Below are 52,531 nucleotides of genomic sequence, written 5' to 3'. Positions count from 1 at the left end.
ACAAGGTCAGGCCTTAAAACTAAGTAAGGCTCAGAGGTAGTGTGGTCAAAGATGGGATGAAGTATAAGCAGCTCAAAATAATGTTCAGATGTGATTCTGGGAACACAGCTGCTCTGCCATGGTACACCCGTTAGGTATGGTTCAGTGAACTTCTTGAGGGACAAGGTGTGCCTTGTATGTTTTTGAAGGAGCCAAGCAAATCCAGACACCCACTTTAGTTCATCAAGTGCACAGCCCAACCACAAGTGTAGTGTGGCTGCTACTTTCCTAAACTGTCAACCAAAATATATGAGAATGCCCCCGAGACCTCTTCTGAGATTGTGGAGAGAGGTGGGTTCAAACCCATCACTCTTCTGCTCAATAATTAGAAATAACTTTTCTGAATGAACTGCAGACTCAGCCCACAGCATTCAAATGTTCTTCACAAGTTAATTTCAACCTACCTGGCCAGGCTTACTTTACCTTGCTTTCCTATCCACACCTACCCTTCAGCCACACAGCACTGTTCATTCCCTGAACATGCCCCCACACACTCCCACCTGTGTCTTTGCTACTTATTTGTGACTTCTTCCTTGTCCTTCATCTCTACCTACTTCAATCCTTCACAGTTCCTCTGAAAAACAGACTCTCCTATGAATCCTTTCCTGATCCCCCAAGTCCCTCCAACTGGCCTCTTTCCTCTGAACTATGATAGAATTTGCTTCTATCTCACTTGTGGCATGGATTCTAGTTTGTGCCTAGGTTGTGACCCTTGCTGGGGTTTCGACATCCTAGGCAGGTCTGGTAACTTGGAGGAATAGTGGTGGGGCGGAAGGCCTCCAAAGACATAAAGTCTCCTGAGGGAAGGCAATAGTCAAGCACAGCAGAGCTGCCTCAGGCACGAAGTCCAAGTCTGCAGTAGGAAGCAGTGATTTGGAATACAACGTGATGGCTGTTATCTGAATCTGGCTCCAGCCCAGAATCCTCGAATGCAAGCCAGTGTCCTATCCAGGCACCTATTAGCATCCATGAAGGAGTCTCATGACAGTAAAGGAAATCAGATTCCCAACCCAGCCCACTGAGGTCAAAGGTACAACTGATGTCTGTCTAATGGCCTCTCTAATGGTCCCAATGAGGCCAAACTGCAGAGAAGGAGCAATTGTGCTCTGAGAGGATGCTTTTCATGGAGGGAAAATTGGAGTCCAGATAACTGGAGAGAGTTCTGGTTCAGGATACTCGGTGGATGCTCCTCGAAGGCAAGAGCTGCATCTAAGCCACAAGAGAGTCAAAATCCTCAGGAACCCAGGCAGTTTTTCCTTCGGACATCTAAGCCTGAGAGAATACAGATGACACCTTCAGAAACCATCCTGATGAGGGTGGATCAAGTCAGCATTCCATGCTGGAACCAGTTGAAACCGGTGGCTGTGTTGAGGTCACCTCTGTCTGATGGGGTAGTGGTTATGAGCATAAACTATAGAGCCAGCTCCCTGGGTTCAGCTTGAGAACATGATTTGCCCTGTGCTTCAGCTTCCTCATAGATAAACAGGGATAACAGAAATCAGTCAACTGAGAGCAGCAAGTGGGACCTCCTTGATGTCAGCAGTTGTGAAGTCCATTTCAAGAGGCCCAACAGACTAAATCAAATAAAGTAGAGGACTGATTTGTGGGTGTGTGGATATGCAAAAGCAACCCTACAGATTCTTGGCTCTGTTAAAAAGGGGAAACAACAGTTCCAGAATTTTTTTCTAGAAAAGTTGGGGGAGGGTCTTGATGTCATTAAAATTTGGATATTGAAGGATGAGACCTTATAACTTTTTCCTTTTCTTTTTCTTCCTTTTTTTTTTTTTGTTTGTTTTGAGACAGAGTCTCACTCTGTTGCCCAGGCTGGAGTGCAATGACTGGATCTCAGCTCACTGCAAACTCTGCCTCCTGAGTACAAGTGATTCTCGTGCCTCAGCCTCCTGAGTAGCTGGGACTACATGCACCTGCCACCATGCCCAGCTAATTTTTGGTATTTTTATTAGAAACAGGGTTTTGTCATGTTGGCCAGGCTGGTTTTGAACTCCTGATCTCAAGTGGTCTGCCCGCCTCAGCTTCCCAACATGCTGGGATTACAGGTATTAGCCACTGCACCTGGCCTTCTTTTTTCTTTATTTCTTTGTTTTTAAATTATTTTTAAACATAGGGTCTTGCTGTTGTTACCCAGGCTGGAGTGCAATGGTGTGATCATCATTCACTGCAGCCTTGAACTCCTGGGCTCAGGCAAGCCTCCTGCCTCGGCCTCCCAAGTAGCTGGGACTACAGACGCATGCCACCATGGCAGATTAATGAGAACTTATTTTTTATTTGCAGGCTTATCATACCTTGTCACAGTGGCAATGCTCAGCAAACCAGCCATGATCACTAGAAAGGGACTGCTGTGCTTGGTGGAACAGTGCAAAAGACTATAAACATAGAGACTGCAGGGCAGAGTGTGGGGCACCCAGTGTAACAGCAACTATGCCAGTGGGAACATACTGGCAGGACCCTCATTGTTAGAGGTTCTCAGAAGAGCTTGAGGTAAGGGCTTTGCAGGAAGCTAAACATTATGTGTGAGCAAGTGTGTGTCGGAGCCAGAGAAATTCAGATTTCCTGATTATTGGTGTCCTTGCTTTATCCCTTTCATTAAGCTCTTTGAGGACAGGTGCTAAAATCTTACTCACCTCAGTACCTCCCAAAAGCAAGAGCCCTAGTCCTGACAGAGGCTGTGGAGACTGCAGGGTGGCCTGATGCCCACTGGATCAGCAGCAGCACTAGGCAGAGCCAGCTCCATCCTGTGCGCACGTGAGACTTTCTAGAAAATGTCCCACTCATCCCTATCTCTTAATGGCATCTGGCCCTGGGCTTATTTCTTTTCTCCCCATTTTTTAGCTTCATTGAGGCATAATTTATATACCATAAATTCACCTATTCTAAGTGTACAGGTTGAGTTTTCATAAATGCATACAATCACGCATCTGTCATCACACCACATAATTTGGAATACTTCCATCTTTCCTAAGTATTCCGTGTGCTGCTTAGCAGCCATCCCTGCCCCAACCTTCAGACCCAGGCAACTATTTGTGTGTTGTCCGTAATTTACAGTTTTGTATTTTCTAGAAATTTCATATTAAGGAATCATATAGTATATCTGGTGTCTTTCATTGCATACGTTTAAGATTCACTCTTGTTGTAATAAGCATTTTTTATTGCTGTGTAGTATTCCATTGCCTGGGTAAACCACATTTTGTTAACCCACTTTCTAACATAACAGATAGACATTTGGGTTATTTCTCATTTGTTTTTCCAAAAAAATGCTTCAATGTTCATTTGTGTAGTTGTACATTACCAGTCTTTGTGTAGATGTATATTTTCATTAATTTTGGGTAGAAGTCTAGAAGTGCAGTTGTGGGGCTATATGATAAATGCATGATTTTCATTGATTTGAGGCACCTTAACAGAGATTAAGAAGTAGAAAGCTGAAAGTAAGCCATGGGAATGGGACACATGGTTGAAGATATGGCAGAGAATTCCAGGAAAGGAAGATTACTGAGAAGAAAGATAGAAATGCATTAAGAGAAAGATTCATCTACTTCATAGTTTGTACTTCAATATATGTGGGAAGCCTAAACATTTTATGTAATACAAAATTGTCTCTGTCTATTATAATAGTAGAATTTCACCTTGATCATCGCATATACCATTAGGCATGTGTGGATGAAGTGCAGTAATTAGGGCATCTATAAAGGCACCTAAGCCTGCCAACAGCCTACATGGTTGTCCACTTTTATGGAGCCATTAAGCCTAATCATGACAAGAATTTGCCTTTACCAAAAACTTCCATTTCAAAAATTCAGCTGGAATTTCTACTCTTTGCTTCTACCTCTTAGCTTTCTATTCTACCATGGCATAGTTGTATTTATTTTACCTGGTCTCTGCAGAGGCCATTCTGAATAGTATGTTCTCCTTGGAATATGAAACTGTACCAATAAGGTTTCGGATCCAGAAGTAATGAAAGAGAACTCTGTGACAACAAAAATAGTTACATAGATCCAAACACACTCACATGTCGAATTCTATCATCCTATAATTGATGTAACCCAATTAATCTATAACAAAGAAATCCTTCCCACTTCCTAGGGCAAAAGTATAAAAGAAGAAACCTCAATCATTAGAGACTTAAAGATTGAGAGTTCTGGTCATTCAATTTTCAGTTCTTAAATATACAAACAGATTTTGAACTTGAGTAAGAGGCAAAAAGTTTATTCACTTCGTCTTTCTCATATTGGAAAGATCACCCCAAGCACCCTGGGTGATTTAGGCATAGGTGCCCAAGGGTTCAGTGAAACTGGCCTACCAGGGATTGTGATATATAGGGAAGACAGCCAGCTCCAGGAAGGTTTTTGACATATCTATCACAGCACAGAGTACCTTTTTCTTTAATAAAGACCCACAGAAATACCTGTTGCACCTCAGTATCAGGAAAAGCTCCCGTGATCCTCTTGGACAAACCGAATTATTTCTATCCTATCATAAGTGGTTTTCAGAATGTGGTCCCAACCAGCAGCATCCTCATCAACTTGGACCTTGTTCAAAATGCACATACTCAGGTCCCACCCCAGATACACCAAATCAGAAGCTCTGGAGGCAAGACCCAGCAATCTGTGTTTTCATAAGCCTTCCTGGTGATTCTGGGGAAGCCAGAATTTGAGAACCACTGTCCTATTTACTGATGGCTGAGAATTATAGAACCAAATTGGCAGCTTCTCTCTAGCAGCTGCTTTCTAACCCTTATCCCCACCACCTGAGAGGTAAAGAAGGTTTCTTAAGCCCCCTTAGATGACCAGCTCCTTAGAGATTTTAAAAAACATTTTGACAACACCAGCTAAATTGGGCTGCGAACTAGAAAACCCAACTTCAGCAAAATGGTAACTTATTCTCAACTTCTAATACTTTGTTGAGTTAAAAAGTTGCATTAGGATTTTATCACAATTCCTTAATATAGAACCAAGTAGTTGTTTTGAAAATCTTGGATGATAATATAGACCACTTACATACAAAAAACAAAAAAAAGGATTTCATCATTTGTACAGGCTAAGTTCCTAGTTAAAAATGATTAACAAGACATGGTTATCTTTTGCAAGTGAATTATAAGGTTGTAAAAGAAATATAAAAATAGATGCATTTAAATTATCTATCATGAATCACTGGTTAGTCTGGAAATCTCTTGTTCTTTGGTTAATAGAACACAGAGAAAACCTAAGTCTACAATGCCAAATTAGCAAATATGGCTCATTGTCAGGAACTGACTGTTTTTCAGCTCTTGTCACTGATTTTTAACCTTTTGGAAGCCAGAGAGAATCTGTGTTTCATCTTAGTTCTGCTGAGAACTTGTGAGACCTTGGGTGAGATACTTTCCCTACTCTGGACCTCATTTTTGCCTCTGCAAAATGAGAGAATTTGATTCTATCATATCTAGGGTCACTTCCATCTCTGATATTCTGGGATTCTGGAATTCTACTCCAATACTACTACTCTCTCCTGACCACTCCTGATCAGAAGGAAAAGGGAGAAGAAAAAATATGCCAGTGGCTGCAGCCTGCTGAAAGTATAAGTGAGATCTTGGGAATTCAGATAATCTCAGAAATCACATGTAAGCATTACAAAACTTACAGAACATTGCTGTGTGGAGATCGACTGTGGTGTGAATTGGGAGACATGGTTTGCTCCTTGCTAGATGATACACAGGAGTCTCAGGGAGATTTTATCATTAGTTTGCTGAGAACAAGATGTGAACCCTTTAAGCAGCCCTTTTCTGTAGACACAGTCTTTTTTTTTTTTTTGAGTTTTAAATGATGTATTTATTTTATTATCTTATTCTATAAGGCAGGTAAAGTAGACCAAAATAATCTCAACAATAAGATGGAAAACCCTAAATAGATAAAAATTAGTCAGGAAAACATAAGTAATTAAAACTAGGAGAAACTTGCAATTAGAATATACAGAAATAAGTTCATTAAGAATTAACTTCAAATTTGAATTTGACCTTCACAGGAGAAACAAATTAGGACATAAAACTAAAATTAACAAAATCCCTTATATAGTTTGCACTGTCTTTCATGAAAAGCCTACTGATTTCTCAGAGGAAAATAAAAGATTTTCATGGACACAAAGTAAAATATTTTTGCAAAGGTTTAAAGTTGTGGTCCATAGCCCTCTCCATATCTTCTTTACTCTGGTCTCAAAAAAATGAGATTGTACTTTAAAAACACTCCCATGCACCCTCATTTTGTTATAAAAGTTGCTGCCTTCCTGCTAACTCAACTCCAGCCTATCCTTCAGGTTTTTCTTTCACCATTTGTATTGTGAAATATAACAGCCATACCAAAAAATGCATAAAACACAAATATATAGTTTAATAAACTATTATCAAGTAAATGTCCATGTAACCAGCTCCCTGTTTAAGAAACATTTCCAGCACCCTGGAAGCCCTTCACTGATACAATCACTGCCCCTATCCTCTGTCCTAAATACAGTATAAGCCATATCCTGACGTTTATGGTAATCACTCTCCTTATTCTTTATGAAAGTCTTATAATCAAAATTGCATTCCTAATGATAGTAGTTTAAACTTAATTGAAATGGAATCATGGTCTATGTATATTTTATGCTTGACTCCATTTGTTCAATGTTATGATTTCATGATTCATCCATGCTACTGTACATAACTTTAGTTTGTTCATTTTTATTTCTTTTGTTTGTTTGTTTTCTTTTTTCTGTACTTTAGGGTCTGGTGTACATGTGCAGATCATGCAGGATTATTGCATAGGTACACACACACGTATGTTCATTGTGGCACTATTTACAAAAGCAAAGACCTGGAACCAACCCAAATGCCCATCAATGATAGACTGGACAAAGAAAATGTGGCACATATACACCATGGAATACTACACAGCCATAAAAAAGGATGAGTTCATGTTCTTTGTAGGGACATGGATTAATCTGGAAACCATCATTTTCAGTAAACTGACAGAAGAACAGAAAACCAAATACTGCATGTTCTCACTCATATACAAGTGCTGAACAATGAGAACACATGAGCACAGGGAGGGGAGCATCACACACTGGGGTCTGTTGGGGGATAAGGGAGAGACAGTGGGGGATGGGGAGGTTGGGAAGGGATAACATGGGGAGAAATGCCAGATATAGGTGATAGGGGGATGGAGACAATTTTAAAGCACCAGCCCAGTGTATGAAATTACTAAAGTGTATATACCTAAAAATGTAGGAACTTGGGTTTATGCAAACACTCCCCACACCCCCATTCCCATCAAAAGCAATTATTTAGCTGAATGATTCAAGCTGTGTCAATAACTTATAAAGCATGGAGGATAGGTGTGGTTTGGGGGACTCAAATAGCATCTATCTTCTACCCTTCATGAACTTAAACAGGTAATTGATTCAATTCATTCATTTCACTTTCTCTGAAGAACTGATTGCCCCTATTAAGTACAAAGAACAGGGAGATGCAAGATGGCCGAATAGGAACAGCTCTGGAGTGTAGTTCCCAGTGAGAACAACGCAGAGGGTGAGTGATCACCACATTTCCAAATGAGTTTTTATTGCCCACAGTCCAGGAGATTCCTGAGCTGAAAAGCGCCACAAGTTTCCAGCACAGGAAACAGCCGGCACCATGGGTTTCCACACAAAAACTCACTCACACAAAAACTCACACAAAAACTCACATAAATCTGGGTGGCTGCTTCAACTGGCACCTGGAATGCCTGGGAGAAAGAGCCACCCATTCAACTGAAAAAGGGGGCTGAAAAAGGGGGCTAAATCAGGGGGCCAGGTGATCTGACTTGGTGGGTCCCACCCCCACAAAAGTCCAGCAATCTGAAACACTCTGGATTGAGAGTTTCACAGCAAGCGCAGCTGGACCCAGGACAGTCCAGCTCAGTAGGGGTAAGGGCATCTGCCATTACCAAGGCAGCCCACCACTGCTGAGGCAGTCCATCACTACCGAGGCAGTCCACCATTACTGAGGAAGTCTGCCATTACCAAGGCAATCCACCATCACCAAGGCAGTCTGCCATTACTGAGGCAGACCACCATTACCGAGGCAGTTCTAACTGTACCTCTGTAAATAAAACTGCAAGGAAGTTTACACAGCAGTTGGGCAGAGCCCACAGCAGCTCAGCAATGCCTCTGCTGGCAGACTGTGACTACACTACCTCTCTGCTGGGAAGGGCATCTCTGAAAACAGGCAGCAGCACATCAAGAACTTATAAATAAAGCTCCACCTTCCCAGGACAGAGCTATTGGAAAAAGAGGTGGTTATGAGTTCCGCTGCAGCAGACATAAACGTACCTGCCCAGCAGCTTCCAGCATGGCACTTGAGCTCCCATAATGGACAGACTGTCTCTTTAAGCAGCTCCTAGACCCCCATATACTCAAAGAGACACCTCATAAAGGAGAGCTCATGCTGACATCTGGGGAGTACCCTTCTGGGATGAAGATAACAGAAGAAACTGGCAGCAACCCTTGCTTTTCTGCAGCCGCTGCAGGTGATCTCCAGGCAAGCAGAGTCTGAAGTGGACCTCCAGCAGTCCTGCAGCAGAGGGGCCTGACTGTTAGAAGGAAAACTAAAAAACAGAAAGAAGTAACTTCAACATCAACAAAAAGGACGTCCACTCGGAGACTCCATCCGAAAGTCACCAACTACAAAGAACACAGGTAGATAAATCCACGAAGATGAGAAAAAACCAGCACAAAAACGATGAAAACACCAAAAACCAGAAAGCCTTTCCTCCTCCAAGGGATCACAACTCCTAACCAGCAAGGGAACAAAGGTGGATGGAGAATGAGTCTGATGAATTCACAGAAACAGGCTTCAGAAGGTGGGTAATAACAAACTTCTCTGAGCTAAAAGAACATGTTCTAACTGAATACAAAGAAACTAAGAATCTTGAAAAAAGGTTAGACGAAATGCTAACAAGAATAAACAGCTTAGAGAAGAATATAAATGACTTGAGGGAGCCAAAAAACACAACATGAGAACTTCGCAAAGCACACGCAAGTTTCAATAGCCAAATTAACCAAGCAGAAGAAAGGATATCAGAGATTGGAGATTAACTCAATGAAATAAAACAAGAATGCAAGATTAGAGAAAAAAGAGTCAAAAGAAATGAATGAAGCCTCCAAGAAATAGGGGATTATGTAAAAAGACCTAATCTACGTTTGATAGGTGTACCTGAATGTGATGGGGAGAATGAATCCAAGCTGGAAAACACTTTTCAGGATGTTATTCAGGAGAACTTCCCCAACCTAGCAAGGCAGGCCAACATTCAAGTCTGGGAAATACAGAGAACACCACAAAGGTATTCCTTGAGAAGAGCAACCCCAAGGCACATAGTCATCAGATTCACCAGAGTTGAAATGAAGGGAAAAATGCTAAGTGGAGCCAGAGAGAAAGGTCAAGTTACCCACAAAGGGAAGCCCATCAGACTCACAGTGGATCTCTCAGCAGAAACCCTACAAGCCAGAAGAGAGTGGGGGTCAATATTCAATATCCTTAAAGAAAAGAACTTTCAACCTACAATTTTATATCCAGCCAAACTAAGCTTCATAAGCGAAGGAGAAATAAAATCCTTTATGAACATGCAATTACTGAGAGATTTCATCACCACCTGGCCTGCCTTACAAGAGTTCCTGAAAGAAACACTAAACATGGAAAGGAACAACCAGTACCAGCCACTCCAAAAATGTACTAAATGGTAAAGACCATTGACACAATGAAGAATCTGTGTCAACTAATGGACAAAACATCCAGCTAGCATCAAAATGGCAGGATCAAATTCACACATAACAATATTAACCTTAAATGTAAATGGGCTAAATGCCCCAATCAAAAGACACAGACTGGCAAATTAGATAAAAAGTCAAAACCCATCTGTGTGCTGTATTCAGGAAATCCATCTCACATGCAAGGACACACACAGGCTCAAAATAAAGGGATGGAGGAAGATTTACCAAGCAAATGGAGAGAGAGAAAAAAAAAGTGGGAGTTGCAATCCTAGTCTCTCATAAAATGGACTTTAAACCAACGAAGATCAAAAGAGACAAAGAAGGGCATTACATAATGGTGAAAGGATCAATGCAACAAGAAGAGCTAATGATCCTAAATATATATGCACCCAATACAGGAGCACCCAGATACATAAAGCATGGTATTAACCACCTACAAAGAGACTGAGACTCCCACACAATTATACTGGGAGACTTTAACAGTCCACTGTTGATATTAGATAGATTAACAAGACAGAAAATTAACGAGGATATCCAGGACCTGAACTTAGATCTGGACCAAGTAAGCCTAATAGACATCTACAGAACTCTCCACCCCAAATCCACAGAATATATATTCTTCTCAGTACCACATCACACTTACTCTAAAATTGACCACATAATTGGAAGTAAATCACTCTTCAGCAAAAGCAAAAGAACAGAAATCATAACAAACAGTCTCTCAGACCACAGTGCAATCAAATTAGAACTCAGGATTATGAAACTAACTCAGAACCACACAACTTCATAGAAACTGAACAACTGGATCCTAAATGTTGACTGGATAAACAATGAAATTCAGACAGAAATAAAGATGTTCTTCAAAACCAACAAAAAAGAAGACACAACATACCAGAATCTCTGGGACACATTTAAAGCACTGTCTAGAGGGAAATTTATAGCAATAAATGCCCACATGAGAAGTGAGGAAAGCCAACACCCTATCATCAAAATTGAAACAGCTAGAGGAGCAAAGATAAAAAAACTCAACAGCTAGCAGAAGATAAGAAATAACTAAGATCAGAGCAGAACTGAAGGAGATAGAGACAAAAAAAAACCCTTCAAAAAATCAATAAATCCAGGAACTGGGTTTTTGAAAAGATCAACAGAATAGACAGACTGCTAGCCAGATTAATAAAAAAGGAAAGAGAGAAGAATCAAATAGATGCAATAAAAAACAGTAAAGGGCATATCACCACTGATTCCATAGAAATACAAATTACCATCAGAGATTACTACAAACAACTCTATTCACATAAGCCGGTAAACCTGGAAGAAATGGATAAATTCCTGGACACTTGCACTGCACTCTCCCAAGCCTAAACCAGGAAGCAGTCAAAACCCTGAATAGACCAGTAATAAGGGCTGAAGTTGAGGCAGCAATTAATAGCCTATCAACCAAAAAAAGCCCAGATCTAGTTGGGTTCACAGCCAAATTCTACCAGACATACAAAGAGGAGCTGGTACCACTCCTTTTGAAACTATTCCAAACAATACAAAAAGAGGGAATCCTTCCCAAATCATTTATGAGACCAACATCATCCAGATACCAAAATCCAGCAGAGACTCAACAAAAAGAGAAAACTTCAGGCCAATATCCATGATGAACATAGATGCAAAAATCTTCAATAAAATACTGGCAAACCGATTGCAACAGCACATCAGAAAGCTTATCCATCACAATCAAGCAGGCTTCATCCCAGGGATGCAAGGCTGGTTCAACACACACAAGTCTATAAATGTAATCCACCACATAAACAGAACCAAAGACAAAAACCATGATTATCTCACTAGATGCAGAGAAATCCTTCGACAAAATTCAACAGCCTTTTATACCATAAACTCTCAATAAACTAGGTATCAATGGAACATATCTCAAAATAATAAAAGCTATTTATGACAAACCCACAGTCCATATCATACTGAATGGGCAAAAATTGGAAGCATTCCCTTTGAAAGCTGGCACTGGACAAGGATGCCCTCTCTCACCACTCCTATTCAATATAGTATTGGAAGTTCTAGCCAGAGCACTCAGGTAGGAAAGAAATAAAGGGTATTCAATTAGGAAAGGAGGAAGTCAAATTGTCTCTATTTGCAGACCACATGACTGTATATTTAGAAGACCCCATCATCTCAGCGGAAAATCTCCTTAAACTGATAAGCAACTTCAGCAAAGTCTCAGGATACAAAATCAATGTGCAGAAATCAGAAGCATTCCTATACACCAATAACAGACTAACAGAGAGCCAAATCATGAGTGAACTCCCATTCACAATTGCTACAAAGAGAATAAAATACCTAGGAATACAACTAACAAAGGATGTAAAGGACCTCTTCAAGGAGAACTACAAAACACTGCTCAAGGAAATAAGAGAGGACACAAACAGATGGAAAAACATTCCATGCTCATGGTTAGGAAGAATCAATATTGTGAAAATGGCCATACTGCCCAAAGTAATTTATAGATTCAATGCTATCCCCATCAAGCTACCTATGACCCTCTTCACAGAACTGGAAAAAACTACCTTAAACTTCATATGGAACCAAAAGAGAGCCTGCATAGCCAAGACAATCCTAAGCAAAAAGAACAAAGCTGGAGGCATCATGCTACCTGACTTCAAACTGTACTACAAGGCTACAGTAATCAAAACAGCATGGTACTGGTACCAAAACAGAGATATAGACCAATAGAACAGAATGGAGTCCTCAGAGGCAATGCCACACATCTACAACCATCTGATCTTTGACAAACCTGACAAAAACAAGCAATGGGAAAGGATTCCCTGCTTAATAAATGGTGTTGGGAAAACTGGCTAACCATGTGCAGAAAATAGAAACTGGACCCCTTGTGACACCTTACACTAAAATTAACTCCAGTTGGATTAAAGACCTAAACATAAGACCTAACACCATAAAAACCCTAGAAGAAAACCTAGGCAAAATCATTCAGGACATAGGCATAGGAAAGGACATCATGACTAAAACACCAAAAGCATTGGCAACAAAAGCCAAAGTAGACAAATGGGATCTAATTAAAATCCACAGCTTCTGTACAGCAAACAACAACAACAACAACAACAACAACAATCATTAGAGTGAACTGGCAACCAACAGAATGGGAAAAAATTTTTGCAATTTACCCATCTGACGAAGGGCTAATATCCAGAATCTACAAAGAACTAAAACAGATTTACAAGAAAAAACAAACAAACCCATTCAAAAGTGGGCAAAGGACATGAACAGACACTTTCAAAAGAAGACATATATGAGGCCAGCAAATGGATGAAAAAATGCTCATCATCACTGGTCATTAGAGAAATGCAAATCAAAACCACATTGAGATACCATCTCACACCAGTTAAAATGGTGATCATTAAAAAATCTGGAGACAACAGATGCTGGAGAGGATGTGGAAAAATAGGAACAGTTTTACACTGTTGGTGGGAGTGTAAATTAGTTCAACCATTGTGGAAGACAGTGTGGCAATTCCTCAAGGACCTAGAAATAGAAATTCCATTTGACCCAACAATCCCACTACTGGGTATATATCCAAAGGATTATAAATCATTCTATTATAAAGACACATGCACACGTAAGTTCATTGTGGCACTGTTTACAATAGTAAAAACCTGGAACCAACCCAAATGCCCATCAAGGATAGACTGGACAAGGAAAATGTTGCACATATGTGCCATGGAATACTATGCAGCCATCAAAAACGATGAGTTAGTGTCCTTTGTAGGGACATGGATGAATCTGGAAACCGTCATTCTCAGCAAATTGACACAAGAACAGAAAATCAAACACCACATGTTCTCACTCACAGGCGGGTGTTGAACAATGAGAACACATGGTTACAGGGAAGGGAGCATCACACACTGGGGTCTGTTGGGGGGTACTTGGGGAGGGACAGTGGGGGGTGGGGAGGTTGGGGAGGGATAACATGGGGAGAAATGCCAGATATAGGTGATGGGGGGATGGAGGCAGCAAACCACATTGCCATGTATGTACCTATACAACAATCCTGCATGATTTGCACATGTACCCCAGAACCCAAAGTACAATAAAAAAAATAAATTAACTAATTAAAAAATAATAAAAAAATTTTTTAAAGTATAAAGAACAACCTTTGTTCCTCCCCCTGTTCATTAGTTAGCCAAGTACTTTTCTCTTTTTCATTTCACTCCCCAAACTACTTTCTAATATGGGCTAGATTTATAAACACCTCACTACACAGTTTCTAGCTGAGAGATTATGCATTGCACTTGATAATTTCAGAGAATATTTCTTAGCAGCTTCAATTACTAACTGCACTCCAACTGTTAGCCTTCTTCTCCCAGACAATGCTCCCACCACAAATACATACATATAAAGCACATGTTTATGTTTTCTGTAAAAAGTAGCTTCTCTGGCTGGTACCGAGATATCTGCCTTAAATGTGTACTTCTTTCAGTTGATGTAAACATCATCTACATACCCATCATCCCTGGAGTCATCTATAGCATTTCTTCATCTACAAATGATGATTTTCATTCTTAAAAGTTCTTTTGTGTCAGGACCTTGAGCAGTGATGTTCTATATTGTTTTGTTTTGGAATAAGGCTGGTTAGGTTCACTTTAACCATTTCTAGAGAGAAAAATCCTAAACTGCCCTTTAAAAAAAAAAAACATGGCATTAAAACAGACAAACAGTAAAAGTGGTTTTATTAGGACATTTAAAGACAAAGCAACTGGTGGTGTGCCTGGATTTTTCATCTCCTAAAGGCTGTTTTGGTAGGAAGCAGTTGTTCACGCCTGTAATCCCTGCACATTGGGAGGCCCAGGTGGGAGGATCGCCTGAGTTCAGGAGTTCAAAACCAGCCTGGCCAACATGGTGAAACCCTGTCTCTACTGAAAATACAAAAATTAGCCAGGTGTGGTGGCAGGCACCTGTAATTGCAGCTACTCGGGAGGCTGAGGCAGGAGAATTGAACCTGGAATGTGGAGGTTGCAGTGAGCCGAGATCGCACTACTGCACTCCAACCTGGGCAACAGAGCAAGACTCCATCTAAAAAAAAAGGTTTTTTTGATATTGTACAACACCCCTGTGCAAAGTTGGGGTTTACCATGTGACAGAGCTAGGTATTAAGCCCAAGTGACCTGAATTATCACTTGTTGGAGGTGACATCAACCCTGTCAAAGTGTAAATGACTTGTTTTTCACCATCTCTCTTATATCAAATTTTGAGGAATGGGTTCAAGGTTGTGCTTCAGGGGACACCTACACTTATTTATCATGTAAAAGAAAATGCACTAGACTACCATGTGATTGCAGGGGGATAAATAGGTTTTTTCTAAAAAAAAATTGACAAAACCTATATGGACCATCCTGGGTAGATATGAGAACAGGGTGATTCTAATAATCAATAAGATGATTTAATAAGGTCTAGTTAGTCCCAAGAGTCCCCAACAGGGAAGAATAAGCAACTGCAGAGCATTTCCCCAGCCTCCTCCCTCTCCTTATGACAGGACACGCCAATGAAACCCCACCTCCTACTCTAGAGTGCCAGGTCGGTAACTGTTTAGCCAAGCATGCTGGGAGACACACAGAACTGAAGGAAAGGAGTATCTGGATGACTTAGATTTTCTTTCCATTCTGTTCTGCTCTGTTCTCCTAATGCCATCTCATTACTAGACGTAGGCATTAGACGTGACAATCAACTGCATCTCAACTGAGAGGAAGAAATATTAAAGACACAGTCTTCAGAAGGAATGGCTCAAAGGCAGCCTCAGTCACCTAATCAGACTTTAATTTCAATCACAAATGACACAGAATCATCAAGCTCTGTGGTTTCTAACGATAACACAAATAAAGGACGGAGCGGGGATAACTCTCCAGGAATAGAAGCATTGTGTGCCATCTACATTACTTATGCTGTGATCATTTCAGTGGGCATCCTTGGAAATGCTATTCTCATCAAAGTCTTTTTCAAGACCAAATCCATGCAAACAGTTCCAAATATTTTCATCACCAGCCTGGCTTTTGGAGATCTTTTACTTCTGGTAACTTGTGTGCCAGTGGATGCAACCCACTACCTTGCAGGAGGATGGCTGTTCGGAAGAATTGGTTGTAAGGTGCTCTCTTTCATCCGGCTCACTTCTGTTGGTGTGTCGGTGTTCACGTTAACAATTCTCAGCGCTGACAGGTGAGTTTCTTTTCTCTGTTACATTTGCTAGGATGTGAAATTGGGCGAAAAGAAAGGAAAGCTTGTATTTGGCATTTACTGGCTACTATTCTGCTTTTCTCACACTCTGTAATGTGTATGTGAGATTAGAAAATCTGGTGGCATTTAAAATAAAAGTTAGTGTAAGAGTGTTAAAATTTCTGTGTTAGCACAGAGTAGAAGTTGAAATTGCATGCTTTAGGGGTAATTTATTCTTATTGTTTGCTCAAAAGAATACTGAACGGGGTTTTTATTTTTTCCCCAGATTATTAAGTAAAGCAAATTGTTCCAGGTGTAAAAGAAAAAGATTCATGCTTTATACATTAGTGCAGCCTAGTGGTGCAATAACATGAAAACCTGCATAGGTGTAAAATTGACCACATATGCGTTACTGTATTTCGGAAAAGTGGTAAAAAGATACAGGCATCTAATTTATTTGAAATTTATCAAATTAGCTAGTGGCAGAGAAACGGCGAGATTTTCAGCTCCCTGGTAACTTAGTGTAATGTCATCACTTCATTCTACTTGTTTTCTCTATAGGCATTTCAGTGACATTATCGTTTCCAGAGAAATAAATTAATCCTGGGTGACTTTTAGAGCTCTGTGGAGAGAGTGTGTGAGATCCTCTTGCAGTCAGGGTGTTCAGATTCTGTGTTAGGATATTTTCAGTCCAAGTCCTCTGTTTTTCTGTGTTCCTACTATAGAATGATAACTGTGAAAACATAAAAAAAAATTGAGGCTCCAAATGTTAAAAGTGATGCTTTAAAATGCCTTCAAGAAGCCTATAAGTAATCGATGTCTGGCAGTACCAGAAAGAATAGCTTCTTCAGATTTTAGAATCTGAGAGGGGGGAAACCTTTCCCTGTGTCTTTTTTTGGATTTTTGCTTTGATTGGTCTTATATTCTATTTGAGGGCAGACTGGCTTAACGATTGTAGATTTTAAGGTGGATTTTATTGAATGAAGAGGCATCTCTGTACCGGCACAGGACTTCTGATTGCAACTTCGCTTTGCCCTGAATCTTTCCACTGATCAGCTTGGACAATGAATTAACACTTATAAATGGGGAAGAAATTAATCCTTTCCTCTTTACCATATAAACCCTTGGAATTCTTTTCTAGGAAGGTTGATAACTGTTCATTCATGAAGAAAGGAAAATTAATTCAGTTTAACATCAGTCACTTATACAAAAGTAAGTCTTTTAGAACACTTAAGGTAATGCACAGATGGTGAATTACTCTCAATCACACATGAAATCATGCTGATAAATGTTTATTTGTCCTAAATAGAGAGTCTATACATGAAACTATAAAATTGCAAATCTGGAATATCTCATAGGAGTGAATAATGGAAAAGGTGATTAGCATAAATAAAAATACTGGGATGTACTATGTGCATTTGAAACCACAGCCAATTCTAGTTGGTTAATATTGACTTGGTTATATACATATGCAAGGATGGTAGAACTGGATGACCACTAAGGTCACTTTAACCCTACAATTTTGTTAACTTTGACATTTATTTGGACCTTTGCCTCTAATTATGTGTTTCTAGATACAAGGCGGTTGTGAGGCCACTCGAGCGACAGCCCCCCAATGCCATCCTGAAGACTTGTGTAAAAGCTGGCTGCGTCTGGATCTTGTCTATGATATTTGCTCTACCTGAGGCTATATTTTCAAATGTATACACTTTTCGAGATCCCAACAAAAATATGACATTTGAATCGTGTACCTCTTATCCTGTCTCTAAGAAGCTCTTGCAAGAAATACATTCTCTGCTGTGCTTCTTAGTGTTCTACATTATTCCTCTCTCTATTATCTCTGTCTATTATTCTTTGATTGCTAGGACCCTTTACAAAAGCACCCTGAACATACCTACTGAGGAACAAAGACATGCCCGCAAGCAGGTATGTATTAAGCATTACTCACGCAAGTCTAGCTTGAATTTAGAAGTGAAGTCCCTACTTTTGCACAGTGAGCAACTGTGTACCTCCTGTGTATAAATGCAACAGCAGTGTAGTATTTTTGTTATAAGGATAGGCTGCAGTTTGAATCCCAGCTGTATCACATACTAGCTGCGTAATCTTGAGCAAGTTACCTAACCTTTCTGAGCCTCACTTTCCTCATCTGTAAAATGAAGACGATTACTAGATGATATAGATGAAATGCTTAGACGCAGAATATTTCAATAAACAGTAGGACTACTACTGTTAGGGAGGGGACAATTGAAGTTTGAGAGTAATCAAAATTTTTTACCCCATGGAATAATGGGGAACATTGTGTAAGATGACACTTTGAAGGAAAGCATCTTTTGTTTTAGAAGGTGTAACAGAATAAAAATGCATAGCACGTAGAACTGGCAAGAATCTATAACACTATTCAATGCAAACCACTTACACACAGATGAGCAAACTGAGGTGGTGAGGAGGGAGGGGGGAAGAGTGGAATGCCAGTAGCATGAGAACACAGTGACTCATAGAAGCTTGATTAAGACCATTGCAAGAGCCAGGTGTGCCCTCCTCTCATAAATATGGACAGAATAAAAGGGACATTGCCAAAACATAGTTCCATTTGATTAAAAATATTTTTTCTAACTACTGGGGAAGGGGGAGAGATGATTCCATTTACCCCTTGATCAGTACACAGAGTACTGTGCATATTTTAGAGCTAGTCCATTCAGTTAGTTTAACAATAGTGCTCATGAGACTGAAGTTGCATATTTAATGCCCATGTGAACTAGTTACCTTTGCTCTATTTGTGACCACGGGCTATATATTTACCTAACTGCTCATTCCTCTTACTAATAGATATAGGTAGGATTATCTTCACATATGAAGGACAGCACATTTTGGGTTTATTTCTTTGACTATATGGTTAGAATTCCTATAGAGTAAAAACAATTTTACGTACCAGCTTGGCAACTTTCACAGACCTTAAAAGAATATTCTGACCTAGTCAGCTTCTGCTGATGCAGTGAAAGAAGTTTCGTATAGCGTCTATCTGTTTTTAATTACACTAAATTTTGGAGAAATTCCACAGCATTCTTTGAGTTAACTGGAGACATCCTAGAATACCTCGAAATTAGCGGGGAGGGTGTCTCTGAATGAGAGTTAATGAGTCCAAAATCTGGGGTTACTATGCCAATTGACTTGTGGTGTTATATAGTCACAGGCTGACTTCCTGCACATCCCAGCCACTTAGCATACAAATGCATGTTCATAGGGAAATCAGCTGTAATTAACTGTAAATTTCTATGTAAATTTAGAGAATTTTAAAAATCTCTGACAGCTAAATGATTTCGCTCTCTCTTTCATTCCTTTTTCTTTTTTACTTTTCTTTTTTTTTTTTGCTATGTTTCTTCCCCCTGTAGATTGAATCCCGGAAGAGGATTGCCAAAACGGTATTGGTGTTGGTGGCTCTGTTTGCCCTCTGCTGGTTGCCAAATCACCTCCTGTACCTCTACCATTCATTTACTCCTCAAACCTATGTAGACCCCTCTGCCATGCATTTCCTTCTCACCATTTTCTCTCGGATTCTGGCTTTCAGCAATTCTTGCGTAAACCCCTTTGCTCTCTACTGGCTAAGCAAAACCTTCCAGGAGCATTTTAAAGCTCAGCTGTTCTGTTGCAAGGCAGAGCAGCCTGAGCCTCCTGTGGCTGACACCTCTCTTATCACCCTGACTGTGACGGGAAGGGTCCCGGGCTCTGGGAGCATACAGGTGCCTGAAATTAGTGTGACCTCGTTCCCTGGGTATAGTGTGAAGAAGGCAGAGGACAGAGTCTAGCTTTTCAATGAAAAATGTTTTCTCTTCCCAGCGTGTGTATCCGACTCTAAGCTGTTGTAGGTGTATCGTGTCCAGATTTTTGTTGTTTGAGAATTGTGTTGAAATCTTAGGAGTGAAGGATCCCTGTAAGTGAAAGACAAACCATTACTTTCTTCAAAGTACAAATCAGCAATGTCATCGGGCTTTCTAAATAAAATGAAGCCCCACTAAGGGCAGAAAGACAAGTTTACATATGCCAGCAAATTGTAAGGGAGGTTGAATAGGAAGAAAGGTGTAATAAACAAAATGAAACTTAAAAATCTAATTTGTTTTTAATCACATCTGTGATGCTTCTAATTCCTTGTATACTGTGATTTGCATAAAATCGTGTTTGTGTTTATTGTGTGGTGTAAATCTGGAGATACTCTGTATGTGGAAAGAGGATCACAAAAGAGATAAAATATCTCTCACACAATTTTCTTATAAGTAAACCTTCACAGAATGGCTGCCCTTTTCCATCCATCTCTATTCCACTGTAACTGAATCTGTGCAGTCGAAATGAAAATGTTTTGGAGTCAGTGAATATAAAATACTGAGTAAGGATCTAGGGCACAGTGCTTGCCTTATTGGGTCAACACTTACTGACTTAATGTAGTTTTAACACTTACAACTGCCATGGATTAATAACTGGTCTAAGTTATCATTCAGAAATATTGTGAAGAACTTGCCTTATTCATAGGCAGAATAAGTGGCCATGTTTATGGTGTCATTTGAGGACCCCGTTGAAAAATCTGCAAACCTGCCACAGTGTCTAAAATTCTTCCTTTACGGAAATTCATTTCTTTCTGGTAAGCAGTGCCCTCTTTCTAAAATCATGCAGAAGTACCACATGAAATTCCTAACCCCGGGTGTGCAACTATGATTAGATCATCTTCCTGCTTGACTTTATTAAATCTAATGGGTGCCTAAGTCCTGTAAGTGTATGGCCTAATTAATCTCTGCCCATGGAAATCAGATGGAACGGTCTGATTTTCTATCCTGTGCTCCCACCTGCTAACATCATTCGCTTGTTAATAATTATTGTTTTTTAAAAACTGTTGTCAATAAATGTGTCAGATTTAGATTTGTGGTTTCAGAAAATTTTTTGGAGCAAATTAAAACATATGTTTGGCACCATAGGTAAATTTGTATTTTAAAAAAACTTAATTTTTGAGTGTGCTTTTGGTGGTGTTGAACTTTCTTTAAATGTCTTGTGGAGTCGTGAACTTTTGCTAATGATGTGGCTCCAAAAGGTAATATATATTAACATTAGACTTTAACTTTCTGTAAAATTGGTTTACTTAAAGTGGGGAGGGGGGGTTGTGATACTGTATTAGTATTGTTTTAAAGTGAACACTGTAGTAAGTGGGGAAAAACAAATAAATATGAAATAAAGTTTTAAATGACACTGTGTAACTTTATATTCTAAAAACAGTATTTCTGACAGAATATAACTGGGAACCCATTTTAATTCCAAAATGTTACTTTCAAGTCACAGAGACCTGAAATAGTTTTAATATTTTCCTCACTCTCAGTAAAAATTACATCTTTACTCTCCTAAACTCTAATAACATTTCAGATATAACTTGATAAAAGTACCAGAATACAAAAGTGAAGACAGCCTTTTGGCAGGTCATAAAACTAGAACTCAAAGAACTTTGTTTTTTTCATTCTCAGCAATCCCTGAGATTTATATTAGGGATATAATATAAAATAATTCCTTAAATGGCTATGTAGGGCATCAGCCTCCTTCCATCTGTAGTTGTAGTTGGCTTAAAAGTCACAGCTTTGCTTTGACTTTTTTGAGAGGGTGGTCTCTTTTTCAACAGATTATTCTTGTCAGGGCTAACTTTACGAGTAGGCCCCAAGAGTCACAGTTTTTTTCACACTGCCTACTGTGGTGCCAGAAATGTTTCTATCAAAGATTTCATTTCTTTGGAGAGAATTCTAAATGGTAGGGAGAGGTGGGACATATACAAAATAAATTCTGTATACATCTCAATTTTGCTCGGGGTCTTCCCTGACCCAAGACTTAAAATATGGACCATAATACAGTAATACTCCACAAAGCATGAAAACACAGTCACAAAGTTAGGCACAACCAAAACATCCAGCAGGTGTCTTCGTCACTGAAGGTGAGAGCACTACAAAACACTTACCACTGGCATTTCTGCTGAAAATAGCAAATTCGGGTTTGCAGAATTTCTGCAGTTTGAGCCATATTAGGTCAGGGATTCATCAACCTTTTTGTCAGAAGGACAGAAGTCTTTTTTATTTTTATTTCCATTAAGTCTTGAGATTACAGGATGTGGGGACAGGAAAATTCCTGGATACAGTGGGTTTGAAGGAGCCATGTAAAAAATCTGGTTTGGTATAGTTCAGTAATTTTTCAGAAAGAGTTCTTAGGCCAGATAGGTGAGTCCGATCTGGAGTGCAGTCTCTGCTTTTGTAGTTTAATGTATATTTATCCATCAAGAAGGCTGTGGCCTATTAGGCCAGAAGTATGACACGGATCACTCCAATATAAGGTCAGAGGGAAGAATGAAACACATATTCAGAGAGAAGCCAGCTGTCTAGATTCTAACCAGTTCCCCGTCCTAGGTCAGCAACCCCTTATGTAGCCCATCTACATTGCAGTCTTGGCGTTTCAGTACCATCCCTAGCTTTATAACCCACCCATTTTTTGTTACCTTGAGTGTTTCTATAACTAAAAAAAAAAAAAACTTGAAAAAGACAGGTTACAAAGACAGAGATGCTTTCAGATTACCTCAATTACTAGGGAGTTATTCTATGAATACACATGGAAATGAGAAGAAATAGGAACCAGGCCTCATAAAGACCACAGCATTGTTTAATTAGAACTGTCAGCCAGGGGCAGTGGCTCATATCTGTAATCCCAGCACTTTGGGAGGCCGAGGTGGGCAGATCATGAGGTCAGGAGTTCAAGACCAGCCTGACCAATATGGTAAAACCTCATCTCCACTAAAAATACAAAAGTTAGCTGAGTGTGGTGGCCTGCACCTGTAGTCCCAGCTACTCCAGAGGCTGAAGCAGGAGAATCGCTTGAACCTGGGAGGCAGAGGTTGCAGTGAGCCCAGATTGCACCACTGCACTCCATCCTGGGTGACAGAGTGAGACTCTGTCTCAAAAAAAAAAAAAAAAAAAAAAAAAGTCAGGTCTCACGACCAAACAAAATGCCATTACAGGTACAATGTGTTTATCTCTCAACTCCACTGTTACACTACTATGGTGACTCAGTGATCCTCTTGCACTGCTTCAACTGCTCCTCTCACCCCTGGGGAACTTCACCATAGTAGGCCTCTGTTCTGCCTTTTACCTTCCCTGGGAGTATCTCATTGCTTCTTTGCTACTCTAACCACAACCCTGTCTGTTCCACACTCAAACTTCCCGGGAGAGGCTCTCACTGGATCAGTTAGTCAAATCCAGTCTGGAATGCAGATCTACTCTGCCAGGTCACCATACAGGCCTCAGGCAGCTTTTGAGCCAGGATGGCTGAGTGACATGGGACCTAAGCATAAGGAACCCTTTCAGTCGCCTGCTCAGAAGAGGGTTGTGGTAGAGCAGGCACTCAATGACATGTGCAGTAGGGCGGTGTCGTGTATTTTCACCTATGCTGTGAACGCAGGAATGAAATGGGAGCCCAATAACACATTGCTGAAAACAGCTGTATGCTATTTTTGGGTCTAGGAAAAAATATTTAGCAAGGTTTAAGTAAGCCTAATACAACTCACATTACCTGTATCATAAAAATGCACACAAATTCAGTTCTCCAAGAGTTCCTACCAGAACGAGAACTTCATGAAAAGGAAATACAATTAAAAAAAAAAAAAAACTAACTCAAACTATTATTAAGAACTGTTATCGTTGAAACCATAGATTCATACAGCTGGTATGCGGGGAGCCAGGATTTTCTGGAACTAGCAATCGACTACTATGTTTAGAAGTGAAGGTCACTGGAATAGTGAATAATTTCTTTTGGGAAGGTTTTCCCCGACCTTAAGCCTGTGTTATGATATTTATGTTTACACTCATGGGTTCCTTATTATTTTAAATGAATTAGTATTTGTTAACGGCCGCTTTTTGTGCAGAAATATTGGTAAGTATAATCCACAAACAAATGTTTTTTGGGGTCTTCAATGTTTCAATGTAAGGGTCAAACTCCAGCCAGAGGAAAGTATGAGACCAATAAAAGAGAAGGCTGGCATTAGGAAAATAAAGTCGGCCCTTCTAGCCCTCGTTCGTTCATTCATTCGCCCATTCCGCATTAGACACCAGATCCGGTGCCAAGAGCTTAGGCTACCAAGATGAACTAGAACCGGTGTCTATCCCGGGTAGTTGTAAAGAAACAAGTAAGACGCTGTTCCTGCGAGTGGGAGGGGCCTTTGGGCGAACGAAGCACGTCGTTTTCTCGAAGCCGGAGAAATTTGTCCTGCTGCCCCACCCACTCCCCCAAGATGGCGCCCACCGCGACACCCGCCCGGCCACCTCCGCGACGGAATATTCCCACGCCTTCCTCCGGTCTCCCTCCCGGGCTGGCCCGGGCCGACTCGCCGGGACCCCGCGGAGCTCAAGGCCCTGAGGCGCCGCGGGATCCCCACGGCCCTCGCCCCAACCCAAGGCGGGCCCCGGTGGGCGTCGATGCGCGGCACCAGCGCGCCCCCTCGGCGCCCCGCCCCCCCGTGCCTCACGCCGCTTGCCGGCGTCGGCGCCTTTTGACGCCATCGTGGGCGTGTCGGCGCGAGACGCGACGTCGCGACGCGCCGACAATGGCGGTTGCGTCGGTCTGAGGGGGATTCGTTTGCAAGTAATTTTCTGACGTTGCGGCGGGAATCGCACTCGTCTCAGACCCGGTAGGCGGCGGCGGCGGCCCGCCTGCGCGCTCCTGCCGCGCCCTGGAACGAACGGCGGTACAGAAGCTCGGCGGAGCGAATCAGGTGGGCGGCGGCGCGGCCGCGCTCACAGCACTAGCGCGCGCGCGCGGAGGGAGGGCCGAGCGGGGGCGGTGCGGCAGCAGAGCAGCACCGACTTCCCGGGGACTGCTGGGGCGCCGCGGGGAGGCGGGCCGGGGGGCGGTGGGGCGCGAGCGGAGCGCGACCGACCTCCCTTTCTCTGCTGAGCTCCAGCGTCATTTCGGCCTCTTAGTTCTCCTGAATCCTGCCCCTGAGCTAGGTAGGAAACATGAGCCGCAACCAGTTGGATGGGAACGATGAGTTTGATGAACAGTTGCGAATGCAAGAATTGTACGGAGACTGCGAGGACGGTGACACCCAGACCGATGCCGGTGGAGAAACTGATTCTCTCGGGCAGCAGCCGACGGACACCCCCTACGAGTGGGACCTGGACAAGAAGGCTTGGTTCCCCAAGGTAGGAGAGTGCCACGGGCGCCACTGCAGAGCGGGCCGCCTGGCCAGCCTCGCGGGCCACTCCTTTTACGTTTGCATTGCTGAGGTCCTTGGTCCTTGGTTCTAACCCCTTTGGATAGCGACGCTTCTTTTTGTTGTGTTTGTTGGGGCACCGATGTGTAAAGGAAGATAAATCTTTAGGGTGGTGTCTTAAATGTAATTCTTAAGTCTTTTCTATGCTTTATTAATTTTGTCTGTGAAGGTCACAATTGGTTATTACATTGATGACTGCTTTTTATTGCAAAGAGGAAAAACACCAAGAGCAAATTAGTAGCTGTCCATTTCTGGTAGCCAACCCCACTTGTCCTAGGAACTCGATGTTTAGCTTACGTACTATGTGCAAAATGCAGTTTCTTGATAAAAGTAGCTGTTTATGTATCTTTACTAATTGAACTTTGTTTGCACCTTGCTTTACTTTCCTAGTAAATTGTGTCCCTAGGCATATATGTTTGAACCATATAACTACAGGAATAAGACTGGAGATGCACAGAATATAGATAGAAAAGATCTGTGGGTGTTTGTTTGGAGTACTTGGAAATTGCTAAGTATTTTTATTTCACCTTCGAAGTAAAATAACTAATGTTAAACTTGGTTCTGTAAACTTTGTGGTAAAAGTGTCCTTTTAATCTGACTCTCATGAGCGGGAAAGGGCACTCTAATAGCGCACAAATTGACTTGCAAGCCAGTGATACAAAACCTGCCTCGTGAGATTGCACTGCTATTTAAAAAATTTTTTTGCAACTTTTCTTTCCCGTTCTGTATTTGTATATGTATTCCAATCCCTCCAGATTGTTAAAATTTACGATTTCACTTCTGTATTGGTAGTGCCAGTTTGAGTGTAGATTTGGTGTCTTCAGCATTCTGAATACTTTTAACAAAGGTCTGATAATGGATTAATGTGTGACTTTATCCTTTTATGTTATTGAAGCCCATACCTCTTTGAGTTTTACGTTTTCCCCATTCTATGCGTGCCTAATATTGGTTGATATGATGATATAACTATTTCTTTAGTTGTGCAATAATGCTTTTCCCCTAAAGGGGAGGACGATAGATATAAGTTGAATTTGTCTTTAATTTGTTCTGATACTAAAAGATAACGTGATTTAATTTGTGATAAAGTTAAAATGAGCATTTAGTTTTACAATTGTTAACCAACCCGATTCTTCATGTACCGTATCAGAGTTCTATGTGCACTCTGCATACAGATTTGTGCTTTCTGCATACAAATACACGTGTACAATAAGTATATACATGTACAATAAGTACATGTATATTTGTGCGTCTGTACAGTAAAAGTGGATTCTGTGGTTAGATTATTGATTGACTATTGGTTCTTATTGTTTTATTATCTGATACTTCCCTTTGTTATATGTATTTGTAGCCTTAGTCAATAGACTGTAGAGAGGTAGTAATTTATAAATGAAACACCTAGAAAAGGTGGCAGCATCACTTAAAATGCTTTAAATCATACCTCAGACTTTTGCATTGACGATCTAAGTACTTGTGTCTTATTTTTTATCACCATATACACACTTTTCTATATGAGGTGACTATTCTTGGATTTACGCCTTAATGACTACAGCTATTATCCACAGAAACAGTTCTGTGTTAAGTTGTATAACTATGCTGTAAAAACACAATTTAAACTTCTTACAGGTGGAAATAATTTAAAATTTCTCTGTCTCTGTCTTTTGAATTGCTTGTGTAGATCACTGAAGATTTCATTGCTACGTATCAGGCCAATTACGGCTTCTCTAGTGATGGCGCATCTAGTTCTACTGCAAATGTTCAAGATGTCCATGCTAGGACTGCAGAGGAACCTCCACAAGAAAAAGCTCCAGAACCCACTGATCCCAGAAAGAAGGGAGAAAAAAGAAAGGCTGAATCAGGTAACTGGGTCTAGCTCGCAAATTTTAAGTGCAAAAATTAAAAATGTGAGTGTGCCTATGTCGCAGTTACTTTTTCGAGAATTATAATAGCTTTGAAAGCATAAGGTGAATTTTTTCTTTAGGATAGTGTCAGAGTTAAAAGAATGAAGATAAACTGGCCATCTTTTTTCCAGATAGGATCAAAAACTAATTATTTGTCAAAAGATTTAAATATTTCGAAGGCTGGGTAGTGATTTGAGTTAGTTTATCTTGGTCTTTTAAGACTAAGAGAAACGTCCTTGAAGTTTCAAGAAACTGCTGCTTTGTCAAGATTCCATAATATGACTCTTAACTTTCTTGCAAGTGTTTTATTTATTTAATTAATTTTGATTTCTAGGATGGTTTCATGTTGAAGAAGACAGAAATACAAATGTATACGTGTCTGGTATGTATAAATTTTTAAATAAGTTTAAGGTAGGAAATACTTAATTTTGAGATTTTTCACGAAGTGATTTTTAGCTTTCAGTTTCTCCAGAGTCCATTTTTTATTATTGTGTCATTTTTTGTTGAACCATTTATATTAGTAAGGAATATGTATGTTTATTACAGAACCAAGAAATTTAGTGTGTAACTTTACATGCCAAGCTTTGGACCTGGTTAATGTAACTTATAGCAGTGTGTCCCTTCACATTCAGTGAAGCCTTCAACAAAGCATCATTTTAATGTATACTTGAATACACAAAAATGTGAAACTTCTTCAGTTCTGTAAATGTAAAACTTTTCTATACATTTAGAAAATCAACATTGCATTCACCTAAGTTACAGATTTCTAATGGTAGAATGCTAAATAATTCGCCTTTATTACCGATTATAAATGTTTTTTAATTAAATCACAGGTTTGCCTCCAGATATTACAGTGGACGAATTTATACAACTTATGTCCAAGTTTGGCATTATTATGAGAGATCCTCAGACAGAGGAATTTAAGGTCAAACTTTACAAAGATAATCAAGGAAATCTTAAAGGAGATGGTCTTTGCTGTTACTTGAAGGTAAGTTATATGATCAAATAAGTTTCTGTGTCTTCGTTTTTAACTCAGGAACCAGGGCTATAATTTCTATAGGTGATAACCAACACCAAGAACTATTCAAAACAGAATATGAAGAAAACTGAAATTTCGGTTAGTACCTGTGTGTATCACACTGGTAAGATTATTCACTTGTTTTAAGAAAATACATTATCTGGTTAAAGTAGTATATAAGTATGTGACTGGAGTGCTTCTTTTGAAAAATTCTCACTGGAAAGATGTCTTTATTGATGTGTACAGTCAATTCAGAATACATTTTAAAAATTCAAGAAGAAAAAAAAGCCAATGACATTTTACTTGTATACTGGAGTGAATTACACGAGGGTTCAGCAAACTCCAGCCCTGTTTTGGTAAATACAGCTTTATGGAACACAGCCACACTAATTCACATATGCATTTGTCTATGATTGCTTTTATGTTTCATTGATAGAGCTGAGTGGTTGCAGCACAGACCTTGTGGCCTACAAACTCTAAAATATTTATGAACTGGCCCTTTAACAAAAGGACTTTTCTGACCCTTGAATTAGACCATAAGGAGATGATAGCTTATGCTTACTGCTTTAAAATATTTTTTTGAATGTCAGAAAAGAGAGAGTGGTAATAAGAGAAATTTGCAGAACTGCATGTAGTCATAGTACCATAAATTACACAAAGAAACCTCAATGCCAAAGGCAGCCATCATTTTTGGAACACCTGCCACCTTAGGACCATGTGTTATACATTATCGCAGGGTACAGAACAAATGAACATGGCATGTACATAAGTTAAAACCTAAAAATAATTACAGAGTAAAATCAAAACAGTAAAGCAGAAGTGCAAACACCATGGGTGTGTTGTGAGTACACAGTATTCCAGTGGGATCAGAAGAGGGTAGGATTAAGCTGACAGCTTTTTGGGAAATAGGTTTTTGACCTGAATCTTAAATGTGGTGGTTATGGGACGTGAGCATGACCGTTTTAGGATGATAGTTTTGTAATGTTCAAATGTAAGGAGATTTGAGAGTCTTACACGTTCTTTAAGGATTATTAAAAAATCTGTGAACAGGCTCTTAGGGAGTTCTATTAGATTTTTAAAATTTTTAAAGGAAAAAAAATAGGATTTTGAGACCCATAGAAATACAAGATTGTCAAAACAGTAAATTGAGTTCCAGGAAAAAGTGAATTATTCCAGGACCCATATTTTATGTGAGCAGCTGAGTTCAGTTATCCATTTTTTTTTTCTGCAGGTCCTCTGATCTTTGACTCTGTGTAGGGCTGATAACTGTCCCCTCTGTGTAAGACCTGGAATCCATACATGTATTTAATATAAAGTGCAAGCCATCAGATAATTGTCTTCTACTTCTCAGTGTGTTACAGACTTACATTTTAGTTGATGAACAAAAAAATTAAAGGCTGTCTATGCTGTTCCCAGTTCGTTGAGTCATCTTGTCTTTTAAGAGTATTATAGGACTTTAAAACAAATACACCTTAGAAATTATGCAGGTTTGCTCCCCTCTTTCTACAGATGAGAAATTGCAGCCTTGAGACAAGATTATACAATAATAATATAATTTGTTGAACACCTGTCATATGCTAGTCCTTGTCTTTTCCATGCATTATTTCATTTAATTTAGTCAAGAACTTTGTGATGAAGATATTACTATTTCCATTTTACAGATGATGGTATTGGGGCTCAGGAAGCTTGTATAATTTACCCAAATTCACACAGCCGGTTAGGGACTGCCGTGTCTTGAATCCTGGTTTGGATTCTAGAGTTCTTTATCTCAAAGCGATAAAGCGATCTCATATATTAGTAATATATAAATATAAAAATTTAAATTATTTTATGTATAATCATAATTCATCTAAAAAACTCCTTAAGTTTTATTTTGTTGTATAACTGACTATATTTTATCTTACTTTTATAAAGAGAGAATCTGTGGAACTTGCATTAAAACTTTTGGATGAAGATGAAATTAGAGGCTACAAATTACATGTTGAGGTGGCAAAGTTTCAACTGAAGGGAGAATATGATGCCTCAAAGAAGAAGAAGAAGTGCAAAGACTATAAGAAGAAGCTGTCTATGCAACAAAAGTTTGTAATTTTTTTCCCTTTTGAAAGATTCCTTATATTCTAGAGCATATTTTTGGTAATAGCCATCTAGTTTTATTCTGTCACATCTGCCTACACATTATTTTAAAACAATTTCTTTAGATCATCAGGTACCTTTAGCAATCTATACAATAGGATGATTTAGCAGTGGAGGGGATTTTAATTTTCCAAGGTGTTTAGTTGTCATATGATAAGGGCTTAAATGAGCTAAGAGAAGCCATCCGTTTGGAAAACATTGAACATCAAATTAAATAATATAGTTTAGGCTTATGTACCAGAACCATTAGTTTACTTTCTGTGTGGGTTGAAATCAGCTGTACCAGGAGCTAAATTTTTATATACAGGTTTGTTATAGGATTAGAAATGATAGGATTTTATAATTGTATTTACTGTGTAGTTGTATGTACTATATGCATAATGTCATCAAGTTTCTATTATTCTGTTTAATATACTTTGAAATATTCTAGTTTTAAGAAATTAGCCAAACTAATACTTTTATCAGAGTAAATTCTAATGACACTTCTAACACTACCACACTTAAACTAATTAAAAATGATCATAAAAGCATTGGGTTGTTACGTCTCATTATTTTTACAAGATTAGGTAAATTTGATAACATATTTTTTAAACAATATCAGTAAAATTTGTGATTGTAACAGAGTGAGTAGTTTTACATGTTTCAGTGCAGTTTGTTTTTTATAATGATAAAGTACCTAAAAACCAATATAATTTAAAAATAGTTTTTAGCCTCAAAATATATCTTTCTGAACTCATAAATACTAAGAATTAGAGATTTTTCAAGGGTCTCATTGGAATATTTGTATAACCAGACAACAGTTGCCCTGAAGAACATTTATTCTGGGGATTTCAGATACTGGGGCCATTTTGCCCCTGCCTTTTATTTTATTGTTTATTTATATGAGACAAGACTCTTGCTCTGTTGCCCAGGCTGGAGTGCAGTGGTGCAATCTTGGCTCACTACAACCTACACCTCCCGGGTTCAAGCGATTCTCATGCCTCAGCCTCCCTAGTAGCAGGGATTACAGACGTGCAGCACCACGCCCAGCTAATTTTTGTATTTTTAATAGAGATGGGGTTTCACCATGTTGTCCAGGCTGGTCTCGAACTCCTGACCTGAAGTGATCTGTCCGCCTCCACCTCCCAAAGTGCTGGGATGATAGGTGTGATCCACTGCACCCGGCCCCCTGCCCATTATTTTTATTTTAGAAAGTTACCTGACTAGAACTGTGACTGAAATAGTCTGTTGTAAAATACAGTAATTATCATTATTAAATAACAAAGTATTGTATGAACAACTCATTTTTTTCTCTCTCCAAGTCTGAAGCAAAATTTACAGTTTGTTGTTACTGCTTCATTGCCTCAGGCAGCTGGATTGGAGACCTGAGAGGAGAGCTGGACCATCCCGGATGCGCCATGAACGAGTTGTCATCATCAAGAATATGTTTCATCCTATGGATTTTGAGGTAGGAAGTGGTGCGCCCGCTGATAGAATAGGCTTTCTTTGAAGGGAGCCTGGAGCTTGCCTCACCCCATCTTTGTCATGTCACCTCCTGCGTGTTTGTGCAGTGAGTAGTAAAGGAAGATGGAGCCAAGAAGCTACTTCAGTTTTTTTTTTGATTTCTCTTCCCTTTGTTTAGCCCAGTATTGTTTTAAAGTATATCCCAGATAAGAGTGTTTAATAACCGTACTGCACCCCAGCTACTTGATATGGGAAATCATTGAAAAATACCATCATTAAAAGATTTATGGGAACTGCTTGTGAATTTTGAGTGCAGTTCAACAAGTGTGGGCTGATTTTGGTGGGGAGTACCAGCTTCACAATTGTAAATGCAAACTTCAGTTTAATATTAAAAGTTATAATGCTTAATGTCCCTGGAAAATTCCAATAACAGTAAGTAAAAGTGAATGATTAAAAAAAGTGAATGGAACTGTCCGTCCTTCCCTCAAAAAACTAAATAAAGGAAGAACAAAGAACTACTTAAGGAGTTCTAAGGAATATTGTTATCAAAGTACCTTTATTTCAGAAAGTTCTCTGACTGGAACTGTGACTGAAATACAGTTTGTTGTAAAATTCAATAATTATCATTAATAAATAACAAAGTATTGTATGAACAACTTTTTTTTCTCTCTCCAACAAGTCTGAAGCAAAATTTACAGTTTGTTGTTACATTCTGCCTCTATTCTCATCTCTGTCTACTGGTGTAGAGTGACTTTATTGTATAGTGGAGAAACAACTATTCTCTCCCTGGTTCTGAAAGTAGTGATAGCAAGTTATACAGAAAGCAGGTTAGGCTGGGCACGGTGGCTCATGCCTTTAATCCCAGCTACTTGGGAGGCTGAAGTGTGAGGATCACTTGAGTCCAGGAGGCAGAGGTTGCAGTGAGCCGAGATCATGCCACTGCACTCCACTCAAGCCTGGGTGACAGAGTGAGACTCTGTCTCAAAAAAAAACTCAGATACAAAGCTACATTTTCTCACTGTATGCCAGCACTGTTCAATAGAAATATAACATGAGCCACATGTGTAATTTACATTTTTGTGTAGCCACAATAAAAATACAACATGAAATGGGATATTATTTTTAATAATAAATTTTATTTAACCCAGAACATCCTAACTATAATTTCAACTTGTAATGCAGATAAAAGTGTTAATGAACTATGTTACATTGCTTTTTGTTTCCTTTGGTACCAAGTCTTCACAATATGGTGTGCATTTCACATGTATAGGACGCCTCAGTTTGGACTAGCCATATTTCAGATGCTCTAGCCACATGCAGTTAGTGGCCACCATCTTGGACAGCATAAGTTTAGATTGCCAAGGAATGAGAAACATGGTTTATTTCTTCCAAAGAAAACAAAACACTATCCTGAAAAAAAATTAATGAGAGTTGACTGCAGAAGGTTTCAGTGCATGAGTCTGATTTTAGTCTTAGATTGCTTGGAAAGTTTTGTCTTTTTAAAGTGACCATGTGTAGCTAGGTAGGTTAAAGAATCTCCCTAAAGGAGATCACTCCCTTTAAGGTTCAGGGTACTATATAGCAATGAAGATCTGTTAGGTTTTCAGGCTGCTATAAATGAAAACAAGGGTTTGAGAAGACTTTGGCTAAGATTTGATATCATATAAGAAAAGCACTGAGGCCAGGCGCAGTGGCTCACACCTATAATCCCAGCACTTTGGGAGGCTGAGGTGGGAGGATCACCTGAGGTTAGGAGTTTGAGACCAGCCTGGCCAACATGGTGAAACCCGTCTCTACTAAAAATACAAAAATTAGCTGGGTGGCGTGTGCCTGTAATCTTAGGTACTTGGGAGGCTGAGGCAGAAGCATCTCTTAAACCTGGGGGGCAGAGTCTGCAGTGAGCCAAGATTGCGCCATTGTACTCCAGCCTGGGCAACTGAGCAAGACTCTGTCTTCAAAAACAGAAAGAAAAGAAAAGCGCTAAGATATTGGTATAGAAATAAAGGTAATGCCTACCCCCACCATGGAATCACACTTAAAAGTTGTTAAACATGTTGAAACAGTTTTTGTTTGTTTGTTTTTGTTTTGTTTTGTTTTTTGAGATGGAGTCTTGCTATGTTGCCCAGGCTGCAGTGCAGTGGCACAATCTCAGCTCACCAAAACCTCCGTCTCCCAGGTTCAAATGATTGTCCTGCCTCACCCTCCTGAGTAGCTGGGATTAGAGGCACGTGCCACCTTGCCTGGCTAATTTTTGTATTTTTGGTAGAGACGGGTTTCACCATGTTGGTGAGGCTGGTCTCGAACTCCTGACCTCGTAATCTGCCTGCCTTGGCCCCAAAGTACTGGGATTGCAGGCATGAGCCACCACGCCTGGACTTTTTTTGTTTTTAATATAGTCTGATTTTCTTAGTGAATAAAAGATACTAGAAACAGTTTATCAAATTCTTAAAAAGATTTTTTTGAATGTTGGCTATGTACAAAAGGCTGTGCTGTTTTCTGTAAGGTATCTGAAACTCAGTAAAACAAGATTCCTGCCTTCTGAAAGCACTCAGTCTAATAGGAGCTAATCACACACACACACATCATCAAAAGCCATAACTTTTACTCTCCACTCCTCATTCTTCTCAGGTCTGATAATTTTGTATAAAGCAAATTGGCTGCTTCTCTAAAATTGGGTTTTATAAGTGGGGAAATCCAGATTTCTGCCAACTGTAGTTTCAGAAGCCTCAGATTTATGCAAATGTGTACGATTTTATATTTTTTATTTTAAATCCGATTTCAGTAACACACCTGCCAGTTGCTTATTTTTGCTTTTTGAAGAACCTTAGGGGAGAAAAGCCACTTTTTTGTAATTCCCTGTAGTTCATTTCTCTTTAGCTGATGAGAAAAATGAAAGCCTATAAGAAAGAAAGATGCACTTCAGTGTTTCCTAGAAAAGTGTAAGTCACCTTCAATAGAAATTTATAGATAGGATGTCTTCATTTATGTTTGTATGTAGTTAAAATTCAAGCTGATAATGTAGCTTGTCCTGAGCCCTCTTTATGCATTGGTACTTGGAGAGAGATTTGTTAATTCCCAGAGGGAGTCTTAAATCATTTTGTTGTTGTAGGGAGGAGATTTCCACATGAACTCCAGACTACTAGAAACAGCAGTACTTGAGTGTTCTTAATAGCCTCATAGTTGCAAGAAAGCAACAGCTAAAAATGCATTTTACTGTATGCTTAATAACAGCTCCTTATTGTGTGGTTCTGTTACAGTGTGGTAGGAGATGAGATGAACAGGAATCTTCATAAGGTTTACCCTGTGAGTTAAAATAGCATCTTGGAAGCACAAAAATCAATCTTTGGACACTTAGTCAATAAAAGGGATATCTCTCCCTCCTCTCCCTCCCCTCCCTCCCCTCCCTCCCTCCCCTCCCTTCCTCTCTCCCCCTCCCTCTCTCTCTCTCTTCCTCTCCCCATTACATTTCTGTAAATAGGAATGTATCTGAAACAAAAAGCAAAGGGCTCTCATCAGTGTGATGGTGAGGCCCATGCAGAACATAGAAATTAGCAGTCTGACTGAATATGCACCACAGGACTTCCACCTTCTCCTGCTCTGCCACTATAGGCCCCTGCTGCTCAACAAGAAATTGGACTCTCAGGATTTATAGTTAAAGAAGGGAGCAAACCCATTTTAATCATGCATATTTTTCAGGATGATCCATTGGTGCTGAATGAGATCAGAGAAGACCTTCGAGTGGAGTGTTCAAAGTTTGGACAAATTAGGAAGCTCCTTCTCTTTGATGTAAGTTCATGGCTTGGATATATGGATCCTAAAGCAATCATTCCTCCACCTTAGTTAAGTTCTTCCCAGATGTGAGTGTACCCCTGAATTTTAGGTTAATGTTTTTATACAGTAGTCCACTGTCGTGGTAATCATCTGTTAGCAGTAATTAGATGAACATGGATTACAAGTCAAGCACGGCTTTGATAGATTTGGTATGCCTTGCTTATTTTCCGTCATCATTACCCTAGAGTACGAGATCAGGTGAAAGAAGGTACAAGAAAAATGTATGAGCTCTGGTTCCCGATTAGTCACGTTTTCCACTCTTTGTGAATTATACTTGTCCTCCATATTTGGAACAATCAGGGAAAATATTCTCCTGTGTATTTCCTCTTTTCACCCCCTTTTTTTTTTTTAACTTCCACAATTGACACCTAATAATTAAGAGTCAGCATTTATTGCTTGTGTATAACAAGCTACTTTACATGTTATTTCATTTAATCCTCAAACCCCTTTGAGGCAGGTAAGCACTATTATACCCATTTTACAGATGGGCAAGCTGACACTTTAGAAATTGAGCACCTTGTCCAAGGTTATTCATCTGGTAACTGACAGCCAGGATTTAATCCCAGGGCAATATGACTTCAGAGTTTACACTTTTAACAATTATACTGTCCTGCTTCTCATTAGGCAGGGATGTCAGCAGAAACATTTCCAAGGACACTGTGCTTGGTTCTTGCTAGGTAAGATTAAGGTAAAGAAGCAGCTGACTGCATGTCACTGACTGGGATAAAAGGGAAGAAAGACTTCATACGTAAAGTCTTTTACTTCAAAGTATCAGAGAGAACACTACTACTTACCTGCTTTGTGAAATGTATGTGTTTTATCTTTAATCTTATCATTCACTCCTTTTTTTTTTTGTTATTTTTCTAGAGACACCCAGATGGTGTGGCCTCTGTGTCCTTTCGGGATCCAGAGGAAGCTGATTATTGTATTCAAACTCTGGATGGAAGATGGTTTGGTGGCCGTCAAATCACTGCCCAGGCATGGGATGGGACTACTGATTATCAGGTAAATTCTGCAACTTGTCAAGGGCACACACATTGTTTCATTACCAGCAAATACTGATCCTTCAGATTTAAGCTTTGGGTCTGGTTTAATCTATTTAACATAACAATGCTGCTTTTATTGTTACTTATACGTTTTTAAATTTTTTGTTCTTCCTCTTACAATACTGCTTTTAAATAATATTTTGCATTCAGAAGATAGAGAAATGTTTGAGTCTTTCAGTTTGTAAGTCTGAAAGTTTGAAGCTTGTTCAGAATAGTAATAAGAAAAGAACACATTCAACCAAATATTTCTCTTACTTTGTACGCTGTCAAGTATAGACAGAGCACAAATACTGACTTTTTCAGAGATGAGACATTTCTGTAGTACTGTGATATTTGGCCTTTATTTAAGTGATCTTTAAGGTCAACTCTAGTAAGTCAAGATTTAAGGTCAACTCTCACAAATCAAGTTTTGAAAACTGAAGACAGGGTATTGCTTTCATTTCCTAAGAAGAGATGCTTTATAAAATTAAGGTTGTTTCATCAATATTAGAAATGTTCAGAGAAGTAACTTTTTGCCTAAAACTTATTTTAATGGCAGTCTCCATTTATCCATAGGTGGAGGAAACCTCAAGAGAAAGGGAGGAAAGGCTGAGAGGATGGGAGGCTTTCCTCAATGCTCCTGAGTCCAACAGAGGCCTTAGACGCTCAGATTCTGTCTCTGCTTCGGCAAGGGCAGGGCCTTCTCGAGCAAGGCATTTTTCAGAGCACCCCAGCACATCTGAAATGAATGCTCATGAAGCTGCAACTAGAATGGCGTTTGAAGAACCTATAGATGAGAAGAAGTTTGAAAAGACAGAAGACGGGGGAGAATTTGAAGAAGATGCTTCTGAAAACAATGCTAAAGAAGGTGGCCCCGAAAACAAGGCCGAAGAAGGCTATCCTGAGAAAGAATCTGAAGGCGGCTGCCCCCAAAAAGAGTGTGAAGACGGCAGTCCCATAAGAGGATCTGAAGAGGGTATTCCTAAAAAAGAGTCAAAAAAGAAGACACTCAAAAATGATTGTGAGGAGAATGGCCTTGGAAAAGAATCTGAAGATGACCCCAGCAAGGAATCTGAAGAGGAGGCCGGACCCAAAAAAGAATCTGAAGAAGATGACTCAGAGAAAGAATCTGATGAAGACTGCTCTGAAAAACAGTCTGAAGATGGCTCTGAAAGAGAATTTGAAGAAAATGGTTTCCAGAAAGATTTGGACAAGGATGGCTCTGAAAAGGAGCTTCCTGAAAATGTTCTTGACAAAGAGTTAGAAGAAAATGACTCTGAAAACTCCGAATTTGAAGATGATGGCTCTGAAAAAGTGTTAGATGAGGAAGGCTCTGAGAGTGAGTTTGATGAAAATTCAGATGAAAAGGAAGAAGAGGAGGATACATATGAAAAAGTATTTGATGATGAGTCCAATGAGAAAGAGGATGAAGAATATGCAGATGAAAAGAGGCTTGAAGCTGCTGATAAAAAGGAAGAAGAAGGTGATGCGGATGAAAAGCTGTTTGAAGAGTCAGACAAGGAAGATGAAGATGCAGATGGAAAGGAAGATGAAGATGCTGACGAAAAGTTATTCGAAGATGATGATTCCAACGAGAAGTTGTTTGATGAGGAGGAAGATTCCAATGAGAAGTTGTTTGACGATTCTGATGAGAGGGGGACTTTGGGTGGTTTTGGGAGTGTTGAAGAAGGGCCCCTATCCACTGGCAGCAGCCTTATTCTTAGTAGTGATGATGATGATATTTAATCCCTTAAACTTGCTTCTTAGGGAGAGTCCTCCATCTACATTTGCCTGTGCTTCAGGGTAATTACTAGTAGTGTTACATGAACATGTGCATAGTGGTAGGATGCCATCTGATTAATACGTTGAAGTTTTTCATTGTTACCTGTACCTAATGGTTTTAAATATATGTTAATTGTTCAGTTATAATGTCATAGTTACAATGCAAGTAAACTGGATACTTGTTCTTTTGTCAGATTTGTTAAATGCATGCAGAATAATATTTTTAAAAGGATTGAAGTTTGTGATATTCATCAATAAAAGTAAGTTGGTAATATGCAGAAACTGAAAATTCAACTTGAGTTAAATTATATTTTAAATTCTTGATATTGCTTTATTTATACTGAGGGTTGGCGTTTCTGAGGACTTGAATCCTTTGGAGTCTCCTTGCTTCCTACTGGTATTGGTATGCATGTCCCCATTTCCTCTCTATAAACCAGAACACATTCCTAAACTCAGAAAGCAGATAAATAACCCTCTGGATTTTTTTTCTGCCTAGTCCTTGCAAATTAACTTTTATTTGTTTTCTACCCTCTTTCCATTAAAATTGACTCTTAGATGTGCAAAAGTGAACTCCCTGTGGTCCACAGCTCCCATTATTATTAGACATAGATTAGAATTCTACCTTGTACTGTTAGCCTCTTTGGGCCCCTTTAGAAGTTAATTCAAGTTAAAGGACCTCTTCCCAAAAAAAAATGTACACACTACACTACATAACTTGGGTATAGTTTGGGGAGGTTCATGGCTGCCCTAAAGTTTAAGAACTTCATGTATGCTTCAGTTCATTTTTTAGAATCATAGTGCCTAGCACTGTGCAAAGTTGTGTTGTCCCAATAAAACTGTGAGTCTTTCTTGATTATACTTTCCAAAGTCGGTATTGATAAATTTACTTCTGATGTAGCATTAAGAAGTTATTCTCAGAAATTAGAAGCATTAAACTGCATTTATGATCGTATCAGTGTCACTCTAGATAAGAGTTCCTATACTTGAAGTCAGTTTTTGAGAATTTTTTAGTTGATGTCTAGGATTTCATAAAATCAGGATTTTCACCAGGGATATACCAGTAAATAAAGTGAAGAAAGTTAAGTATAGAAAAATTGCAAACCAAAATAGTGTTTCCTTTAAAGATAAGCCAGAGGCATTTAAACTTGAGTTTATTGGAAAGTTAGTTTTCTAAATGAAAAGAATGCTTTGCCTTCCATACACAGTGGTTAGGACACATAACTTCACAACATAAATTCGCTCTGAGACCATTAGGAGAATTCGTTTCATTCTTTACATTAAAATTTATAATTTTGGAAATCCAGAATTTCTTGAAAGAATATACTATTTATCTAGTCTGTTTTAGGTACTAACCATTGCCTAGTAAAGACTCTCTGCCACAATTTTGGGACAGAAAATGCATTAAAAACAATAAACTTTAACTATTTGGGGGGTTTTGAATAAAGTCATTGCCACCCCTGGCAGGTTAACCATCTTCTGTGTGAACTCGCGTGTGTGTGTTTGCATGTGTGTGTGAATGGATTTCAGTTACGCAATACTGTCCCGAATATTTTGATTTCAATTTGGTGATATAAACTCAGATTCTTTTAACATAAACACACTGGAAGTGAAAAATCACAAACAGCTGTAAAATGGCAATTTATGAGATAACAGAAATTAAAGTCATACAGCACACACACAGCTACCTTTTCATTAAGTAATCAGATTTTGTTAGTCCTGAAAACTGAATTTACTGTGAGGCAAGTATACATCCTATTATCAAAAGAAAAATGGTGTGTAGGCGGGGTGGATTTTAAGTCCAGCAATGCTGAACTATCACCTGATAACTACTAAGTTTAATGCTCCTTACAGCTATAATTTATACAAAATATTAAGTAATGCATTCAATCCCAAATGCATAAACCAGAAGTGGCTTCAGGCATACCTTTGAATGGCTTCAATACCCTGCTGTCTGAGTCCACAAGTACCTTATACAAGAACAAACATGAAACTTTGTTAGAAAACAATATTTCTAATCTTTGCAATATTAATGAAATATTGAAATGATTATTGCTTTCTACAAAAGAAATATAATAAGGGCAAAATTGGAGTGACCTAAGTATCTGTTTCCCTTCCTTCTCACGTTGTAATAGCTCTGGGCTCTTTCTGAAGCCCTGAGGAGCCAAATCCAGTTCATTTGGAAGCTACTACCTCTTCCTTTTCAGAGTATAATCTATTTTCCTGACGTAAATTATTTAGTCATTTCTGAGGCTTGACAAGGAGGTAGGGATTAGCTGATATTCTGATTATGCCTTTCTCAATCATGTGAATGTGATTTTCTTTGAAAAATAAACCAAACATTTCCACGTAATGCAGAGAAGTGCTCTTAATTAGTTTGAACAAAGCCATGGCCTGGAGAACAATGGAAGTCTTATAAATTTGCCCTTTGTGAATATTTGTCAATATTATTGTAGATTTTTCTTTATTGAGTCTCTTTCAGATACAAGCTGTATGCCTTTCTTTGGATGGTAAATTCATTTGAAATCCGTTTGCTCAAATGATTTTTCTTCTTACCACACTTCATTTACATGATGGGCTTTGTGTATATCTTCCTAGAACTTCCCTGACAGAAGAAAAAAATGTTAAAATTATTCCCTTCTAAAATCACAAACTGATACTGCAGATAGCCTAAATTCTTGGATGCCAGTTATTACAGGGGACGATTGCTTGAGAAAAAAACTTCATAGTATAAAGTTGACTTTCAGCTATTCAGAGCCCCACAGGTTGGTTCTGCTTTCCATTTGAAAACAAGAAGATACTGCTGTTATGGTATGCTGATGCGTTATACTCAAATAGCACAAACAGGTTGGCTGTGTTTATATTTCAGTTATCTGTGAAACTTCAAGGCTGTGCTATTAAGATGCGCTGGTCGTCCCAGGTTAGATAAAGAAAGCTAGGCCAGCAGTGGAGCACAAAGGTGGCTTTTTTGCTTCAAGTGTTCTACTTTTTGCACTGCTTCTTAATGTTAAATAGTAGTGACAGTATTAGAAGAGTCAAGCTCTAAGAATAAAACACCTTTTGATTTGCTGTTTTTCAGGTTTATAATAGAAATTAGGCTTAAGTAATGATAAACCTGCAACATCTTCATGTAAACATTTCTAGATTCAACTGTGTGTCTGACTTTAAAGTTTGAAAATGTGATTATCTCAACCCCTTTTTTCTTTTTTCTTGTTTTTACACTACCTTTTAAACAGCATAAAAGTCGTTTTTTAGGTGATACTTAAGAAATTAGAGATTAGGTTAATAAAAATGTGTACAGCACCTGGATGCTTTTAATGTCACATTTCTCCGGGAATATATTATATTGAAATATTAGTAGTATCAGTCTATTGATTTAGCATATTTACACTAACTATAGCATCTATTTAATGCGGTTCAGTCAATTAGCAAGTTATGTATTGGGCTAGTATGTACCCAATAATATGCTAGATGAAATGGGGCAGTGAAGAAGAAAGGCAGCATTAGACATGGACCCTCCTCAAATGGCAATTGTAATGTCTAGAATGAGACAAGGCAGCCAAAAAAACAACACCAAAAACAAAAGCCATCAATCCATCAATAGCACTTCTAGAGCCTAGAGCAGTGCCTGGCACATAGCAGGGGTTCAATAAATATTTGTTAAAAGAATTAATTTATCCCATGGATAGACTTACACACATATTCATTTGAAGAGGTTCATTTATGTCACTACCACCTTGTCATCGTTCTTGTTGATTTCAATATCAAGGTTATTGATTCTGTTCTTCCCCTAGTCTTTTCACCTCAGCACCCCAACTCTTCAAACCAGAAATCTAGGAATCATTCTTGATTTTTTCTCTTTCACCACCCCCGCCCCGTTACATCCATTTCCTGTTGGCTCAAACTCCAAATATTTCCCACATCTGAATATTTCCCATCTCTACTTCGACCACGTTAGTATGAGTCACCATCATCTCTCATCTGCTTGCCTAAAAAAGCCTCCAAGATGAGTCCCCACTTGTACGCTTGTCCTTTTCCAAATGATTTATACAACGGCCCTGGAGATTTAAAAAAATCACTGCCCCAAATACCCTGATGGCTTTCTATTACAATGCTTTAATAGTACTTAAAATCCAAAGTCCCTCCTATGGCCTGCCCACAAGGCCCTAAATGATTTTGCCCCTGCCTGCCTCTCCAGATTAATCTGAAAACTTTGCCTAGTCCACCACTCTTCAGTCACACAGGGATTATTTCAGTCTCCCATGTCTACCTCAGAAACTTTGCACATACATTCACTTGGGATGCTCTTTTCCCAGCCAAGCTGGGCCTTTCTCATCTTTCAGACTGCTTCATTATTACTTACTTAGAAATCCTCACTATGGTAACCCATCCCTCCTCCCCATGCAAATCTCCCTTGATGCTATTACTGAAGAACCTTCTCAGAGCGAGTATTACGCTCTCAGATTATCTTGTTTGTTTACTTGTCATCCTCTTGCTCCTCCTTCCACCATACTAGCAGCATGCAAGCCCAAACAGCCAGGACTTTGTCCCACTCTCCGCTGTAACTCCAGTGCCAGAATAGTGACTGGCACATAATTGAAAACCTTTTTTTAAAAAAAGATTGAGAGTAATCATCATGAATGTGTTGTATTCTTTTATGAGCTCCATCTTTTTAGAAGAATGCAAAGAACTTTGAGTAGGTCAGGGAAAAGGGAACAGTAACAGCTATTTCTAACATAAGCCAATGAGATAAGATTTTGAAAAAACAAGGCTCATGGGTAGAGTTAGTCATTGAGGACAAAAAATTCAATTATTGCAGTTTTATTCTTCATACGGAACTGGATTTGAATGATAGCAAAAGTCTTGGCAAGATATATTAAGCTTTTGGATAGCTAACCGCTAGGGTTTCTCAGTGGGGAGCTTATGGAATTCCTCATTTCTCTTACTAGAGGTAAAAACGTCATTCTTAAATGAACTATGTGAAATTTCTTTTGGAAAACCCCTTGGTTTGATTTCTAAAATGATTTGATTCTCTGACTTTCCTGCACTCTTCTTCTCTGCCATTTTATTCTGTCTGCTCTGTAGACGACCAGAAATTTTACCAAAATCATGTCTTTACAAACTGGTTTAGATCCTTTGCAGCCTGACAACATTTATTTTCTCTGTTCACTAGAAAAGTATCTACATGTTTGATTAAAATGAAGAAATAAGAGCTCAATTCAAATGCAAAAGCTTTATTACTGCAGGAGAGTAGGCATTTGGGCCAATTGGCAATAAGACTATATTTCACTTATATATTTACCAATATTTCTGTTACAAACTTGGTGTTCTTAACACCAAGGTACTGAGCTTCATTCTCCATACCACTTGATATTGAAATCACCAAGAATGATGACAAGAACAATAGTGAAGTCAACAAGCCACTTTCAACGAATGAGTGGGAGTGTGCATGAACATCCATGGAGTACAAGAACAGACCTGCGAATCTTAGAACTCTAGCCTGTTATCTATCATCTATCTATCTAACTATCATCTGTCTATCTATCTATCTATCAATCTATCTATCTATCTATCATCTATCTATCTAACTATCATCTATCTATCTATCTATCTATCAATCTATCTATCTATCTATTTTTTGAGACGGAGTTTCACTATTGTTTCCCAGGCTGGAGTGCAATGGTCCAATCTCAGCTCGCTGCAACCTCTGCCTCCCAGGTTCAAGTGGTTCTCCTGCCTCAGCCTCCCGAGTAGCTGGGATTACAGGTGCCCACCACCAAGCCCGGCTAATTTTTTGTATTTTTAATAGAGATGGGGTTTCACTATGTTGGCCAGGCTGGTCTCAAACTCCTGACCTCAGGCGATCCACCTGCCTCAGCCTCCCAAAGTGCTGGTATTACAGGTGTGAGCCACTGCGCCCAGCTTGTAGCCTGTTTATATCTGAGTTTTTGGGAGTTTGCTTATGAAACTTTCAGAAGTGCTAGACCGTTCATCGATTCAACGAATACAGGCTGTGAGCCAGGCATTGTTCTAGGCCTGGCCATACAAGAATCGATAAGGGGGAATTGAGAAAAGATAGACAATATGTATATGTTTTTAAAAGATAAATTCAGATAGTAAATGCTGAGAAAAAATTCAATCAGGATGATGCTCTAGAGACAACTTGGGGGGAGAAAAATTCTTAAGCTGGGGTGATAGAGTGAAGGTTGCTGAGGAGGTGACATTTAAGCCAGTACTCAAATGATGAGAAAGAGTTTGCCTGGTGAAGAGCTGGGGGAAAATGATTCTAGGCAGAGACACCAAATGAAAAGACCCTGAGGCAGGAAGAAGCTTGGTGTGTCCAAGATCCAAAACAGGCCAGTGTAGCTGGATCAGAGTGAGTGATGGATAGAGTGGTGGAAGATGAGGTTTAAGAGGTAATGTAGGCCAGGCTGGGAAGAAGAGGGACTTGAAAGCCCTAGAAAGAGGATGGTTTTTACTTGGAGTGTAATGGAAAGCCAACAGAGGGTTGATTTTTAAACAAAGCAGTGATGCAATCTGATTTATGTTTTAAAGGGATCTTTTTAACTGCTGTGTGGAGAATGAACTAGAAGGAGATGAGAAAGGAGGCAATTTTAGTAGTCCAGGCAAGCAAAGATGGTGGCTTCAATGAGGGTGCTAGCTATGGAAGTGATGAGAAGGGACTGGATTCAGGACATATTTTGGAAGTAGATATAACATGAGGGGATGAGGATATTAAGACGTTTTACAATAAGTACAGGTGTTTCTGTTATAACGTTACCTCTGAAAAACTTTATAGTATGCAAAAGTGTGTGCTAAAAATAATAGGGCTTATAGGAAATGTAGGGTTAGGGCAAACCCTCAAAACCCATGGAACTCTGTAATAGAGCATTAAGAAGAACAATACCAATCCCAATAATTGTAATAATGAAGTTTCTCTCTGGTGGCATTTGCACCCCACATACCAGCCAGTTAAAGCATCATAGACTTAAACCCTGGGTCATCTTCCTCCTCCAAGATGTAAGTCCTAAAGGACACTCACTTCTATAACAGACCATTTTCATTAAAGTTAAGAAAGTGATCTAGGACATCACCTTTTTCATTTTTCATGGTTTAACAAGGGAATTTAAATGATCACATCATTTAACGGTTATGGCTTTGCAGCATCTTTATCTGTGCTCACAGCCTTGTCAGATAGTTTAACATAGAAAAAAACATAGCCAGTACTTAAACCATGTAATTAGCCACACTAGTACTAAAAGAAAGGTCTCTTTGTAAATTTCCTGCTTTTTGCTCAAGGTCTCCATATGTTGCTAAAGCCTTCTTTTTAATGGTGTGAAAGTTTGCCACAGATCATTTCAAACTATTAATGTGCTAGAAAAATGATATGTAAACCAACACAATTTCTATGCGATACCAATATTATTTCCCAAATGCTTATTAAGTATTACCAACAAAGAACCACACTCTATAGCAAACAGACTGTAAAAAGAAAGCCTTTAGATGTGTTAAGCAGAGGAGTGGTATGATCTGATTTGTGCTTCAGAAAGACCATTCTGACCACTGAGAGGAGGACAAATAGCGAAGGGCTGGTGGCAAAAGGTGGCCGCAAGGGGTTGCTGCAGTAGTCCAGTTGAGACGTGATGGTTAATAGATAGTTAGGCTAGGCTAATGGTGGAGATGGTAAGAAATGACTGTATTCATTCTGGATATATTTTGGAGGTAGCGGTGATAGCATATGCTAATGTATTGAATGTAGAAATTAAGGGAGAGAGATGAAGGGAAAGGATTAAGGGTAACAGATCAAGAATGACTTTCCAGGATTTTGTCCCAGGCAACTGAGTGACTGACAGATGGTTCTATAACTGTGGTAGGGAAGACTGGGGAAGGAATAGGTTTGAGGAGTGGAGCAGCTGGAGGCTTCTGTATTGGCTATGTGAAGTTTGGGATGTCTATATGACATCTAAGGGAGATGCCATATAGGCAATCAGAAATATAAGTCTAAAGCTCAAGGATAAGTCAGAGCTGGAGATATAAACTTGGTGACATTAGCATACTGCTCATATTTAAAGCATGGGACTGAGGAGCTGTTCTCAGGAGAGAATACACAGAGAGAAGAGGAGAGGACCAGACCACCCCTCTCGTACTTGAGCATTTGGAGGTGAGACACAGGAGAAGGGGCCAGAAAAAGAGATTGAGAAAGAGTGCTCAGCGATACAGAAGAAAAAGAGGAGAAGGTGAGTTTCCGGAAGGTTAGAGAAGAAAATATTTCAAGAAGGAAGAGTTAAAAAAAAAAAGGAAGGGTCAACTGTGCCAAATGCTGCTAAAAGGTGAGACTGAGGACAGAAAGCTGGCCATTGCCTTTGTCAAATGGGAGGTTGTTGGTGAGCTTTGTTAAAATTCATTTCAGATCTAGCACAGTAGCTCATGCTTGTAATCCCAGCACTTTGGGAGGCCAAGGCGGGCGGATCACTTGAGGTCAGGAGTTCAAGACCAGCCTGGCCAACATGGTGAAACCCAGTCTCTACTAAAAATACAAAAAATTGGCCAGGCATGGTGGCGTGAGCCTGTAATCCCAGCTACTCGGGAGGCTGAGGCAGGAGAATCACTTGAACATGGGAGGCAAAGGTTGCAATGAGCTAAGATTGTGCCACTGCACTCCATCCTGGGTGTCAGAGTGACTCTGTTTCTAAAAAAAAGTCATTTCAGCGGAGTGCTGCGGATTCAACCCAAATGGAGGGAGTGGAGGAAAGAATGTGAGTCAAGGATGTAAAGGCAGCAACCACGGGCACTTATATTGAGGAGTTTTGTTGTGAAAGAGAATAGAGAATAGGACAGATTCTGGAAGAGAATGTAAGGTTATGGAAAGGGTTTTTTTAAAAAATGGGTATTTATTATTGAATCCGATTGTGTAATGATGGGATACTGCAGAATAGAGAAGGGGCTGCTCAAGAGAGGAGAGGATGATTATAAGGCTGAAGCCCCGGGGTAGGCTATTTCCACTGGAGAGATGCAACCAAGTTGCTTTTGGTTGGGCAATTCAGTTGATCAATGCAACTAGTAGGGTGGCTAACGTCATGTTTAGTCTTGCATCGTGTCCAGTAGTTTCTGCATCTCACTCCATCAAGCCATCACACGTTTGTATTTCTGTTCAATTGCAGAACTGGACTAACTTTTAAGGGGATTCATGCAGAACTATCTGCTTAAGTCACCTGTTGAACAAGCAGTGGAGACTAGGTATGGCAGAGGTGAGCAGCAGCCCTCACCAATTCAGGGGCATGTGTGAACACACCCTAGGGACCCCTAAAAATACTTTTCTGAAAGAAAATAGACCTTGAAAGGATTTGGAAGTCTTACAAATGTAGGTGATTAAGGGATCTAGTGGAATTTGGACGCTGATGTAGAGGTGACCTCATTTGTACCCAGAGATTGAGAGGCTCTGGTAAAGTGAAGTACCCTTAGGTCAGTGCTTCTTAAATTTTAGCATGCAAAATCCAAGGGGCTGTTAAAACACTGGGCTCACCCCTAGAAGTTTTGACTTAGTAGGTTTGGGATGGGGCCTGAGATTCTGTATTTCTCACAAGCTTCCATGTGCTGCTGCTGCTGCAGGGCCAGAGACCACATTTTAAGACCCACTGGCACAAAGAAGGGACTGATCCCTTCTTGATGGGGGAAGTGAGGAAAAGCTTCATAAGAAAGGCATGTGAGCTGCAAAGATGCATAAATGTTGGGCAAGCCAACAACAGAAGAGGAAGCTCTTATTTGTTCACTTCGGTGGCAGCTTAAGCTAAGTTGATCATGTGGCGATCAATGTTGATTATTAGCAAAACTAATGAACACATCTGCTGTGCTACCAACCACTCCAAGGAAATACTGATTTTAGGTAATGCAGTCTTAATGGAGATGTTACTTTTACCAATTAACTATAATGTAAAAAGATGTGAATGATGCTCGGCTATTTCTGTACTGCAAATTTAGATTCTGTGAATCTCAATTGATTTATAAAGGAGGAAAGAAAGGGGGACACGTGTTTCATTTCCTACCGTAAAATGTAAGAGATTATTAATAAACATTTCAGAAAAATAGCCACTGTTTCCTTCCTCCTACTCCACAAAACCTTTGTTTATTTAACAGCTTCAGGGTCTACCCATTCTATGAAGACACAGTTTTACCGTCCCTTGCTATAGACTGATAGTCTTTTGTTTGGTTTAGTTACATTTAGTTGTTAAATTAAGCAAAGACCAACAGCATCATTAATGTCTTTGGAGGTTTGCACAGATGGACGCTGTTCATGCTGAAACATCCTAGCTGGCTTGCAGTTATTATAAATAAGATTTTTTTTGTTAAATGCAAGTTTCTTTTAAAAATATTTTAACATTTTTAAAGAAATGGTATTTCTTTAAAACAGATTTCATAAGGTGGGTTTGCCACATCATAAATCAAAATTTAGGTATTTATGTAAAATTTATGTAAACAAAATTTAAGTTATTTTAAATTTTGGTAAATTCTGACAAATTGCCCTCCAGAAATGTTGAATTAATTTACACTCACAAGTGTAAGAGAGTGTTCTATTCCCTTATTTTTTGTTAATACTAGGTATTACTAATCTTTCAAGCTTTTGCCAATCTAATAGTTGAAAATGGTATCTCATTTTAATTTGTACTTTCCTAATAAGTAGTTAAGTATTGTTTTAAATGTTTGCTGACTGTATTTCTTCCTTTTTGATTTGGTTGTTCATATATTTTGCTCAGTTTTCTACTGACTTATTGGCCTTTTTTAATAATTTGTAGAAGTTCTTTTTTATATTATGGATAGAAACAATATGGATAGGTGTTGCAAGTAGATTCTCTCAGTCTGCCCTTCGTCTTGTAACTTTATGCTGGTTTTAGGTACACAGAAGTTCACTGTGTGTCAATTGGTAAATCTTTCTCTTTATGACTCCTGAGCTTCATGTCAGAGCAGAAAGACCTTCCCCACTTGAATATTATATTTATTGTAATATATTTCCCATATATACATTTCTATATATTATTTTAGTAGTTTAATATTTATGTTTACATCTTTAACGTTATGGTATTTCCTTTCATGTAAAGCATGAGAAACAAATTTGGGTACAGAGAATTAAAAGCTCTGTTTTAGACATATTAACTTTGAGATGCCTATTGGAGAAGAGGTGTGGGCTGGAGATATAAATTTGTGAGCCATAGTTTCATAGAATATATTTAAAACTTAGGGCTGGGATTGTCAAAAGAGAGATGACAGACTCAGAGTAGAGATCTCAGAACTAACCAATCCCTGAGGCAATCTGAGATTTAGGGTTTGAGCAGAGGAGACTGAAAAGAAAGAGCTAGTGAAGTCAGAGAAAAACAGGACGAGGTGGTGCCATAAAGTGAAGAAGAGAACGTTTGAAAAAGAAAGGAAAGTGATCAACTCTGTTGAATGCCTCTGAGAGACTGAGTAGGATAAAGTCAGAGGTAAGAATGGATTTAGTAACAGTGAGATGATTGGTGACCTTGACAAAAGTAGATACATCGGAAAATGGAAGTTTAATGGAGTGGGTTTAGGAGTGCACAGAAAGGTGAGAAGTAGAGATAGTAACCAACCATGGACAAGTTCAAGGAGTTTTGCTGCAAAGGGGATCAGAAAAATGAAAATAGAGGTGTGGGAGGAGTGTAAGAAGTGGGAGATACATGGGCATATTTGAATGAAGATGAGAATGATCCAGTAGAGATAGAAAAATTGAGACAGAAGAGAAAGGGGATAATCGAGTTTTAAGATAGCCCTTAAACCTGATGCTTTTCCCCAATGAATAGCCAGTTGTCTCAATATCATTAGTTGAATCATCCATCTGTTCCTTGGCAATTTGAAACCCCTAAAAATATGAAATTCCCATATATATTTGTACTCTATAGTCTGTTCCACTGATCTTCCATGACTTGGTCTTTCAAACTGCTAAGACAGTTTTCAAGTTTTTTCCATTGCTATTTATCTATTTTACTGAGTTGTTTTATTTCAGCAATTGTTTTCAATTTGTAAGAAGTCTGTCTTATTCTCTGATTACTTCTTTTTCACAGCACACCAATTTCGTCCTATGGATGCAATGTTATCTTTGACATCTCTCAAGATGCTAATTAGGATTTTTCAAACATATCTGCTTTTGTGTTCCGCATTCACTTTTCCCTCAGAAATCCACTGTTTGCCTTGTTATCTTAGTGTTTCTGTATCAGAATATCGGTTTTTCTTAAATGTCTAGTGACTGGCCATTGATACAGAGGTCTAGATTGCTATATTTTGGTAACTGGTTTGGGGTCCTTAGTAGTTATGGAGATCAGCATTCACCTGACAGGCCTCCTCTCTGAATGTGACAGAGTTGTGCAGGTGAATGGTTGGGGGTGAGCCAACAGGAGGGCTCCTATTTATGAAGTGTGGATAGGCAGCTGGTTGCAGTCTGGGTAGCTAGTAGCTCAGAGGCTGGGAAAGCATCTTATTGGATGTATAGTGCTTTAGAGGACTTAACTGCTATACCTAGATGGCTTTTGTCTCCATATCCTTATGATGACCTCTGAATTACCTGGGTACTCCCACTTCACTCTCCAACCACAAAGTCCACACTAGGCTCCCTCTCTATGCAAAAGAAGAGCTTTATTTAGAAAGCTCTTCTCACTGGCTATAGCCAGGGGTGAATACTACAGCAAGACACTGTGCACAGAGTTGGAGCACGGCCCAGTAGCTTTGGCAGAACTTCGACTCACTTCTCTGCTTTCTGCTCCATGACTCACTCTAGCTTCTATCCCCTGCTAACTCTAAGCTTTTTCTGGTGCTTCATTTGGAAGACACATGATCATTTCTCCAATATGCTTCTCCTATTTCTATGTTAGCAGGGCATGGGTTCCACATTATAATTTTCAGAAATTTCCAACTGTTTTGGCGAGGTCACATAACATAGTGCAGACCCTAGAGGCCAAACTGCCTGGCTTGGACAAGCAATGTAACTTCTCTGTGGCTCTGTTTATTCAATTTTTAAAATTTGGATAATAATAGTACCTGCCTTATAGAACTATTTGAATGCTTTAATACATGTCAATTGCTTAGTGTAGTACCTAGCCCACTGTATTTTTCTCATTTGCTGGTGATACCTTTTCTGTCTTTCTAGCACTGCTCTGGATTTTTTTCTTTTATTTTTATATTTATTTTGACATTTTAGTGAGATTTTGGAAACAAAATGTGATTGAATACAGTGGCTTCATATATCACCTTGAACTAAAAGCAAACACTTGTATTTGAAAACATAATGAAATGAACATCTTGAGTTTGTTTCTTACCATTTTGGACTTTACCTTCTCTTGATTTACTTAGAGTAGCTGTAGGAAACTTTAGAGATCACCTAATAGAGCATCCTCACTTAAAAAATGAGCAAAGGAATGAGAAATAACTTCCCCAAGGTTGAAAATCTATTTAGGAAAAGATCCCAGATTAGAGTCAAGATCTCTTGCCTCCTAGTGCAATTCCCCTGCCACTAAAAATACGTGAATAAATAATGCCTGACACACGTACCAAGATTAGAAACTCCATTATATCTGTGTGCATCCTATGTGTTTCCTCCTCTTAGAATAGTGCCTCCTACTGAAAGCCAGTCCTTCCACCTGGACTTTGATCCCATCCTCTCCAACTGCTTTCTCCAGAATTTTATATTATTAATGACACCTTCTTTCTGTGATATATTCGACCTCTTGCTCTCAACTGGATCCTTTCCATTGGCCTTTAATGATGTCAATACTTATCCCTTTAAGAAAAAGAAACAAATTCTCTTCTGTCTCTCCACTCTTCCACCTCCAAAATTATCAGTACCAGCTCTTCCTCTTCACTTCTCTCATCCCATTTGAATTTGCCTTTGGCCTCAACACTCCAGCCAAGACTTCTCACTAAGGTCACTTATGACCTCCATGCTGCTAAATCCAACAGACATTTTTATTAGACTCTCCTACTTCTCAGCAGCATTTAGTACAGGTGATCAGTTCCTCCATCTTCAAATAGATTCTTCTTTGGGCTTTAGGATTCAAGCATCCCTCTGGTTTTCCTCCTATCTCCTTGCCCATCCCTT

The 52,531-nt window shown here is 39.3% G+C and overlaps 2 protein-coding genes across 2 annotated transcripts; both read left to right on the top strand.

Annotated features, from left to right (window-relative positions):
* Positions 1-15,595: 15,595 nt before the first annotated feature.
* On the top strand, positions 15,596-19,829 carry BRS3 (bombesin receptor subtype 3). Its single transcript, XM_012472292.2, has 3 exons — positions 15,596-16,029; positions 17,601-17,952; positions 19,416-19,829. The coding sequence occupies exons 1-3, from the start codon at positions 15,596-15,598 to the stop codon at positions 19,827-19,829; spliced, it is 1,200 nt and encodes a 399-aa protein (XP_012327715.1).
* A 4,906-nt stretch (positions 19,830-24,735) lies between these two features.
* Positions 24,736-38,722, top strand: HTATSF1 (HIV-1 Tat specific factor 1). Its single transcript, XM_064360914.1, has 10 exons — positions 24,736-24,802; positions 25,038-25,232; positions 26,979-27,159; positions 27,536-27,583; positions 28,035-28,189; positions 30,134-30,297; positions 31,700-31,799; positions 35,492-35,581; positions 36,494-36,631; positions 37,228-38,722. The coding sequence occupies exons 2-10, from the start codon at positions 25,047-25,049 to the stop codon at positions 38,395-38,397; spliced, it is 2,232 nt and encodes a 743-aa protein (XP_064216984.1). The 5' UTR covers positions 24,736-24,802; positions 25,038-25,046; the 3' UTR covers positions 38,398-38,722.
* Positions 38,723-52,531: the final 13,809 nt, after the last annotated feature.

The sequence above is a fragment of the Aotus nancymaae genome, unplaced genomic scaffold (assembly GCF_030222135.1).
Source record: "Aotus nancymaae isolate 86718 unplaced genomic scaffold, 86718_ANA_hifiasm-v0.15.2.pri h1tg000004l, whole genome shotgun sequence".
In the NCBI taxonomy this organism is placed as follows: domain Eukaryota; kingdom Metazoa; phylum Chordata; class Mammalia; order Primates; family Aotidae; genus Aotus; species Aotus nancymaae.
The sequence above is the reverse complement of the archived record's forward strand: the minus strand, read 5'-3'. Positions and strand labels throughout refer to the sequence as shown.

Coding starts and splice junctions, on each gene's coding strand:
- BRS3 (XM_012472292.2), top strand. CDS start 15,596: ATGGCTCAAAGGCAGCCTCAGTCACCTAATCAGACTTTAATTTCAATC. Junction 16,030..17,600: donor ACAATTCTCAGCGCTGACAG/GTGAGTTTCTTT, acceptor ATGTGTTTCTAG/ATACAAGGCGGTTGTGAGGC. Junction 17,953..19,415: donor AAAGACATGCCCGCAAGCAG/GTATGTATTAAG, acceptor TTCCCCCTGTAG/ATTGAATCCCGGAAGAGGAT.
- HTATSF1 (XM_064360914.1), top strand. CDS start 25,047: ATGAGCCGCAACCAGTTGGATGGGAACGATGAGTTTGATGAACAGTTG. Junction 31,800..35,491: donor TTCATCCTATGGATTTTGAG/GTAGGAAGTGGT, acceptor CATATTTTTCAG/GATGATCCATTGGTGCTGAA. Junction 36,632..37,227: donor ATGGGACTACTGATTATCAG/GTAAATTCTGCA, acceptor ATTTATCCATAG/GTGGAGGAAACCTCAAGAGA.